This window comes from Andrographis paniculata, unplaced genomic scaffold (genome assembly GCF_009805555.1).
Source record: "Andrographis paniculata isolate CXL003 unplaced genomic scaffold, ASM980555v1 Contig22END, whole genome shotgun sequence".
NCBI classification, from domain to species: Eukaryota; Viridiplantae; Streptophyta; class Magnoliopsida; order Lamiales; family Acanthaceae; genus Andrographis; species Andrographis paniculata.
Window position 1 is genome coordinate 904,183 of NW_026137513.1, and position 72,089 is coordinate 976,271.

General features: G+C 36.4%; 1 protein-coding gene and 1 non-coding gene across 6 annotated transcripts; one reads left to right on the plus strand and one right to left on the minus strand.

Annotated features, from left to right (window-relative positions):
• Positions 1 to 18,882: 18,882 nt before the first annotated feature.
• Positions 18,883 to 49,815, minus strand: LOC127245401 (MAP3K epsilon protein kinase 1-like). Of its 5 annotated transcripts, XM_051266248.1 has the most exons (24): positions 49,337 to 49,815; positions 49,100 to 49,234; positions 48,877 to 48,897; positions 48,142 to 48,215; positions 47,978 to 48,068; positions 47,804 to 47,887; positions 45,398 to 45,499; positions 43,586 to 43,717; positions 43,134 to 43,205; positions 40,751 to 40,854; positions 38,864 to 38,948; positions 38,370 to 38,744; positions 36,531 to 36,857; positions 36,411 to 36,455; positions 35,755 to 35,934; positions 35,568 to 35,651; positions 33,906 to 33,997; positions 33,725 to 33,808; positions 32,257 to 33,095; positions 31,730 to 32,100; positions 31,516 to 31,650; positions 21,358 to 21,764; positions 20,633 to 20,747; positions 18,883 to 19,305 (listed from the first exon to the last, which is right to left on the minus strand). In XM_051266248.1, exons 1-24 carry the CDS (start codon positions 49,394 to 49,396, stop codon positions 19,129 to 19,131), a joined length of 4,191 nt encoding a protein of 1,396 aa, XP_051122205.1. In that variant the 5' UTR covers positions 49,397 to 49,815; the 3' UTR covers positions 18,883 to 19,128. The 5 variants fall into 5 exon arrangements, with proteins under 5 accessions (XP_051122205.1, XP_051122206.1, XP_051122207.1 ...); XM_051266249.1 differs by lacking the exon at positions 49,100 to 49,234; XM_051266250.1 differs by lacking the exons at positions 47,978 to 48,068; positions 48,142 to 48,215.
• Positions 49,816 to 68,339: 18,524 nt separating this feature from the next.
• LOC127245738 (small nucleolar RNA R71) lies at positions 68,340 to 68,446 on the plus strand. The gene has a single exon (XR_007837477.1). It is a non-coding gene; the product is annotated as a small nucleolar RNA R71 (small nucleolar RNA).
• The last annotated feature ends 3,643 nt before the right edge of the window (positions 68,447 to 72,089 follow it).

A 72,089-nucleotide genomic window follows, 5' to 3' on the forward strand; every position in this document is an offset into this window, starting at 1 on the left:
CATACATACATATACCTGTAGCCTGTTCCCCTTCATCCACTCACCTTCGCTCACCACCACTCTCGCTGCATCCATCGCTCGCTCACTGCCTTCACCTAATGCACACTCAATCACTCATCTTTACTTGCTTTTCTTTAGTTTTTATTTTATTTATCTTTTTGGCTCGCTGTCAAGCGAGCCATGTTACTGATTTTTGCTGCGCGTCGCTTGTAATGAAATTCTTGATCTAAATTTTGCGACTTAAAATCCATGTGTTCAACGTGGAAACTTACCAATAAAAGAGTATAACTAATTATGATATTGCGATTTAGGGTTTACAATTTAATTTTCACTATCTATATTTGAAGATGTCCAACAATATACATTCCATTCCAGAAACTCATAAGAAATTCCCTATTTTAACTTTTAAATCATAAAAATTGCTTGTATCATAATTTGGCGCAATTGTTGGGGATTTTAAACTCAAGAAATTGAGTCTTGAATTAATCTAGTGATGTTCTATAATTTACCTTAATTTTTTTATTTTGTAATTCTTTAGAAATTTTATCGATGTACTAACTTTCTTTTTGATGTGGCAATATTTTATTCAGGGGCCTACGCATTTTAACTGTGAAGCCAGTCCTACTTCTTCTTCTTGCACTCAAAGACGTCTATTTCGAGAAGCTAGCAGAGATCATATTCTGGAATACCAAGGAAACATTGTTGCTCCTGCCACCGCTGTCTCGACTTTCCAGACTACCACTGGGACATCATCGAACTTTGCTGAGTCTACATTTTCACAGGAGGTGCCGCTCCATGTCCCCACTGTACTCTAGCCCCTTACTATTCCCAATATCCTAACGGCTACTGAAGAGCAGCTCGTTAGGATGCTGACTAGTGTCCAGCAAGGAATGGCTGAAATGCAAGTGCACCTCGCTCAGGTCGAGCAGGCTCAAGCTGCACATGCCGTATTTATCGCTGCCTAAGCGACTCAAGCTACTCACGCTGCTGCGACTCCCGCTGCCATCAATCCCCCTCAACCAACTGCTGAGCCCTTCCAGAGGCAGTTTCAGGGACACAGGGCTGCTGATCGCCCGCTAGCTGAAGTCCCGATGGATGTTCACTATCAGTCCCTTCTGGATAGCATTTTAATTACAAGTTTTGCGCTTAGAGGCTCTGGCAATTAGGAGGTGAAGCTAGCGCAAGTAGGCCTGGCTAGCCATAGCCAATTTCATGGGCTGCTCAATGAAAGCCCTTATGAGCACCTTCAGAACTTCAACATGACTGTTGCTACCTCGAAATCTCATGGCATCACAGAGAACACTGCCAAACTAATTTTGTTTCCATTTTCTTTACCAGATGAAGCCATGAAGTGGTTTGATAATCTCTACCCAATTCTTGGAACATTAAAGGAAGCAGCGCAGGCCTTCATGAGTAAATATCATCATGTTTAAAAAACCATCAGCTAGAGGAATGAAATTCTAAGTTTCAAGATGGTTGCTGATGAGACCCTGCCCAAAGCTTGGAGCCGCTACAAGCAGATGCTTCGTAACTTCCCTCACCATGAGATTCCTGACTTTCTGGAGCTCCAGATCTTCTATTCATAGATCACTCCAAAGTTAAGGATGTCTTTGGATGCAGTGGCGAGTAGCTCGTTGATGGGGCGGTGCGCTTCCGAAGCAAGGACACTGATAGAAAAGATGACGGCCAATCAAACAAGCTGGCCGGAGCCATCATGAAGTCTTTACCAGGTTCCTCTATCGTTTCAAGGATAGACAACTTGTCTGTCCAGGTCAAAGAGCTGGTCAAGCTCGTGAAGTAGAATCTTTATGGTAATAAAATTAAACATGTAATAAATGAATTCGTGGCCACTGAAGAGTGCACCTATGTTGACCACTCTAGCCCGCAGGTTGCTGAGAGCTCGGCTTAGCAGACTCAGAACCCAGCGGAGCTCTTTTACATGGCCAATAAAAATCCTCCTCAGTACCAGAAGTTTCAGAACGGGCAACCCCAAAGGCCTGCCGGTCCACGACCTCAATAAAAATTTCATCAGCCACAACAGTTTGCTGCGCCACAATACAATCAAAGGGGTACTATCCATAACAACCATAGTATCAGACCCCCTTTTCCGCAACATGTACCTGTCTTTGCCCAGCCTTCCACAACGACTAATCAACCGTTGAGTCTGGAGAAACTATGGAGAAACACTGAGCGGGCAAACCAGGAGTTCCAAAGAAACACATCTTCTCTGATCAAAATGCTAGAAACACAGGTTGGGCAGATAGCTGAGGCACTGAAGCTGAAGTAAAAAAGAACGTTGTATAGGACAGTTGCAACTGCCCCGAGCCAGACGAAGGCTATAGAGACCAGAAGAGGGAAGCGAACGCATTGCCACCGCTGCCTGACTGAGATAATAATTACTCTTCTTCCCCTATTGTTTTAAATACATTACTTGTACATGATGATGTTAACTGAGCACCAAACGAGAAAGTAAGTCCATCTGAGCCACGAGCGACGCAAGACACTCGTATGCCAACTCATAAAGAAAATGAGCTAACCTCAGCGATAGCTAGGGCCCCATTTCCAGCTAGGTTTGGGAGAAAGGACAATTCCAAGGAGTTTGAAAATTTTGTGTACACTTTCCGTAGTCTTAAAGTCACTATTCCATTTACTGATGCTTTTCTACAAATGCCACAATACGCTAAGTTTATAAAAGATATAATCAATAAAAAGTGACAAATGCCTGAAGTGGATAACGGTGCAGCTGGAAGGTGTGTGCAGTGCCGTGTTTACAATAAACTACCAAAGAAACTCAGCAATCCTTGGAGTTTTATTATTATTTGTACTATGAGAAATCTGAAACCGATTAGAGCATTTTGCGACTTAGGAGCTAGTATCAATCTTATGTCTTTCTCGCTTTTTAGTAAATTAGGGCTTTATGAACTTGAGCCATGTAGAGCTGTAATTCAACTTGCCGATAAATCAGTAAGACTCCCGAAAGGGATAATTCATGATATATTGGTGCAACTGAACAAATTTATCTTCCATGCAGATTTCATAATTATGGAAATTAGCGAAGATCGTGAAATTTCAATCATTTTGGGAAGGCTTTTCCTTGCAACCACTCAAGCTAATATCAACACCGCGCAAGGCGAAATCACACTAACCATCAGTGGAGATAAAGTCACATTTTCAATGAAAAATGCATTACGCCAACCTCAGAAAGAAAACTATGATTTTATCGCTGAATTAAATGAATTAACTTTTTTTGAGAATATGTTAACGTTAGAAATTCTTGAGGAAATTTCATAGAAGGATTCGCTTGCACGATAGCTCACCTGTACCCATTGAGTCTATAGAGCAAACAAAGCAAGACCCAAAAAGCGACTCCAACACAAGGGAAGAGTTGAAAAAACTACCATAACACCTGAAATATGTGTTCCTTGGCCCGGAGGAGACTTACCCGCTGATAATCTCCGTCTCGCTTGTCCCGGACCAAGAGGCTCAACTCCTATCCCTTCTCAAGAGAAGAAAGGCGATGTTTGCATGGAAACTCTCATATATTAAATGAATCATCCCAACGGTGTGTATGCACCATATTAGACTGAAAGTTGAAGCGAAGCCATACAGACAGCCTCAACGACGCCTTAACGAGAATATGCAAGAAGTTTATAAGAAATAGGTAATCAAGCTCTTTGACGAAGGTATCATTTATTCTATTAGTGACAGACAATGGGTCAACCCAACCCAGGTGGTCCCCAAGAAAAGAGGGTTTGTCGAACAGACAAACAATGATGGGGAGGTCTTCATGACAAGACCAATCACAGAGGGAGAGTTTGTATCGACTAGAGAAGGCTGAATGCAACAATGAAGAAAGATCATTTTCTGTTTCCATTCCTTGATCAATCCCTTAAGAAGGTTGTAGGACACGAATACTACTGTTTCCTGGACGGCTAGTCAGGCTACCACCAAATTCCCATCAAACCAGAGGACTATGAGAAAACTACGTTTACTTGTCCATATGGTACATTCGCTTGCCGGAGAATGCCCTTTGGGCTCGGCAATGCCCCAACAACCTTACAGTGATGTATGTACCATATTTTTAGTGATGTTCTGGACTCCTGTATCGAAGTTTTTATTGGATGATTTCTCAATTTATGGCAAGACCTTTTCCAGATGTCCGAATAATTTGGAGAGAGTGCTGCTCCGCTGCATTAAGACTGATCTCGTGCTGAACTGGGAGAAGTGCCATTTAATGGTAAATGAAGGAATTGTTCTTGGCCATAAGATCTCGCTCTTCAGAATTGAGTTGGACAGATCAAAAGTTAGTGTAATCAAAAGGATGCCAGCACCCTCGAATGAGAAAGAAGTTAGAAGTTTCCTTGGCCATGCCAGTTTTTACCGTCGCTTTATCTAGGATTTCAGCAAAATTACTCAACCGCTTACCGTGCTGCTATGCAAAGATGCTAAATTTGAGTGACGAGTGAGTGTGAGAAGACCTTCTTGATTCTAAAGGAGAAACTCATCACCGCTCCCATCATTTAGGCACCAGTTTGGAGCGAGCCATTGGAGCTATTGACGGATGCAAGCGATTATGCCGTCGGTGTTGTACTAGGACAGAAGGTGGAGTCCAAGTTGAATGTCATTTATTATGCCAGTACGATGCTAGACTTTGCGCAAAGGAATTACACTACAACTGAGAAGGAGCTGCTAGCTATTTTCTTTGCTTTCGAGAAGTTTAGACAATATGAGATTGGGAGCAAGACCATTGTTCATACTGACCATGCAATGATAAAATTTTTATGGAGAAGAATGAGACTAAGGCCCGCTTGATTCGTTGGGTTTTGTTGCTCTAGGAATTTGATATTGAGATCAAGGACCGGAAAGGAAAAGAAAATTTTGTTGCTGACCATCTTAGCAGGGTTTGTCAACCAGAGGACACATCCCCAGGTATAAATGATTTTTTCCTGACGAGAAATTGTTACTTGTTCAGTGTAAGGAGCCATGGTTTGCAAACCTAGCGAATTTCTTGGCCACAGGACAGTTTCCCATTCATATTGTTTTTAAGGAAAAGAAGCATCTTCTCAGCTTGGAAATGACTATTTTTGGGATGAACCCTATTTTTCAACATCGGCTCCGATGGGATTATCCGTCGCTGTAAAGCGGAATCAGAGGTCCCGCTGATTTTGAATGAATTTCATAGCTCCCATGTAGGAGAGCATTCGCTGGCTCCCACACACCAGCCAAAGTTTTGAAGTCTGTCTTCTTTTGGAAAACCCTACAAAGAGATGCTGATGTCTTTTCCAAGGCTTGCGACAAATGTCAGAGACTTGGCTCTACCTCGAAGAGAGATGAGACGCCTCAAACTAGAATCTTATTTGTGGAATTATTTGATGTATGGGGAATAGACTTTATGGGACCGTTTCCAAATTTGAATGGAAAACTCTATATATTAGTGGCAATGGATTATTTAAGCAAGTGGGTTAAAGAGCAAACACTCCCTATTAATGATTTTCGCTCAGTGATCTGCTTCCTAAAATACACTATTTTTCCGAGATTCATGGTTCCCAGGGCTATCATCAGCAATGAAGGCGCCCATTTTGTAAACAAGGTGCTGCAGTCTTGCCTTCAAAGCTATGGGGTTTGCCAACATCTAACTACTCCCTATCAACCACAAGCGAGCGGTCATGTAGAAGTATCTAATAGAGAAATCAAACATATCATTCATACCATAGTAAACAAAAGTCGTAAGAATTGGACTGAAAAATTAGAGGATGCGCTGTGGGCATACATAACAATCTTTAAGATGCCAATTGGGATGTCGCCCTATCGGTTGGTATAAGGAAAAAATATGCAACCTCCTATTGGACTCGAACATCACGCCTATTGGGCCATTAAGTATTTGAATTTTGATATATTGTTTGCCCATCAGAAGTGCATGGAGCGATTACATGATTTAACAGAGTTCCGGTTTCTTGCATATGAGAGTGCAAAAATTTACAAGGAAATGATGAAGTTCTATCATGACAGAAGTTGAAGAAGAAAGAATTCACTGAGAGATCCAAGGTTTTATTATATGATTCTAGGCTTCACTTGTTCCCAGAAAAATTGAAGTCACAGTGGACTGGACCGTATGTTGTCAGACACGTTCTGCCAAGCGGAGCCATTAGAATCAGCGACGTGGATAACCCTAGGGAGAGCGATTCCTTTCTAGTCAATGGAGCGAGACTGAAACCTTATATTGAAGTGCATGTACTGCAACAGGCCGAAGTAGAGATAGATCTCATTGAAATTCAGGAACTCGCCCCATGATAAGAACTTAACTAAATTCAGAATTGCCTAATCTTATATCCCCCAAAAGTTTTTTTTTTGCTTTCTTTAATCGCTTTCCTAGTAAAAGTTTATCGTTTTTCTAGTTAGAATTTTATCGTTTTCCTAGTAATAGTTTATCGTTTTCATAGTAATATATATTCTTGCTTTTGTAGTTAGTTTATCGCTTTGATAGGAATAGAATTATCATTTTGTAGGTAGTTTATCGTTTTCAGTAGAGTAAAGTTTTAATTGCTTTGTTATCGCTTTTATAGAATTACTTAGGTAGATTTTTAACTTCTAACCTGAGTCGGACCCAAGCCAATCTTCGTTTTGCTTATTTCACCTTGATACATGCAAGGGCAGTGAAACCCTTCACCCAGTACCGCTGCCCCACTCGCTTGTTTGTCACACTTAGAATAATTAGAAGTAATGCTTTACCCGCTCACCCACCCAGTAACCCACCCTTAAGCCTTTATATTAATATAATGAATACTGGACTGAGAGAAGCTGAACCGTCCCCAGCTTACGTAACACAATAAGTGAGCGAAGACCTTCTCTTATAAATACCCCTTCACTCAGTCATTTCTACTTTTACCCTAGAAAAGACTTCTTCAATACGCTTCAAAGAAGCCGCCATTTCTCTGTGTTCCCAACTTAAAAAAATCTTCACTTTTCAACTGATTTTAACAAAATATGAGGTAAGATCTGGGTTTTCCTTGGTCTAATTACTTGATTTCATGGTTTATTTCTTTTGATTTCACACTCAATAACACAAATTTAAAAATTATTTTTGCGGAAATTCCTTGTTCTTTGAACTTTTGCAAAAAAATTTTAACTTGATTTTCTGTGAATTTTAAGTTTGTTTTATGTTGGATTTAGATATATTATATGATATTCTTCATTTCTATAGATCGATTTTTCATTTTCTTATGGATTTTTTTAAGTTTGTGATTTTCTCCCTCATTCACAACGAAACCCTTACAAGACTGTTCTGTTTCGTTGTAGGAGAAGGAAAAAGGGCTTAAATCAGCGAATAGTACGATATTTCTACCTATTAGTTGAATGTTTATCCATTTTTGGACTAATATTGCAGGTTTGCGAGTATTCTGTCATTGCTCTGTTTTTTGCGATAAACCCTAAGTTGTCTGAAAGCCATTACAATAGGTCCAAGCGAGAGAAAGTTAAGTGTGAAAGAGGAATTCGACAAAGTTGAAGCAAAGATTTGGAAGAGAATTCAGAGGATATTATCCACTAACGAAAGGAAAGTGGTGGAAGCAAGCTCTGCAGGGGAGTTTGTTAAACCAGTGTCGCCAGAAGCTTACTACAAGCAAAGAAGAGTTCCCTTCTTGATTGAGAATTGGAGCGAGCTAACGAAGCTGAAGTCCGTAACATTCAGAAAATTCATCCCAGAGTTTCCGGATGATTACCTGAGATTTGAACATACAGACAAGACCGACCAGAAGTATCCGGTGAGCGACTGGTGGTTGAACTACGAGGAGTTGAAGAACTTTAACATAAAAAAATTGAGCAGGAATTCATTCACCCAGGAGAATCAAAGCCTTCCGTGCCAAGAAGATTACAAGGAATGACGCCACGAAGGCTACTAAATCAGTGCTCAATGCCCAACAATATGACTTTGTTCACTTTGTGAACATAGAGGAAGAGGCAGCCTATGAAGTGACGAGGGCAATGGGAATCCTCTATGAGAGAGGATCCGATGTTGAGAAGATCTCAGGCCCGCTCATTGACTGGATAAAGCAGCAAGGCCTGACTTGGTTGATTCGAAATCCCAAGGATCCAGTAGATGTATCGCTAGTGAGGGAATTTTACATTGACATGAGCCAAGCCGAGAGTACAAGGAATATCTATGACCGAGGAAAATGGGTGGACTGCTCGGCAAGGCGAATCAATTGAATCCTGGGATGGCCATTCCGCTATCCATCTAAAGAAATGGAAGATAAATTAAACGCAATGGAGTGTTGTGATTCACTTGAGTTGTAATCGCTTACAAGACTTTCACCACCACCCCGGAATTTGAGAAGAGAAACTTGAAGTTTGGGTCGGTGGACGATGATAAAAAGGAATGGATCAAGTGGCCACCGAGCAGAGTCATGATAACCTCTCACACAATGGACATCAGACCCGAATATTTGATCGCGTTGTGCTTAATTTGGGAGGAAAAGGCTGATATAGGTATGGGCGCGATAATCGGCATAGACATCTGGGCACGAAAGAAGATAGATAGGACGCTGGGTCACGGGACCCTGATTATAAAACTATGCAGACATGCTGGCGTCGATATGCCCACTCCAGCCTCTGACCTGCAAATGAAGTCGCTGCTCTCAGCAGCGTTGCACATAAATTGGTTGGAGTCCAAGGGGTTCAACCTGATCCCCAAGGAGAGGAAGAGAAAGATGAAAGCGACAACTCCTCCCCCCTGCCAAAGAAGAAGATGAAAGTTGTTTGGGAGGAGATTGTCCACATACCAGCAGAAGAAGAGAGAGTGGCGTCAGAGGCCGAACCGGAAGGGGCCGCTACTGAGCATGATTCGGAACATATAGTCTCCGAGAAAACTCTTGAGGAAGCTGAGGCCGCTGGTAGCTTTGCTTGGGAAATAAAGAAGAGTTTATTCAACGAAGAGCAAGCCTGGAGCGGTAAGGAATGAAATAGCCCCGAAGAAGGCCGTTGGAGAGAAAAGGTCGAAGAAGAAAAAATACCTTGCTCTCGAGCCAGCTTTAAAGAAATTGAGGGTGAAGATGACGGAAAGGAAAAATAAGAGTCCCTATCGGAAGACAACTAGGAAGAAGAAGGGAAAGGGCAAAGTGGTGGACGCTCAGGAAAAAGAAGACACCATCCCGCTTTCTCGTTTGAGAAAAGGGATTATAATCAGGGAGCCCACCGACCAGCCCGAGCGACTCTTTCCAGTGGAGCAAGCGACGCCACTCAGTTAGATCAGTCCAACTGGAGTAGAACCTACTCCCTTAAATCAACAAGGGGCAGGTGCCAACTGCTGCTGGAATGCCTGGCGATGAACCCACTTCTGTTAACCAACGGGGAGTAGATGAGCCAACTGCTGCTGGACCAGAGGAGGAGCAGGAGACCGTAAACCATTGGTAGCATAGACGTAACCGTGGAATCATACAAAGACCAAGCCTTCGAGGTCCCGATGCTACAACCGCTGAAGCTGCCGATGAAACTGACAGGGTTGAGGCAGTAATAACGCCTCTGCCTATTTTGCAGGTGTCTCCCAAAACAACAAAGCCAACAAATCTGTGGGCAGAGGAAGAGGAACCTATGCCATACAGCCCCCAGACGTTAATGGAGACATCCACATCTGCAAAAGCTCCGACTCCGTCCTCAGCTAAATCTGACAAAACTATCATTGATGAAGAGGAAAGGCAATTCAAGGAGCGACAAGCTCGGCTGCTCACACAAATTCAAAGGTTGGAACAAGAGCGACAACGTGCGCGGAACAAGAAAAGGAAGATGAATGTGTTGGCAAAAATATTTAGATGGTTGAAACCGGTGACCCAGCTCCAACTGCGCTTCAGTAAAGACTTCGAGGCAAAGAAAGCAACGCAACAAGCGTATGAGGCAGCGGGGCAGTTAATATTCCTGAGGGACGCCACCCCGGAGCCATCACACAATTCCTGAAAAAGAGGAGATAAAGCCAGAGCCGATGGATATTAATTCCGCATCTGAGTGACAATCACCAGCACCCGCTGAGGCTAGCACATCCGCCCATCACGCGTCATTTGAATCAATCAAAAGACGACTGGATGACTCGACGCGGCGCTGCTGAGCCAGTACTTTATGCTGCAATCACTTATCGACAACCATATCAAGAATCTGGCCAGCCACTTGGCTTCTGAAAGCTCCGTGATTGCCGCATTGTAGTCGCATGTTGAGAGGCTGGAAGCTTAAGCTACAAATCTGGGAAGGGCGCTGGAGAGCCTCAAAAAAGGACAAAGTGAAATTTTAAAGGCTCTCGCAGTTGCCACCCAATAGAATGCAATCTTAATGGAGCAACAACTTGATTCAGCCCGAAGTCAGCAACGACTAGAGGAACTAATACGGCAGATTGTCAAGCATCTTCCTTATATAAGACGTGGATCCTCGGAGCCCAGCGAGAAATGACTTAGGATCCTTCCCCTATCTTGTACAATTTTTCGGAAATGGCAAGGCATGTACAGAAAATTTTGATAATCAATGACACGATGAATTTTTGTAACTAGTCGAATCTTCCAATACTCTGTGCCTATTATAACTACAAGCATGTGTTATTACTTGAAATTCTTATAATAAATCATTGTGTCAGTCCTACGGTATGTTTTATAGTAGGGTTAGACAACTTGCGAGCGCTGAACTTAGTAATTTTTCCTTTACCTTATTCAATAATGTGAATATTGAGTTAAACCAAATACCCGCTTATATGACTTGAAAAGGTTAGTGCCCCATTTCGTTTCAAATTTTCCATACTCAGTAGGGCAAGCAAATTTTTGTCTATCGACTTCGCTAAAATGAAATGACACTGAAAAGGGAAGTTCTTAAATATAGTTTGAAAAACGTTGTAAGTAAAGTGGGAAAGACCTATTATTAAAGGGACTAAAAAGGCCTATGTGAGATGAAAATCAAATAAGGTCACAAGCAGATACAATATTTGTTTGAAACTGTGTGACCCATCGTGAACTATAATGAGCGATGCAAAAATAAAAAATTTAAAATTCTGCACCATTTGGCTGAAGGTTCCTTTATCAAAACAATAGTTCCCGCTGAGCGAGCAAAGTTATTTATGCTTGGATGACTCCGCTCATGTTAAATAAGTTTGACAAGTTTTGAATGCTTAAGGATCAATTGTGTCTATTTAAGATTCACTCTACTCACAACAATGACACTGATCTTATGCAATACTTGACTGCCTTGAACGGGTTAACTTTTTATTCGCACGATTGAGTTTGTTTGAGGACGAACAAAAGGTTTAGTGTGAGGAGGTTTGATAACTCCAAATAATAGCTTATTTTTCGTTTAACAAAATTGTGTATTACTCGAATTTTTATGTGAAAACCATCACTATATCTGATTTATGGCATATTTTATTGAATTATTTCACTTGGTATGATCCAGAGCCCGTCTGTTGAGATTATTAACATTTTTGGGCCTATTTAAGCAATGTTTCTAATCAAAAAAAGCTAAGTGTTAAAAGCCAAGCGACAACGTGTTGGCTCAGAAAATGATGCTCTTTCCGCTCGTGCCTGCGCTAATGACCAGACATCCGCTACAGCGAAATGAGAGTGAACCACTCCAGAAATTCACTAAGTGTTCAGCTCTCAGCGGTGCAACCATTATGATACCAGCCAGCGACGACAGCATAACTTGAGCTGCACTGATGCCCTACAGCCATCCTGGCGAGCGAGGAAAGTCTACGCCCTTACATTCTGAAGCGATCGAAGTGGCACTCAGGGAATTATGGCTGGTGCATTACCTCAACATATTAACCGCCGTCAACCGCCTAACTGCCCAAGAAGTTTCAACTATTGCTCAACTGCTCTGCAACGGTCGAATCCTTTAGATTTATAAATAGGGCCAGATTCATTTTGTAACATATGCATACATATTTTCAAGTGTTCAATTCTGCAGATTTTTAGTGATTTTCGAGAGCTCCAACTCTGTAAGGGAGTTCTCTAGTTAAGAATGGCCAAAGGAGTTGAGATTTTCTCCTCTTCTGGTCGGTCACCTTATTACTTTCCAGAAAAGTTTAGTGCTTTGTTTCTGCTTGGTTTACTGCTTTCGTAATGTAGAAATTTACTGTTTTCTATAGTAAGTAATGAAATATCCAAAATTTTCCATTATCACTTCTATCCAAGAGTCTTATTTACGTCTAAATTTTAGGATTAGAATTCCATTTCACTGTGGAAGAACAGAGAAGAATCGACTATTTCAGCCTAGTTTCGCGTCGTATTCATTAATAGATTCTAGGTAGTTCAATGTAGCTAAGTACACGGGATCCTTGTTAACCTGCTTAGTTGCTGTTCCGAATTCGATTCCGATTAAAGAGAGGTAACAGAAGGGTAAAGCCACTAATGAGACAGAGATTATGATAATTAACTAGGCATAGGCGTGGATCTATTGGGGCACATAATTTCTAGTGACAGTAGACTTTCTTGGTTATGATATTCTTATTCTGGGCGTCATTGAAGATTTGTTGTAAATCCCTTAAGGTCGAGTACTAGCGAAGTTGTTTTCTATCTTAATAATTTTACGCAATTATAGTTTCTTCTTTTGTCGTTATGTGTTATAAATATATATTTCGCTTACTCACCCTCCTCATTTGCTCACTTCATCCATGAGAACCTAGCCATGTATTAACATACATCGTGGACACAACATCATCTGAACACCCTCACCGGACGCCTATTATCAGCATACATATACCTGTAGCCCGCTCCCCTTCATCCGCTCGCCTCCGCTCACCATCGCTCTCGCTGCATCCATAACTCGCCCACTGTCTTCACCGAATGCACACTCAATTGCTCATCTTTACTTGCTTATCCTTAGTTTATGTTTTAGTTATCTTTTTGGCTCGCTGTCAAGCAAGACTTGTTGCTGTTTTTCGTTGCGCGTCACCGGTAGTGAAATTCTTGATTTATAATTCGTGATTTAAAATCCCTGTGTTCGACCTGGAAACTTACCAGTAAAAAAGTATAAATAATTGTGATATTGAGATTTAGGGTCTACAATGTCATTTTCACTATCTATATCTGAACATGTCCAATAATACACATTCCATTCAGGAAACTCATAAGAGTACACGGCCATAAGGCTTGGTACTAAAGTTTTAGATCCCATAGTGTTTTCAGGAAACTTGATACCCAAAAAGTTCTTGACCATAAACTTTTGTCCTACCACTAATCTAAGCGAAAAACTATGTATTTTGTGGCGTCAATTTCTACTACCATTTGACTGACATACCTATTTAAACCTAGTTTTGAGATTTCGAACAACCATCGAGTCCACACCTTCTAAACTCTCAAAACAGCTAATACCCTCAACGAAGAGAACTTTGATTTCAAGGACGATAAATTATGCCAGACCATCAGTCACAAGCATTCACTTTATGGTCATATCAGCGCATGGATGTTAATTTATTTCTTCTTGAGGATGATAATCATGACACACCATTGTGGGTTTTGGGAGGGTATGACTTCTTTTCTAACCTAAAATTTCTCCTTCCGTGCTGCAAGAAGATAAAGGGAACAACTGAGCCGCGTTAGATGAGAGCTTGTAGAGAGTGTTTTAAAGAGGTCAGACCTCGTGGTTAGTCTCGCCTAAATTTCTCGTTCTTGGTTTGATGCTCAAAAAATATGGGAACTTTTCCACTTTGACTATCCTGTGGAGAGTTTAATCCATCGAGAGTACAATCAGCCACTTAGCAATCCTGAGGACAGACACAGGTCCATGGATTGATGCACACTTATTATTTTTTTGTTTTTGTTTACCTAAATAAAATAGTGTTGGCTGATTAAATGAGCGCCACATTTCCTTGACCTTTTATTTCCTTTTTTTTTTTTTTTTTACATGTAAACCTTGATTTAAAAGTAATAAATCTAATTTGGAAATTTCAAGCACTCCCATTTTGCCTATAGTTTCACTGTTTCAATGAGCGGTGTATATTATTCTTGGACATAGGAGGTGTTCGAGTCATTAGGATATGATAGGCCCGTCTTTATTTAGGCATTTTTCCATTATAATTGTCCGGGTCATATGTTTTTTGTGAATGATTTTAAATATAACGACATCTCATGGCTTAGATTATGATACAGACGCATCTCATGGCCAATACTTCATTAGCCAATGGATATTTCAGTTTATCATGTCAAGTTGAATTCGTGTCCAAGTTTTTCAATGAAATATTGCCATTTCATGATGAAGACCTCATGATGCATATCGAGACTATTGAAAACATTTTTTTTTTTATAAAAACCGATTATCTTAACAAAATATGATTCCTACTTATAGACGTGGAAACTAATCATAATGTTTTGGTGCAATAGAAATATGAACATAACATAGCTTCGGAAATTATGCGAATTTTATAGAGGAAATGGAAGCCAAAATGAATGACACGAGTAGGGCTGATTTTGAGGCATGAAAAATAGGTTGTGGCTTTGTGGCACATGGATGATTAGTGGGAACGAGCGTCCGAATATGACACCAGTTATGGTCCTCACACTTAGTAGTTAACCTTCATATCTGGGAAGTGCCTCCACTCTCGTCCAAGTGGTCGATTGAACATGTGTCGAATAACGAGTACCATTCCAGTATTGAGTTCTTATCTAATGAGGTTATCTTTGTAGATGGTCTGAATTCAAATTAAACCTTTTTTTTTGTATGGATGGCCAGAAGTTATACCAATCCGATTTATTTATTTTGTTAACTCAAAGTTTTTTATTGTGTGTGACCTGGATTTGTAGCAAGCTTATTTGATTAATAATATATTTTAGCTTCCATGTGGTTCTTTATGATATATGTATGCGGCCGTAAGTGTGAAGCCACACCCTCTTCTCATATGACTGTCTCACTATTTTATATGTGGTCCGGAATAGAGTCCCAATACAATGAATAGTACCATTTTAAGTATTTTATATTCATGTTGTGTTGAGATTCTTCTCTTTCAATACATCAAAACATACGTGGATTTATTCAGATTCTGGCAAACAATGTACGACTCCTCCCAATTTGGGAACCATTTTACCAAGTGTATGCTCTTTAATTCCAATTGGTAGAGTGATTTTCCATACCAAGTCACCTTATTCGAATTCCAGGGGCCTAACATTGCGATTGTATATTTTCTCGACCTTGATTTTTATCTTGTGCCATATATTGGCTTGCCAATTCCCTACCTAGATCCAGATTTTCTAGATCATGCAATAGCACTTGGTCATAAACCTCTACAAACAAGTCTTTAAACTCGGTTCTTAATGATGAAACAATGATTTTCAAAGAAAGTACATTATTGTGGCCATATGTTAATTTGAATGGAGTGAAACTTGTTGTCGTACTTTTTGAATTCTTACATGCCCACAAAGCTTCGGACAAATGCTCGTGCCAATTTCTTCGATTTTATTCAATAATCTTTCTTCTTATAATATCAACTAAAATATTATTGTTGGCTTCAGCTTGTCTATTAGCTTGAGGATAATAAGGTGTTGAGTGATATACTTTTATGTTGTATAAGGAAGCAAAGTCCATAAATTTTCTACTCGAAGACCATCCTATTTATTATCTGACTGAGGAATGTCAAATCTATAATAACTTGGTGTTTTATGAATTGAATGACATGGGTCTGATCGACCTTCATCAAAGGTACAACTTCAATATATTTTGCAAAGTAATATATGAGTGCTAGTATGAATGAATGGTGTTTCGTTGAAGGCGGGTAGATTTTCCAAATTATATCCATGGCCCATGATTTGAAAGGCCACGACTTGATGATAGACTATAACTCTGTGGCTAGAAGGTGTTTGAGGTTTCCAAATCTCTAGAATTTCTCATATCTTCATGCTATTTAATGCAATCTTCTGACATGGTTGGCCAAAAGGAACCATGCCTATGAAGAGTCCATTTCATATTGGGACCGGCTCTGCACCTTAATGAACTTCTGCTATAAGTAACTTGGCATCATTCATATCCATGCATTTTACGAGAACATCATCGATTTATCTCCTAAATAGGCGGCCATCTATTAATGTATACCTTAATGCCTAAAATTTCAAGTTTCATCTTCGGCGGTCCATCTTTCTGGCCATATTGCATCCAAATCTTCATTCGTGATATCTCCAAATTGTATTATTGATGGGTCAAATTATCAGGATTGACAAGATCCTTGTTTGGGTCTTCTTGTGTCATATTTTTTACTTGTAGTAGTTCGGTAGAATCTACTTTCTGCATTGTGATGAAAGAATTATTGCTTTGGGATGAGTTGGCCTGACGGCCATTAGTTTCATCGCATGGAGATTCGGGATGTGGAACCTTGCCCTTATGTCTTGGGATATAGTTCGACCGCATTTGTTGATTGAACGTTTGGTCCTCTCTCCGGGCTGTATATTTGGTTAGTGCATTGTCAACAAACGTATGAACACTTGGTTGCCAGAAAAAATCATCTGATGGGGATCTTAACTTCTTCGGGGGTGATATTTGACCATCGAAATGTTGAGATTCTTACTTTTTGTTAACTAACACCACAATTGTAACTCTTGGACGAATTTGGTTTTTCTTTATAATTCACTGGGTCTAAAGGGAGGTTGTTATGAACAGAACCAAGGAATCGGCTTTGTTGTTCTATTCTTTAGGCTGTATATCACCTTTGTAATCGATGTAATTATGATTGGGAACGTTCAGGATATTGCATTTCTAAATCCCGCCAGGACATTTTACTTTCTACTATGTCCTATTTTTTAATAAAATTGCCCCGCGACCAAGGAATTTGTGATCATAGTTGATATGCAGGGCCGGCCCTGGGTCCGGGTGAGAGGGGTGCCCGCCCAGGGCCCAATTTAAATAGAGGTCCATTATTATTTATGTTATATATAATATTTATATATGCACTTATTTGATGTTAATGTATTAATAAATGGATATGGTTTGATGATTAAGTGCTATATATACTGTTTTGGGTTCAAACCCATGTAGCTTCGAAATTTGAAAATATTTCTTTATACATTGTAAAGAAATAGAAATCCCATGTTAGAAATTTTATTTTATTCAATTATTTATATTTTTATTATAAATAAAAATATATATTATTTATATATATTTAGGTGCTCCTAATTTGGAAAAATTAATATTAATACTATTATTGATATTTTATCTAAAAATGCTACAAAAAATTATTTTATTTAATTATTTAGATTTGATTATAGGTAAAATATAATGAAGTATATCATTTATATATATATTTAGGGGTCTTTTGCTTATTTTTTTAATATTTTTTTGTATTAAAAAGAAAATAAGTATTAGACAAAATTATTATTATGATGAAAAATTGTCAATAACTCGATTTTGAAATTCAACCAAATTCTTATATGTACTTTAAAAATTGTATTATGTCTCTTTATATTTTCAAAAACGTTGCATGAAATCCCTTTTTATATTTTTTTGGGTGATGAGTTTTACATCTATATTTTTTTACATGACGGGAGTTTCATATATATATATATATGTTAAAGTATAAGAAGCGTCACACAATTTTTAAAGTATATGAAAAATTTATGATAAATTTTGAAATTAAATGTAAATTATGGACAATTTTGCTTTATTATTATTATGGATATTTTTTGCAAAACAAATATCAGGGTCCTAACTTTTATTTTGCTTTGGTGAAAGTTCGACGCTGCCCTTGACCTGTATGTGAGAGAGGTGTGTGATCATCATCACTATATAAAGCTTATCGCTGAAAGGTTCGCACTGACCTTGAACTCTCCGCGTGAGTGGTGTGTGATCATTGTCATCCCATGGTGGTTTTTTGGCATGTGATCGTGTATCTTGGCGATGATGATCAACGTCGTGATGGTTAGGGATAAAATGCTCCTAACACTTTCCAAGATAGATTATCTAGGCAGAACCATTATTAGGGTGATGGTTTTGAAATATCAGAATTCTCATATTTCTCCTTGCCTTTATTACGCCTATGCGGTGATCATCCTCGGAACACTCTGTCGCCCCGCAGGGGTTCTTTTGGTGAGGTCGGTCGTATTATTATAGTGGCGATCTAAATCTTGGGAAAGAGTTCATTATCCACTTTCATACCAACCATTGAGACGGCATGCCGAAATTAGTTATGCCACTTGAAACATTTTCACTATTTAAAGAGCTCACTTTTTCATACTACTTGGACGCTCTTTATTTATATATTTTATCAGTTTGGGAATACTTTTCTTAATTATGTACGCTTGAAATCCTTAGCAAATATATCTATATGGCATTCCTTTCGAAAACATGGAAACACGTCTAACCTTCTGAAATATATCTGATACACCAAACATCTTTTCGAAACACATTCAGACGCATGTCTGGGTGACTTTTGCATCAATTTTTGTAATAAAAAAAAATATATAGAACAAAAATAATAAGGAACTTCCCTATGCTTAAATGACTTTAGAAAATTTCAGCATTATTTATTAATAATAATTTAAAATATACTCCCTACACTCTCACTTTTCTTTTTTTAGTTGTCATCCAAATTTATTTCGTTTATTTTTTTTAAGTAAAAAAATATCACTTTTCTTTACCAAAAAAATAAAAATTTCTAATCTTACATATTTTTTTTAAAACCCGTGCCCGGTCAAATGAGCACACAATTGAATGAGCAAGGGAGTAGTACTATATATTGAATCACATATATTTCACCTAATAAAATAACTACTGTTTTTTTCCATCTATTTAAAATTCTCCATAGTTTAATATATAAAAATAAATATTCATATGTGATTTTATTTTTCTTTATTATTATTTATTAAATATCAATGTTCAAACAAACAAATATATTTACGGTTGACGAGTATTGTGACGATCTCAAAGGTAAACAAACTCTGGGCAATCATGGTGATTGAAAATACTTATAATGGAGTTAGTGTCATATACATGAAGATATGGGGCAACCTATATAATACATACATGTAATGGAATTCCATCATAATGATAATAAGTACACTTAGTTTTGATGCAGAGGGGGAAAAAAGTGAGGGAGAAGAGCAAAATAGAAATGAATGGAACATAAAAAAACTAGTGCATGAGCAAAGAATTACATAAGCATAAGTTGCGAAGAACTCACGGCAGAATTTACAAAACTGTGTTGATATGGAGTGCTTTCAGGAGTGAAGTTGCCATTTGTTTAACCAATACTTGGCCTCCAGAGCTCTGCCCATCTCTTCTCTCCTCGATCAAATTCTGAAGCTTCTGAGGTAGGTCGTTCTCCACAATCAATTGCTTTGGACGAGGGTGATGCTCATATACAGCCTAAGAAGTAAGGGGATCAACAATTCGTCATGAGCTCATAGTAGCAGATTGGGTATCAACTGCTCAAGAAAGCTGATAACAGTAAAGTAGAATTTAACTCCAGTTGCCTAAGATAGATTTAAATCTAACACCGAAAAATTGAATAAGACTCAACTGAGCTTTCAAGTTTCATTTCATATAATCGCACAAATGAGATGCCTAAATGATTCTATTGTTAAAAACATCATACAACCTCATCTGTTATTACTAACTGGAATATCATTATACAATGTTTTTTTAAAACAAGACAAAACAAAGAATCCAGTATAATATGGACTTTTCATACAGGCATGTTTTAAGCATAGAGAATGAACGAATGAACTATATAGCTGATGCTTGCAAATAATATTTTTCCATAAAATAAGCACTCAATATCACAATCAGAATCCAGTAATTAGTTATATTGGCATTCAACTAGTAGATTTAACCACAATGACAGCTCTTTTTATTGGTCTAAGCAAGAAACAACTTGCAATATAGTGAACAGCATAAAACCAATGATAAACTAATTCTAGACTAAACAAAACTGGTAAATTTATGTGAGGGAAACGGTGGTGTTAGGGGCCAAGCGGTAGCAAGGTTGAAGATATCAGTGCAAAAAATGGAAATTAATTACTCATATTCTACCCCCATGAAACCAAATAGAGGCTACTGGATAATGGGAAGGTAGATTAAGTGGATGCAGATGTAGTTCCAAAAGGCCAGCTCTTATAATGAGTACACTTTTCAAGTGTGGCCTTTCAAAGGGAGGCTTTTAATAACTTCCATGATTAATTTAGTCACATCACCTGCAACTTATAAACACAAATGGATTTGTTTAATATTACCAAGTTGGATTCAGAATCCACGAAACACTTAATAACATAATGAACCATCTCTCATCAAAGCTGTGACTCTAGTCTGTGATAAGGGTTCCTAATCAATCAAATTTATCTATACCACACAAAGAAGCAATCAATCAGCAACTAAATGGATGAGCAAAGACCAAGCTAAGACTGACCATTGCCTGCTTCATAATACTAGGGTGTCTTTATGATCTTTCATATTCATTCAAAAGGTTTCATTACACTCACATGTTCAAGGGTTACTTATGGCATGCACTAGAAAATTGAACATCCCATTCAATAGTAAAAAAAATCAATTTCCCAATTCAATAAACATTAAAGTTTCTTGCCCATAGTAAATATAGTGTTATATGCTGAGTTGCTAAAAAAATAACTTAGACTAAGATAATTGCAACTGAATGACAGGTAGAGGGGATAAAATAATGCACATGTTGATTACCAACCTTTATCAACTTAAGCAAATTCAATCGGGCTATTGCATCAGGATGGTCAAGTCTGCTGATTAATAGCGGTGTCAAACCATTAACTGCCAAAGTAGTGTTTATTCGAGGTGATTTCCTGCACATGCAAACAAAATATAACTTATAAAACCAAAAAACTCAAGTCTATTAAAAAAATTAAATTACTTCAAAATTATCAGTGAGGCCCAATAAATTGCCACTAGCTATTTCTTCTGGTGCTCATAATTGTTTATCCAATTTCCAGACAAATGAAGAATGATCTCAATGCATGGCCTCTAACAGTTAATGAAGCTTTGCCAGTGTGATTGACAAAGATCCCAATGATGGAGTTAAATTCTACAAAACACGGGGAATTTCATCAGAGCCTAGCTGGCTAGGTCCAATCACTAAATCCAATTCAGGTAGTTTGGTACAAAATGTATTTATAGCACGAAATATCAGCGAAATACACACCCATGGCTTCACAAACAAATAAATTAGACTCATAGGTACCCAGCACAGCCTCATCCACCTCTCCAGATGGATTTCCCCATACAGGCTTTGATAATTAAGTACTGCTATATATTAGATCACAGAAGGTGAATCTTATGCATTCGATGATAAATGAGGTCTGGACCAGTGCAAGAGCACAATAAAGATTCATGAGATGACACACGACGATAAATATAAACCAGCATAGAAATAGATAGGATTGCAAGAGGACATACGTAATTATTTTCAAGAAAGGCTCCAGTATGTGCAGAAATTGTTGTTCTGTACAGTGCTGGAAAAAAGAAACCAGTTTCTGTGCAGCTTCTTTTTTAAGCAAAGCCTGCTCCACTTTCCTGTTTTCACTGTCATGAGCCAGACATACAGCCATTGAGTCTAATGCAGTCACTGACCAGAGCTCATCTTCGAGAAGGTTCAGGTAAACATCCAAGCCTCCATGAGCTCGTAATTGTTCTCTTGCATTGCGAGATGCATGAGCCATATCACATAACAGAGGCAATGCATACTGCTTCAAAGGAGAACCTGAGACAATAAATTGCATTAAATGGGGAATGATCCCATTTTCTGCCGCTTGCTCTTGTCTTCTCTTGTTAATCTTGCATAGGTTGAACAGGGAATTAAGGACCTTCAACAGATAAAAGAAGTTAGAAAATTTCTAAATAGGAGGATAAATGCACTTGAACCAATATTTGTATGTAAAAAAATTGACTTGCGTTGAACATCCAAAATACAACATCCGATGTATAACTCACTTGTAACAAGTAGACAAAATACATTTCTAGCTTAATTGAAACTTTCTAATTTATATGCTCAGCGTTACTCTGAAAGGGTTCCTCAAGTTGGGTGTTCAGGTGGGTCACATATTAAAAGAAAGAAATTAGAAACAATGCCCTCATAAATGTTCATCAAGGAAAATGACTTTTGTGTTTATGGAGGAGGCTCACCTTAGATATTATAGGAACCAATGCTTCCTAAATAATTTTCAAGCATAAAGTACAGTTCAGCTACAGATTTAGTGTTCGGTGACATTTCACTCCATTTTTTTTTTATGAGTGAGCTCTAAGAAATCAATGGCCATAGTGATTCATACACCCAATGACAACACAATATGCAGATGTATATTTGATTATAAGATAGCTCATATTTGCCAAATCTAATAGAGCTAAGCACCCCAAGTTCAACCCAAATCCAAGAGCATTTTAAATCTACTTCAAACATATTTCTAACTAAATTTGATTTATCTAACAATTCCCCCTATCATTGTTCCTCACCTCAGCTCCTCCAATCCTAACCCCCATCATGTCCTTCACCCTTTAAGGTCCTCCCTTCCAACTCCTCTTTTCCACTCTCAAAAAGACCATTCCAAGAAGTGCTTCAAAGGTGTTTCCAACTGGATGCCTAAGCTAGTGACTCTGTACATTGGTAAAATCCACCTCTCAAGTTCTGACAAAGATCCCTGGAGGAAGGTTGAAGTCTTACTCGGGTTTATGACCGCTACTTCCCCAAGATTGACTCCACTCATTGTCAGGCTGCAATTGGTTTGGATTCCCTCTGAAAATTTAATTTGCCTTCTCATATGCCACAGGTCCTAATCCCCCCAAGGCACATTCCTTCCCAGTCAGCCAAGTTGTCTATTGGGCCAGGCCTGCCTAGGTCCACTTCATCCCGCCAAAGACTAGGCCCAGAATAAATACCCAAAGTGGGGCCTTAACATGGGTCCTATCTAGGCCTGCTATATTGGCCCGGCCCAACCCATTTGAAAAGGGAATGATACATGTTATAATATTGGCCCAGCCCAGCCCAAACGAAGCCCACTAAAATAGTGGGCCACGAGTTGGTCCAGCCAGTCTGGGCAACTCGATCTTCTAGCAAGAGATCTATAAAGTGGTTTAAGTATTACACGGATGCCATCAAATTGGGTGCATGGATCCCATCTAGTTCCCAACGCCATCATCCCTCAACTCAATATAGGTCCTCTATTCTAGCTTTTTTCTCTTCTCTTTAGGATTGGCTACTTCTCAAAGCATTTGGCAACCATTGTTTTTCCTTTAAGCTCAATCCTAATTCCTAACTTAATAAATGTGACATTGGAGACCTTCTTCAACTAAAACCCTGACTCTCTCAAAGGCTTACCTTTATTCCTAAGTGTGTGTGTGTGTTTTTTTTTTTACACGATAATGTGAGAATTCACTGCCAATACTATTTGAGTGGGTAAACTGCAGGGGCTTAGCACAATATATTGCAAACCACACCAACCAGAATTTCCTAGGCTTGGATGATAAGGCGAGGTTCGAACAGTCACTAGCCACCATACCATACCGCACCAAACTAAGTCACTCCTTCTGGCCCCCCTAGTCCCAAGTTATAGTAATACCTTTCTATTCAAATTTGTAAACCCTTCTTTAATGTTGGCAGTTGTCCATTCACCCTTTCCAGCTTTGGTTGGAAACATTCAACTAGTTTTTTCCTTAGTCTCCTCCACTCCCTTTCTTCCCATTTGTGTTTGGCTATGTATTCATGATCTTCATACTTATGCTTGGCATCTTGAAAATGTTACATACTTGAGGAATAGATGGGGTTCTGTCATGTATGTTCATCATTCTACGATTTCCTTATTGGACTTATCTTATGCCAAAATAAAGGCATCATCTTTTGGCAGGAAACAAATTATATAACTCACACAAGAGCTGACCAATCATATTTAGTTAATGTGGTGAGCGAGTTCATGCACAATCCAAGCGACTAACACATATACGAAGTGGATCGTGTTGAATTCTGGAATTAATTCCCTTGATCTTTATTCATCAACACAAGAGAATATATATACAAGAGGAATTGAAACGATATCTCTAGAAAATAGGAAACTAAATCCCATAAAAAGGAAACTTCCTGACTAGAAAAAAAGGAAAATAAACCTCTTCTAATAATTAGTTATACACAGATTTGCTATACTAATATACACCTAATTTCCTATATTTTCTACACCCCCTCAAGCTGAGCAGTATATACTTACCATGCTAGCTTGGAACAAAAATCATGGAAGTTAGGACGGTGAAGAGCCTTCGTAAGGATGTCATGTCTTCAATTTGATGTTGAGGTGGAAAATGACTCAAAGTAATTACTTGATCTTCGTTTTTTTTCACTGATGAAGTGCCTATCAGTCTCTATGTGTTTGGTTCTATCATGGTGCACTGGCAATAGCAGCCTGACTATCAGTCTTTATGTTAATAGGACCCTTAGACTTGATCCTTAATTTTTGTAATAGTCTTTTGAACCACATTCCCTCGCAGATTCCATGCGCTGTAGACCTGAATTCCGCTTAAGCACTGCTGAGTGAAACAACAGATTGTTTTTTATTGCGCCATGTGACAAGATTCCCCATACCAATGAACAATACCCACAAGTAGATCTACTGTCAATTATTGATCCTGCCCAATCAACATCTGTATATACATCGATAGCTCTTAAAGCAGTTTTTCTGAAAAAATAAACCCTCACTAGGATCACTTTTTGAGATACTTAATAATTCTGTAAACTGCTTCCAAATGTTCTTTAGATGGGTTGTTCATGAATTGACTAACCACAGTGACCGAAAATCCAATGTCAGGTCGTGTATGGGTTAGATACATGAGTTTGCCTACAAGTCGTTGGTACCTTCCTTTATCTAAAGTAGTACTTAACATTTGGATCCATAGGAGTATCAGCTGGTTTGCATCCCATCATTCCAGTCTCATTAAGTAAGTCTAAGACATTTTCGTCGGGAAAATGATATGCCATCGCTTGATCTTGCAACTTCCATACCCAAAAAGTACTTCCAAGTGACCCAGGTCTTTAATCTCAAACTCTTGTGAGAGAAGTCCCTTTGGGCTATTTATCTCCTCTTCATGATTTCTTGTGAGAACAATGTCATCTACATACACAATGAGGGCAACAATTTTTTCTTCTAGGAAATGCTTGACAAACAGAGTGTGATCAGCTTGACACTGATTGTAGAAATTCTTTTTAAGAACATTAGTGAAATGGTCAAACCATGCTCGAGGAGACTATTTAAGGCCATATAAAGATTTCCTCAATTTACATACCTTGTTGCTTGTGAATTTGTCCTCAAAACCTAGTGGTATATCCATGTAGACTTCCTCATTGAGATCCTCATTTAAGAAGACATTCTTCTTAAATGGTCAAACCATGCTCGAGGAGACTATTTGAGGCCATATAAAGATTTCCTCAATTTACATACCTTGTTGCTTGTGATTTTGTCCTAAAAACCTGGTGGTATATCCATGTAGACTTCCTCATTGAGATCCTCATTTAAGAAGACATTCTTCACATCTATTTGAAAGAGAGGCCAGTCCATATTTACTGCAATTGAGAGTATAACCCTTCTTGAGTTTAAATTTGCAACTGGAGCGAATGTCTCTTGATAATCAATCCTATGTGACTAAGTGAACCTCTTTGCTGCAAATCGAGCTTTGAATCTTTCCACACTTCCATCTGATTTGTACTTGACGGAGAAAATCTACTTACATCCCACTGTGCGTTTATCAGGAGGAAGTGATGTGATAATCCAGGTTCCACTTTTCTCAAGGGCTCTAATTTCTTCCAACGCAGCAGATCTCCATTCTCGTATTTTTAGAGCTTCTTGAATTGATGAGAGAATTTGAATATGTTCAATCTTTGACACAACTGCTTTGAAATTAGGAGATAGCTTGGCTTATGACAGATGCTTTTGAATAGGGCGCTGGGTACAAGATATGTAAATCTGGAAAAGAATCTGCAGGTTGATCATAGGAAGAACTTTGTAAAAGATCTGCCTTACCGTGTATGTTTTCTATAGAGTTTGTAACCGAGATAGGAGCTTGACTATGCTGAAATTGTTCCGGGTCCGGCTGAAGATGGGTTTGAGGCTGAAGTTGCTCGTGGAGTTTATTCCTCCTAGTATAAACCAGAATTTCCTTGGCTTTTGTGTTGTTCTCTGAAGGGTTAGAATTGGGAAGAAAAGGTTCACTTAACTCAAGGATTGGTGGACTAGGGAAAAGAAAATCCATAAGGACTGTTTCAGGAATAGGTTCAAGAAGTGAAGGTTCAAGGAGAGAATCCCAATCCCAATTATGAGATTCTTGGCTATTCTCCTCTTGAATGGAGGAATTGAGGTAGAATGGTTTATCCACAAAGAAGTTACATCCATGGAATGGAAGATCTTTTTAGTGCCCTTTTTGTTTGGTGAATACCCCAGGAAAATACATTTAGTGACTCAAGGATCAAGTTTTCCCTCTTTTGTAAATACACATGGACAAATGCAACACTACCGAAGACTTTTAGAGGAATATGGTTGATAAGGTGTGAGGAATTTGGGAATGCATCTAGGAGGGTTTGGCAAGGTGATTTGAATCCTAAGATTCCAAATAGCATCCTATTGATAAGATAGGTGGCCGTGAGAATGGCTTCGCCCCCAAATTGCTTTAGAACATTTGAAGTGAAGAGTAGGGAACGAGCAACTTTAAGAAAATGGCAGTTTTTTCACTCTGCGATCCTATTTTGTTGGGGGGCATCCACAAAAGAGCTTTGATGAATAATGTCATAGGATTGAAAGTAGCGACCAGGGAATAGAGTTAAAGAAATCTTGTGCATTGTCAGATCTAAAATTGGTTCTTGATCGTGTCATGAAAATTTTGGAAGATTTGTGAGGTTTAAGATTTATCTTTCATAAGATATACCTAACTTAATCGGGTATGATCATCAACGAACAACAAAAACCATTTTTCCCAGGTAATATTTGCAACTCGTGAAGGCCCCCATAGGTCAGTGTGTATAAGAGAAAAAAGGACAGGAGGATTTATATAGTTGTGGTGGGTATGAATTACGAGTGCGTTTTGACAATTGACAAATATCAGAATGAAAATATTTCAAGCTTTTAAAGGTCCTAAATCATTTTTGGAATGATACTCGACAACAAATTTATGTAGAGATCCTAATTCCCAAAAGAATAAGCAATTGAAAAAAAGTTTGTATGATGGTGTTAGGTGTATGGGAATGTGTAGAACATTATTAGGCGTAAGGGGAAATGTGTAGAATATTTAAGAACGTGATAGTTCCTTGAAGCATTGAGAATAGTAGAACATTAACTAGCATTTAAAGAGAGGCTAGACTACACCTTTGTGATGTATATACATGCGTTAATGTGGTTAAGAAATAAAGAGAAATATCAGTTTTGGTTTGTGTTTGTTCACATGGTATCAAAGCCTTAAGGCAAGGATCCTACGCTTGAAATTCGGCCGAATTCCATCTCACCTTCGGCACGTGGAGGTCCGGCGAGATTTCGGCGAACATGTGAGTTACACGCTTAGTGTTTAGTTGCACCAAGTTCATGAGGCGGCGTGTGTGGCGGCGTCCAATAGGTGCAGCTAGGGGCAGTTCTGCTCCGGTAACGTGTTGTTGAGTGGTTCTGCTCCAGATTGTTGTGCGGCATCTGCTCTAGAGTGCTGTGTGGTTCTGCAGTTATGTTCTGCTAACAGTATGAGAGAGGACAAGTCCAGTGTTATTTCGGAGGTTGCTCTGGTCACATCCAAAATTTCTGAGTAGAAACTTAGTGGATTGAATTATCTAAAGTGGAGCACAACCGTGAACCTATATTTGTTGATATTGAAAAGGAAGATCATTTAGAAGAAAACCCCCTACCATGGAAGAGCGAGGAGGGCATGGATACATGGGCCAGCCACCTGCTCTTTGCTCAAATCCAAATCCAACTCCGGCTTCTGACTTTTCCCTGTTGCCAGCATCATCTTCGTCATCAGATCCCACAGTGCTAGATGACCTTTTGATTGTTCTCCCGAAAGATACTCGCTCTTGCAGCTACCCTATTTCTAATTTTATCTCATATGATCATTTGTCTACCATTGCCTCTGCCTTTGTCACATCTCTTGATTCGATTACTATTCCTAAGTTTGTTCATGAAGCTCTTTTTCATCTTGGACGGCGACAAGCCATGATAGACGAGATGAATGCCTTGGACCTTAATAAGACGTGGGATTTGGTGGATCAACTTTCTAGGAAGAAGCTGATTGGCTGTAAACCGGTCTTTCCGTTAAGATGAATCCGGATGGATCCATCGCTAGATTGAAAGCATGTCTGATTGCTAAGGGATATACACTGGTATATGACATTGACTATTCTGGCATATTTTCGCTAATGGCTAAGCTCACCTCAGTAAGTCTATTTCTATCTTTGGTTGCTACATATGACAAGCCTCTACCTTCAGCTGGACGTCAAGAATGCTTTCTTGCATGCGATCTCGCTGAAGAGGTTAACATGGAGCAACCTCCAGGATTTGTTGCTCAGGGGGAGAATAGGCCGTCACAGGATTTTTTGGTTTCGAAAATCCCTTTATAGTCTGTAGCAGAGCTCTCGTGCATGGTTTGGTTTGGTTTGGAAAATTCAGCTAGGCTCTTGAGCAGTATCGTATGGTGAGAGATAAATCTGATCAGTCCGTTTTCTCACGTGGTCCAATTCACGAGTGATTCTCTTGGCAGTAAATATAGACGATATAATTATAACTGAAAATTATGGAATGGGTATTGCTTCATTATAAGATTAACTGAGAGTCAAATCCAAACAAAGGATTTGGGAAAATTAAAGTACTTCTTAGAGTGGAGGAAACTGTCTCTTTCGACGAAGATATGTATTAGATTTGCTGGCTGAAACATGGAAATTGGGTGCAAAACCCTGGAATACTCCCATGATTTCGAACACTCACGTGACAAAGAAAGAAAAACTATTCAAAGACCTTGAACGGTACAAAAGGGTAGTTGGAAAGTTAAACTATGTACTTATGTAGAGAAATAGAGGAAAGCTTTGTTATATTATTCCTAAGAAAAATAAAAGGGAAGAAGACATATATATATATATATACATATATATAGATAGATAGATAAGCATTAAGATAATGTATCATAACAAACTACATCTAACAAAATCAAAGATATAGATATGAATCTAATAAATCTAACTCCCCTCAAGCTAGGGGTACAAATCGTACAATCCAAGATCTAGGACCTCTTAGGGCTTTTGGAAATATGTCTGCAAGTTGATCATCAGATGTTATGTATTTAGTATCTATAGATCTAGATAACACTTTCTCCGTGATGAAGTGACAATATATTTCGATATGCTTTGTTTGTTCATGAAATGTTGGATTTGATGCAATATGTAATGTTGCCTGGTTATTACACCATAACTTTATCTTTGTCATATTACAAAACTTAAGTTCACAAAGCAATTGTTTAATCCAAAGAAGCTCACATGAGCTAAGGCATAGCACGATATTCAGCCTCAGCACTAGAGTGCGCAACCACATCTTGTTTTTTTACTATTCCAAGATGTCAAATTGCCTCCAATAATCACGCAATAACCAGAGATAGAACGCTTATCGATTGGAGACGCCACCCAATTAACATCTGAATATCCAACGATCTCAGAATGACCATGATTTGTGACCTTCTAATATACCGCAAAGTATACATAAATGTCTTCCAATAAGAGTCATATGGAGATTGCATGAACTGACTCACTACACTTATTGAAAATCATATATTTGATATTGCATATCCTCTAAGTGTTGTTAGTTAGTTTTTGTCCTCCCCGACTGAGGATCACTGGGTGGTTGTGGAACGCATTCTACGTTACCTAAAAAGGGCTTCAGGTCGCCGGATCTTGTACCAAAATCATAAACATATGAGAATAGAATGTTCAATAAATGTTGACTTGGCATACTCTACAGAAGATCAAAGGTCCACCTATGGTTACTGGGTATCTGAGGGATGATTTCTCGTTCAACATAGAATCCGAATATCGTGCTATGGCCAAAGGTACATGCGAAATAATGTGGATTATTCAACTCTTGGGGGAAGTCAAAATGGAGGCTACAACTCCCGCTAAGCTATAGGCTGCCATACACATGGCCTCTAGCCCTATCTTCCATGAGCACACCAAAACATTGAATTTGACTGTCATTTCATACAAGAAAAGATACAACAAAATGTAATTACTACAAAGTTCATTCGGACAGAAGACCAACTAGCAGATCTCTTCACCAAACCACTACATTGTTCTCGAGTTAATCACCTTTATATCAAGTTGGGCATGACTAATGTCTATGCACCAACTTGAGGGAAAGTGTTAGGTGTATGGGAATGTATAGAATATTGTTAGGTGTATGGGAATATGTGTAAAATATTTAAGAATGTGATGGTTCCTAGAAGCATTGTAAATAGTAAAACAGTAACTATCATTTAAAAGGAGGTCTAGACTACTCTATGATGTATATATATGCTGGCAAACAATTCTGCATCATTTGACTTTCTGATACCAACGAATTTGGAAAGAACAAGGACATAACCTTGATGATCTCTAACTTCCCAAACAATAAGGAATCAAAAACCTAATTATCTAAAAACAAACCTAATTATCTTATTATGTAATTATGTAACGCTATCTTCACCAATCATGAGTTGGTTTCGTTACCAAAATTAACTTTGAACTGAATCCTATATTATCCAACCCAATTCAAAAGCCACCGCATAGATTACTTATATTGGATTAAATCCATAAGATGGGATCTCTTTTCAGAAATACGCTGTATCAATTTGCACTTAGTTCACGCACTAACAATTGATATAATTTGTTATAAACAAATGCATCAAGTAGATTATCATTTATATTACCATGGACATCTCCTTTTCATTATGTCAAAAAACATTGGTATCGTCGAATTGCACATTGGAAAAATCCTAGCCATCAAACAAATCCTGCAGAGCATTGCAATTGCCCAATTTGGACCTATCCCCCATCTATGCGTGGAATGTGACTCCAAAAATGCCCTCAGTTGGATTCATGGGGCTCCAGCCCTCTAGAAGCTAATCTTAAAGATAAATAAATTCCACCATCTTATCTCGATATGCCCCTTCATCTCCTTTGAGCACATCCTGATCTAGTAATATGATGGCAGACACTTTGCAAAACATGGGGCTAAAGGGCACACCAGTCTTTCAGTCTGGTTGTGATCAAAGCTAGGCTAAAGTCTAACATGATCCGCTCCCCCACCAAATTTCTACCCTAGCTTGGCTCTCTCTATGTACTCAATAAATTTAACATAAATAAAATCTTTACTCTCCTAAAATGATCATCATCTTTTGTTACTCAGAATCCAAACACCAAGTTCTGAAAAGTATTTGAGTTGGGATTCGTATCAAAACATTTAATCATCTTAGAACCAAAAATTAACTTGCATAAGGTTATATCCATTATGCAGGCTTTCCCAGAGAGAGAGAAAAAAAAAAAAAAAAAAAAAAAAAAAAAAAAAAAGATACTAATTCAGTGCTTACCTCATGGTGTATTTGTTGCACAAGAGAACCTTCATTTAGATCAAGGTTCGGGACCAGATATTTGATAGCATCTGCTCGCTGAAGTTGTTCTAAACAGTGTGGGTCCATCGAGAGATGATTTATACACTTTAACAACTAAAAGAAACAAATAACATGAAGTAATTCAGAACAGAGACGTGATCAAAAGTTATGTAGGAAGGACTTTGCATCTTACCTTCAAAAGAATAGGTGGTTCTATTTTGTTGAACATCTGAAAAAGCCGACTTAGCAAACTTTGGCTGCACATGTAAGATTTTACTGCTGTGTCTGCTGCAGCGAACTCGAGGAGAAGGTCTGCCACCTTTTGCAGATACTCCTGGGCAATATCAATATTCCATGGGGATACTGCATGTGTAAGTAGCCCAGATGAAGTTCCACTTAATGATCTGGAAATTAAAACTCCAGAACCAGACAAGACACCAGATGCAGCAGGTGATCCAACCCGAGCATTAGATGTCTGATGCCCTAATTTTTTACTGGTAGCTCTGGATAAACTTCTAGGCAATGATTCGTCAGCAGAGTTCTCCCTACCTCGTACAGAAACCTCTGGGAACATTTAAGACCACACAAATCAAAACTGACTCTTCTACAGAATCATTAGGTCATATGAATAGCTCAAGGACCTAAACCAAATCTTTAAAGGTATAATAGTAAGCTGTAATTCTTATATGAGAATCAAGAGAAATGAGCATATATAATCACCTGAAAATTCAGCCATCAAATAATCAAGTCCATTTGTTTTCTTGTTGGCAGATGCTTGTGATGGAGGTAAAACGCTTTCATATTTATCTGTCCCTGTGAAATGTGGTGCATACCCAAGCTGGCCAGACAACCGGAGTGATGGAGGTTCTTTATCCAATACGCTAAGAAGAGGTTGAAGGTTCTCTTGTTGGCTTGCAGATGATAAACGTGATCCATCCATTACTGCCTCTGCTGATTTTGAATTTCTATCTCTGTTGCATTCACTTACCCTGTGGGGGTGCTTGTCTTCAGCTTCAGCTCTAGCAGGTTCATTTCTCCACCTATCTACACTTTCCTGATCTCTAAATATAGGTGAATGATGATCCCTTGTTAAAGAGTTTGATCCCCTGTCTGAAGACAAAGGATCTGACACTTTTGTAGTACCAGAAGCATCCATTGAGCTTGATCGAGGCTTATTAGCATCTGTTGTGAAAATTTTTGATTCAGGTGACAGTGAACCAGAAGCTTGGGAATGTTCCTGGAGTCCAGCTTGTGACAACTGACCTCCTCGATTGACTTCAAGGTTATCAAGTTCATAAGCCTGGTTCCCTGGCGTATCCAACTGCACAAGGGAATCCACAGAACCAAATCTATGATGTGGTCCTAACAAATTTGAAGGGAAACCACCTCCAGAAGCAATTGAAGATAGACGAGCTGCCTCATTTAGACTATAGAGAGTGTTAACAAGTCTCAACAATATCCCATTCTTGGAAGCTATACGACAAAAATCATTCCTAGAATGAGATTTATCAAGTTTGAAAACCTGCCACATGCCATCAATTGCCATATGAACCATTTCCCTGTATTTGCGAAGATGAAGGAAATTAGCGCATATTTTACATGCATATTGAAAAATGACTTTTGCAATCTAATGTTTACTAAAGTTACGTAATCACAATAATTAATTCAACAGTTACCAATGTTCCTTTTTCTCTTCGAATGAAATAATATTTTTCCCCTATTTCTCTACAATTAGAGTTGTGTATATATATGTAGTTGTAATGACTTTATTTAGCTAAATTGATTGAGATTACTCACGCTTACAAGAAGATACTCAAGACCAATGTAATAACTCCACGAGGACCAACTAGACAATTGGTGATACTAGAACCTTTCTATCAAGAGATAACCTTTAGCCAGCTTCTAAACTTTAAGTACTAACTCTATGAGGAGCATTTTTATCCCATGTAAGCAGCCTAGCCAATTTGCATCTTCTGTCGAGACAACTTCTGTTAGGACAGGGTAATTTGCGCTATAGTAGCTTGTTATTCCAATTTGATTAATAAACTTACATTACCTTTTATCACATATAACACCCTTCAAACTATAAATCAATATGGGCAGAGACAAAGTCCCTAACCAAATAGCACAAATATCATAAGGTTTAAGATACAAATTTTGAAATATGGTTATGAGCAAACCAACTGACCTATATTTTGCGTAATCAGGCTCTAAAAATCCCACCAGGATGAGTATACCACGACAAGCAATAAACATTTGCAAGGTCAAGGAGCTGGGAGGGGAAAAACTTTAATCAAGAAGCGTACTAAAAAGGTTTAATGATCACAATACCACATGAGGAAATATATATAAATAAATAAATGTTGAACCTTGACTGACAGAGTTGCTGAATAAAGAATGCAGTCTCCAACCGGACTTCCCTGGGACGTTCTGGAACAGCAAAATTCAGTACTACAGGTATCTGAAACATATAATGGATAAGATAAGAGTAACAGTATTAATATTACAAAAAAATACAAATCCTGAAGCAGTGATATTTGCGTGTAGATTTCCTTATCTTTGGCGAGAAAGATGAGGTTAATAACAGGTTTAATCAGGAGCATTCAAAATTTATAATAAAGGTATCAATTAAAACACGTTTTGCAATTCGCTAATGATGGAAAAGTTTTACAAATACAAGTCTCTAACAAGTTCACCACAGTTCATATCGCAGTTAACTGTGAAATCAACATGAGAAGTTACAACATTCTAGCTATATTTGGATCTGTCTATATGGCAACATTAGCTCTTCAAGCAACAACAAAGACTTATGTCACTTAATCAACAACTCAACCCGTGTCTTTAATAGCTTCTACCCATTCATTCCTACCACACAAAATTTGTGTTCTTTCACTTGAACACTACAAGAACGCGTTGAGTGTAGTCATTGGCGGATTCAGATGAAATTTTTCGAGGAGACACAAATGTAATGAAATTCCATTACAATATACAAAGCTTATGAATCAGAATTGTCTTTTATGCATTTTCATACATTGTGAAAATAACAACACAAGTCTCTTACAAGTTCACCACAGTACATCATCATTTCAGAATTGTGCATTTTCATAACCAAGTCTTTTACAAGTTCACCACAGTATATCATCATTTGTAACAAGCTTAAGAAGATAACAACACAAACAATATGCACTTTTTTTTTTTTCACAACATACTCTTAACCAAGTAACACATTGATCAAACCACTTGATTGAAATGATGCACATTGGCTATGTTCACTTTCTTAAGGAAATATGGTCATGTAGTTCACAAGGACCTTTTAAAAGATATACTCTTATGGTCTCATAACTTGATTTGGGTTACATTCAAAAATCCTTTTTCTCTTTACAGGATCTGAAGGAAGTCTATTCAAATCAGTAAAGTCTTTGATAGATGAAGTAAAAGAAATGGACTGAGAAATACTTTGAATTGCACACTAGGAGGGACATCTCTTAAACCAGTTCCATTTTCTAGGGAATGTTTTCTTGTAAAAAATCTCTCCATCACTTAGACCAAGATTTGATCTTCATCATAATCCCTCCAAGATCCAAAGTGGCAGTTCATCCAAAAAAAAAATTCTTAGAAAAAAAAAAAAAAAAAACTTGTAGTTTAGGATGATTGAGGGGTGAGGGATATAGTGCCACTTTCTATAATTGGAACCAGGAAAAGATCAACCATGCTTGTTCATACTTGTTTAAAACTGAGACTTTTCAGCGATTTCTTCCAATGTGATTGAGGGATGAGGGATATAGTGCCATGAAATTTCACAATTACTATTAACAAGATTTTGATTTTATTCATCAAGACACCAGTAAAATGAACTAGGAACATAGTTTAAATTAGATACAGAAGTAACAAAATATTCTCAGCATCCTTGGAAATTAAACACAGAAGTGGGAACCCATGCATATATTTATTTTTTTCTGTGATATTTGAAATAATAATAAGCGCCTTTATAAACTGGAGATAGAAGTACCTAGAACTTTAGAAATACTTACAAGGCCTATTAGACAAGCACTCTCTAGAATATCAGTGTTATCTTTGACTATTAGATTGAGAACGTGGATCACTGAACTTATAACCTGAATTTATGAAGAGGAAATTATTTATATGTTAGTGAGAATCAATTAATGTTCTTGATAAAATATAGGTAAATCAAGTCTGAGCATCCGATAAATTGCGTACATGAGAACTTTGGACTTCAAGTAGCTCCATTAGAGGAAGCAAACCATGTTGTTTAATGAACACAATTTTCTGCTCTGGTCGCTGCTTTAAAAAGGTAGTTAGCTTTTGACAAGCAGATAGGATTACCTCTTCTGGTTCATCCGGCCTCAAACATGACACTAACTTGGAAAATTGAACAGCCTGAATCACATGCAACATATATAATATTTTTAAACCATAAAAATATGTTATTAATGAAGATAGCAAGAAAAAAAAAGACTAACGGATGATTAGATGATACAACAACTCCCAACCAGAAGTGAATATATTGCCATGTAAACAACCAAATACCTAAACTACAATAGTATATCAACAGATGCTACACTGAAGTTAATGTGATAATCTTTTAGACCAACTGCAGCTTTCAACTCCAGAGAAGCAAAAGGTAAAGGTTAATATTAAGAAGAGTAATAATGAGATGGGGGAGAGGACAAGAAGTTTGAAATTAGGAATATCAGTCTGCAAATAACAATATCCAGAGTCTTTTATGCTCTTAAGAACACTTCAGAATCACCAACTAATTCAATGATAAAATGAAGTTAACATATTTTCAAGTGCCCAGTTCACAACAAATGAATAACTAAAAAAGACGAAGGGGAGACATGGCATGTAGGTACCTGAATATGAAAGGCATTTTCTGGAGGTAATTTATCTTCAAACCCCTAACATATAAGAGCAAAAATTAGAAGCAAATATAACTAGAATCAATCATTCAAAATTATCTATGTCAAGCACACCAGATTGTTATTATTATCAGTTGCATCTTCCTTTAAGACACCCATCATTAGACGAATTAGGTCACCACCATTAGCCTGAGCTGATCCATTCTCTTTCTGTTTTTTAGCTATTGTAGCTCTTAACCTTGTAGCCAGATCAGTCTTTCGATTGTTAGGGACTCTGTCACCTTTTTTCTCAGATGAAGCAGAAGCAGAAGTAGAGGCTTCGGGCATCTCATCGTCCAATTCCTCCAAAGGATGAAACAAGTCATCCAAAGAAGCATCATTTGGAAGATCACTAAACTTGCTCAGTTCATGTCCTCCCAAATGAATTGGCGCTCTCACAACCTACATTGGCAACCAAAAAACAGAAAACATCGAGTAGTTTTTATCTTAAATGATAACACAAATGACTTCCGCAAAACAAGAAATAAAGAGAATAGTATTTATGGTGGGAAGCAGAAGGCCAACAAAGTTTAGAGAAACTAATTTATATAAGCGTTAAAAATTAACATTCAGATGAATAAACTTTGGTGAATCACAATGCTGGAGAGAAATGAAACAGGAACTAGAGACAAAATCACAACTAGCTCCATTTTATATCAGTTAACAAAGAAATTTGTGCAATAAAGAAAATCTATGCAACTAATAACCAACTATTATATGCCCATTATAAATTTATCACATTACAATACACCCTAGAAGTGGAAACGATCTGGTTGACCTACTTGAAAAGAGCAAATCTGAAAATGAAAAGGTGTTTATTACTTGTCTCTGAAGTCCATATTTGAGTCTCTCATTTCCCTTAGTTTAGTTCTATGTTAATGTTTCAGGCGTTTTGTTTTGGGTTTAAAGTTTTTGTTTCGTACTTCTTCACTTTATCATCTATGTAGCTACAACCTGAACTATCAAATGAGACCTCCCTACTCCCCGGACAAAAAAAAAAAAAAAAAATGAAGAAAGAAAAAAAAAACTATTATTATGATTTGATTAAATGTGATAAATGATGTAATGTGGAATTCAAATCAGCGATGAATAGCACTGAGAATAAGTAAGAATATCAAACCCACTACAATTTGGAATCCTTACAAACTTGGCATTCTAAGATTGGAACCAAGACCAATATTTTAAATGGACCTGCCGCAAGCCTAGTTCAAACTATTTGTTTTATCGCTAGTTTTCCCATAGCTTTGCACAAGGCTTCAATATAAACAATATTGCAAACAATTAACCTTCAGGTGCATTTGGTAATTAAATGAAATTATAGAGAAATGAGAGTAGATGAAAAAGATAAAAAATGGAGAGAACATGACTTCAATAGAAAATGAGAATTGATTTTTCTATTTGGTAAAATATAAAATTCAATTAAGAAATATAAAAGAAAATGCAGCGATATTGAGAAAATAATATATGGAGATGATGCATTGATCAAGAGAAGATGATGAATCGAGTAAATAGGGAAATGGAAATCTGTAGAGAATATTAGGCGTCTTTAGTTGGTGATTTTTTTAAAAATAATTTGAGCACGATGTTTGTAAAATCAAAATAATGTATTTTTAAAGAAAACTGTAAATTTTAAATAGTACCATAGAAATGAAAAAAAAAAAAAAAAAAAACACACAAATGAACAGACCCTGCACCTTTCTCAATGAACACTAAAATAGGGATATTTCTATTTTTTTTATTTCCATTTCTATGTACCAAACACACCCTTGAATTTTTTTGCTTAGCATAAGTCGATGCTCAGAGGGTTTGAACTGATATCTGGTACCATGATGACCTTCAGTCTTAGAAAAATAATTAACATAATCCTTATACCATAATATATATGTAAAAAAAATAATAATAATAATTGATTACCTTTCGAGGACTATAGTCCTTGTTTCTTTTACTATATTCCGCATTAAATGTACTTTTTCTGTCAAATTTTGCAACAGCAGTATTTTCCTTTGTTGAACCATAAGGGTTCAACTCATCAGTTTTCAGAATGTCAGCCCGCTGATCAAATTCGGATGTTTTGTCTCCCGGAAAATAAGAACACGATGGCTCATTGTCGCCTACCAGTCTACTGGAGCTAGTTTGCTTATCTAACCTCTCATTTATAGTAGGGGCATGATTAGAAACCAAATTATCAACAAGGTTATCGGGCCTTCCATCTGCATGATTAGCATTGGAAACACCATTATCAATAGACTTCCGGACAATTTCCGCCTCTGATGGTAGCTGCTGAAATTCCTACAACCCAGAACAAGAATTTGAAGTGAACAAAAAAAAAAGTTCTTTGGTAAAAATAAACAAATAAATATAAAAGAAATTAAACCAAAAAGGAAAGTTTCAAACAATAATTACTTTACTTTCTCAGCAGAAGAAGTTAACACAACATGTCTTCTTTCACCTCCATTTGATACAGCTTCCTCTGACTCAACTTCATCAATGTTTCTACAAAATTATATGAATTTAATATTCTACACATTAGTATCCATATATCAAGTTCAGATATGGGTGAAACAGCAAGCCCAAGAAGATGCCAAGGCGGCACATTGCACAACATTAAATATCAGAAGGAACATATTTTCAAACGGAATTAAGAAAAAAAAAAAAAAGAAGAAGAAGAAAAGAGGAGGAGGACATACATCATCAGAAAGCAATAAATGCTACCAAACTAGCAAATCAATAGATAAATCACAAACAAGGTGGCAGATCATTTCCTTTCTGTTTTCCTCAAGAATAATCACACTTATTTTCTCTCTCTCTCTCTCCGAAATTCCTTTAGCTCTAAACCAGCCAAGGTGGCACATTGCACAACAATAAATATTAGAAGGAATATATTTTTAAAGAAAGAAAAACAGTAACCTAAAGCATCAGAAACAATCAAGAGTATCAAAGTTAAAAAACCAATACATAAATCACTCAAAGAATTCCTTTAGCCCTAAATCAAATCTGAATAGTTTACTAAGAACTTGGACACAGAATCTAGTTGTATAGCCAAAAAGGAACCTTTGATGGTTCATAGCCACAGTTACATGCATATGTGAATGTATTACACTAAGGTTCTTTTACATTAATTGAAAAATAAACTAAATCTATCAAAAGATAGAAATAAAAAAATTATAAAAATCCATGAATTTAGCAACAACAAAATGGTTCATCAGTCTCCACAAGGTAGAACTGTGAACAGAGCCCTAGCCTTGCAGCTAACTATGTAAGTTGTGCTTTAGGCCAAAAGGCAACTTCACTCCACTATATAATTCCTAAAAGTACGTCGAATTTTAGTTGCAAGTCAAGTAACAAATAAGTGGTTTTCCACAGTGCATTCTTCATATCAGAAATCTTTCAAGGGATTATTTGATCTGTTTGCTTATCGTTCCAGATTGTGGTTAGAAGATGATGTTTGGGTTGTGATGTAATAAATGCATGATTAAAATAATATAAATATATATATAGAAATGTTTTAAGGACTACACCAGTACACCTCAATAGAGTATATTCAATATGGATGTCATTTTATGGAGAATAGAACTATATATAATCCAAAATATATTACTAACATAAATCAGTTTCATTAAAATAAAAATGTATATAAATATGTCTGTTTATTTAGGTGAAGGTTAAAAATAAAATATTATAAATAGGTCCCACATTAAAGATTTTTGGAAAATATTGAAGATGAAAAATGCTGGTAGCTCAGGGAAGACCAGAAGCGGGGAGACAACCAAGCACTCCCTAAATCATCATCTTCAATAAGATTGGGGAAATTTTATGTTTAGTAGTGCTAATATAGTAACAGAATTTCATTTTACCTTTACATCTATACTATACAACTACATTGAGTTATAGATAATTCAATAATGAGTTATATAATTTCTCTTTAGTAGACATTGTTTGAGATCCACTGCAAGTCATGCAAATAAAGGAGACCAAGTTGGAGATCTATTAGCCAAGGCTTTACCTAGCACTCAACTCAATTATGTTTTTGACAAGCTGGAGCATTACTGCTCCAGCTGAAAGGTTGTGTTATATATGTATATATATATATAACTATATTAGTTAGTGACTTGATTATAGAGCGTGGGCCTAAGCCCAAATTAGATTAAGGATTTTTATATAAGTGTATATTGTAATCATGTTGATTAAGTTAATAGAATACAGATTAAAATTTGAAGACTTGATAAGTTCATTTTGCTGATATGTAAGTGAATAAATGAACTTAAAAAGCCACAATATAATATATATCAATATACCTTAGCGATCTGCTATAACGCAGAGATCTCTGCAGTGCACGTCTTGAATTTTGGATCCAAGGGTGTGAAAGTAATGCCCTTGCATCAGGCCTCTGCCTGGCATCCTGAAATACAACGAAAACACAAATGAGCAATGTTACTCATCACTAGACTCTAAGGATCTTTTCCAAGCGCTTGGCACCTATTAGATTTATATACTCAAATCATATTTAGTGTTTGATCATGTGTTCTCACTCTTCATCTTAATGTAAGCCCTATTTTGACTTGTAAATAATAATATAAATCTCCTTTCCGGAAAAAACAAGAAGGCCTATAATGCTTTTTTCCACATATAATGATTTTTCTTGTAAAGGAAAAGACATTTAAATCCATATTAACAACCTTTTCTCCATATTGCCTTGATGCTTTTCCTTTTATGTTTAGGACCAGTTATATCACCCTCGGGATTACCATTTTTACAGTTCCTATCTTAATGATAATAAACAAACCAAGGAAGCATTTCATACGTAGAATGTACAAAAACAATCAAATCAAATAGAATAAAGAATTTTATTGTTTAATATTTTCAACTCTAAAAAATAAATTGTTTCACACGCTGAAAACAATCAAACCTTACATCCAAACGAAGCAATTATTTTCCTTCCTCATATTAGATTAACTTGTATGTCAATGTATATATGTATATACATATATGTGTGTGTGTGTAAGAGATTGTGTCCAAGGTTGTCATGGCGTCCTTTTACGGCATGCCGCCTGTAGACTGACATACCGCCGTGGTGACATGGCGCCCGCCATGGTGACAAAATGGCGAACACCGCGCACTATATATAATTTATATATATATTGTGTTATAAGTATTAAATAGTAAGGGCGTGTCTCTTTTGATACGGTTTAGAAAATTTTAGTTTGAGTTTGATATTAAAATAGTGTTTGATGGGATGTTTTGTGAGAAGGAAAAATATAATTTTTTTTTTTGAAAAAACACAGAATCTAATTAGGGTGTGTTCGTTTGTAGAATTTCAACAAAATTCTACTATTCATCTAATATTTTTCCCCCAAAAACATCAAATTAAACACCTATTTTTTATTTTTTATATTATACTAAAAATTAATTTTACATTCAAAACATCACATCAACACCTATTTATATCACATCAAACAACTATTCAAATTCAAAATTTTTACTATTCAAATCCCAACTCAAAATCCAAACCCCCAAACAAACACACCCTTAGTAAAATTGTAAGGATTTGGTGCAAAAGAAACACACCCTATGTAACTAGACAAAAAAAAAATTATGATAAATAAACAAAAAAATAATTATACAATAAATAATACATAATAATGCAATACACTGTTACTAAGATAGTATAAATGAAAAATAGCAGTACTAGAGTTAATGGAGTCTGAGACTAGAACGCTAAAGGATATTAAGATTAAATTGATAGTATAAAACATTCAGTGAGATGAAACGGCGAATGAAATGGTGGGATGATGCAGCGAAATGAAATTGTAGATAGGGAGGAGAGCAAGGATGGTGATTTAGGGTTCGATCCGGCTTAAGGCTTTAGGGGCTAAGGTAGGTGTGGTTTTGGGGGCCCAGGATGTCCTAGGTTGGAGACTCACAATGTTTTGGGCTAACCAGGATAGCGCCATGGCGTCATTGAGGCGTCGTCAGGACATCTCCAAGCCACCTTGTTTGATATGGCGAGGCTATATGTCCCGGCGCTTGCCAAAAAGCGCCAGAATGCCATGGCGACCACCATGGCGACGCTGTGACAACACTGATTGTGTCTTTCTTGCATTATATATTTTCTTACATCATATATTCATGACATAATTTTGTGAAACATGAGAGGATACTATAGCAGTAGTTTATAGTAATTTTTTTTTTTTTGTTTTTGTGGGTGGGAGTGGGGGCTAATAACCTTGGTTGTATGGGCAAAGAAAACTAAGCAAAATTTGAATTAGAATCAATCATCATTCTATTTTCTTATAACGGAAAAACACTTCTATAGAATCAGAAACCTGAACTTGAAGTTTTGTCCCATATGAGGCAAAGACATTATGTTACCTTATTTATCATAGAAGGTGGCAAAGATAAACTGAAAACTCTTTCGTTCGTAAAATGCAGGCCTACTGAAGTACTGATTTCCTATGTCTAGGTTCTTCATAATGATAAGAGGGTGTTCGTTTCTACAATGGGAAATCTATGATTTCACCATTAAATAATATACTCTTTCCTTTTCCCCCTCAAAAAAAAAAAAAAAAAAAAAAAAAAAATGGAAGAAAATAAGAAGAATAAACATTGAGAGAAAACTATTAAATATAAAAAACTTATATATTTATAAAACACAGATATATAATGTGACTTGCATCTAACCTTCTTAAAGCACTGCAGCAGAAAATCGTTAATATCTGGAGATAGACTCTCTGGAATTGGCGGATGCTCATCCTACAGAAGTGGAAACATATTAAATGGACTAAAAGAAACCCAGATATCTTATTAATATACTGAAGTAATAAGGTAAGCTTGAAACTGCACTTGCTCAGTTCCTTCATATTTTTGTTCTTTAAATTGGTTAGAGGTTCAATACCAACAGAAAAATTAACCATAATTCAAAACATAACTTTAATAAAACAAGATCATACAATTGGTTAAAGGTTCAATACCAACAGAAAAATTAACCATAATTCAAAACATAACTTTAATAAAACAAGATCATACAAGAACCTAAATGCCATGCAAATGCCCTATACATGAATTTCAACAACTAACAAACCTGAACAATGTCTTATGCCAATAGCAATAGATAAAGCAGACCAAGATAGTACCTGTACAATCCTAAAGAGCGCAGGCATGGGTTGGAGATCATAATATGGGGGTACACATGTTAAAAGCTCAATCACAGTGCACCCAACACTCCAAATGTCTGATGCTGCACAAACTCCCGACATTTCAATGACCTGAAAATAATGGAAAACATTCAGACATAGTGCGGTTTATGAACACCTTCCCTATTCCACAAAACCATACAAAAGTAAGCACATGGTCAACAAAAGTAAAGGTGTAAAGGAATTAAATGAAATGCTGCAAAAAAGTTAAGGGCAAATAGCATAGCTATTATAGACCTGAACTTATCACTTAAGCCTACTGTCTAAAAGGTACAAAAGGAACAGAAGGAAACAAAGGACTTATATTCCAAAGAAAAAGTAAATTTTTTATGAATAAGTTTTAACGAAAGCTGGCTGGTACAAAATGAGTAAAAGTGTAATGTATGCGTTCATTCAGTTACATTTTTGAGGGGCTGAAATAGTTTGTCTTTGTGTGAAAAATAAGCTTCAGCCTAGTTTTTTTATTAAATGATCTTTTTTGTTCGTCTGTATATTATTTGCTAAGAGACATATTGTAGGCATAAGGGTTAATAGATGTACACTGGGTTTTATATATTTTATCTAAAACGGGAGAGAGAGAGAGAGAGAGGAGATTTAAGTGTAATAGGTTTGAGTTGTTATTAATGTGTTTTATCTCCATGTGAGAATGATGAAAATGCATCCTATTGTTCACAGGCTAGAGAGGTTGCAACCTGCTATAAATTTCCACACACTGATATGGTTAGCAACATTTAACACCAATAGAACAGATGCATTTAATATTCCACAAGACAACTCCCATTGCATAAAGAGTTCATTTCCATGCAGCATACAACAAAATGACGTAAATGATGTTCATTCATGCAATTAAAAGAAAAAAAAAAAAAATCTCTTTTCCAGCGTACAGATTCCACTTCTCTCCAAGTCAAACTACTAATACAGTGGTCGCCGAACTTTTTATTCTACCAAAGCAACAGTTCTCTTCAATGCATACAACTTCCACGCTCCCAGTAATAATACAATGAAAGAAATCACACACCACAAATACAAAAAATAACACATACCCACCAAAATAAATACACCAGACACTACCCATAGAGTATCTCTGTTTATCACCTCAACTCCATATTTGTAATAAAATAGACAAAAGTGACAATCGAAAAACTTAATAGGTTGTGTTTGTTTGTGTCTTAGAGTATTTAGATTTGAAATATCATTTAATGAAAAATGGGGTTTTGGTGTGATGTTTTTAATGGAAAGTAGATATATGATGTGATCCTTTCAATGTAAAATAGGTTTTTGATGTAATATTTGAATGAAAATAAGGTAGGATATAATATCTTTTAGGGGAAATTTAATCATACTTCTAAATGGATAGTGTGAAAACATAGTTGAGAATGCAAATAAACACACCATAATCAAACATATATCGATTACATATACAAATTACATTGTGGGAGACCGTAAGTCAATACTCAAGCACATTCCCTAGCTAACCATAATGTAATCTCATTACACGACAACAGGCTCCTATGAAATCTAGCCTAAGATCTTGCATATATTGCTTAACATTGAATTGTTGAGCTGCCTACATAACTCAGCCTGCCATATTCCCACCACACCCATCCCAAAACAACCGGTGTTTCCAAACTTCCTACGATGACCATGAAAATGAATCAAAGCAGTACCACAGATAAGACAACCAAAAGTGTAAACTTTGACTTTGTAAAGCTAGCTTAGCATCAGAATTCATATATGCGAGTATACACACACCTCAGGTGCCATCCAATAAGGCGTTCCAGCGACCGAATGTGTATTAAAATCTGCTTCAGTCAGCTTTGTGGCAACTCCGAAATCTGCAAGTTTCACAAGACCCTGAAAGTATTAAGTTAGAGACCCAAAATGAATAACAGAAGGTACGGGTTGAGAACACATCGTGACATGTAAGAACAATTCAAGGGAGAAAAATACACTAAAATCCAAGGACATTGAATCATAAATGCAAATACAGAAGTTCAAAGATAATAAAGTAACCATTAATTAATCAAATCAATGCAATGGAGGAACTATATTTTATCCCAGGAGACACCACTAAGTCTCTATCTCCCCCCTTCTCAAAAGAAATTTTCGTAGCTCTATCAACTTGTGATGGGAACAAGGCTTTGTCCATGGTTTCAATCTAAATTTTCAAAGCCTTATGAAATTTTCTCCATTCGGGCATCATGAAATTTTCAAAGCCTTATGAAATTTTACTGCTCGGTTTAAGATCTCTCCTTCATTCGTATGAGCGCCCCTGTTGAAGCTATGAGCAACCATTTGTTTGTTTGGGTGCCCATTTTGAACAAAGTCAACAAAAATAAGTATTTTGAAGGGAACACTCCTTTTTTAGTGGTTGTGTTACTCCCACCCAATCAGCACTTCACTTTCTCGCAATTTTATGATTCCCAGCCATATCTGTAATTGAGCTTTATGTAGGAAAACTCAGAAATAGGAAGGAAATGCATATTTCAAACTTGGGAGGGCCCACACTTCTAGGGAACTATAGGATGGCTTAGCTTAGTGATAAGTATGAGAAGTAATGGCTTAGTGTTTCTAGGAAGATGGCACTTCTTAGAAGAGGGTTGTTTATGATAAGTATGGTACCTAACCTTTGGCCTTCCAGTCTCTTTGTAGCCTTTCATCTAGCATTTAGGCAATATAAAAATCCTAGCCTCAGACTCATAAGGCAAACTTTGGGTACAGGACTTGTAATGGTAGTAGAATTAGATATTGTGATGTCCCTTGGCCTCCTATCTACGTACATTTGAAGATTGCATTTAGTTATATCAATGCAATTGCCTACTCTAAGTTGGGAATCAAAGAATTTGGGCATTAGAAATAAGACCCTTAGCTAAGAGACATCAAGCTTCATCATCCACTTTTTGATTGTGAAAAGGATTTGTGGGAGATTTCGCATAGCTATTTTTTAGCTCCACTCCTTTAGCCTCATTCCCAGATAGATTGATCTAGTAACTCCAATAGTTCTTTCTCCTACCAATCCTACAATTGGGTTAAAGACACTAGCGGTCTTCCTCTATGGGTCTCTAGTCCATTAGTATGGGAGAAAAATGCTCTTCATACAGCTAACACTTTCATTTGGAAGTTGGTATAGATGATGTTGTTAAAAGAGATTCTAGCATCCTGACCAGCCATTAATGTTCCTTGCCCTCTACCTTCTTGTTACGAAATATGTATATGATCTTTCTTGCATTGCTCATCACTGTCTTCTTCTGGACACATCTAGGGAATCTTGCATGTCTAGCCTATCAGTCCACAACCTCATAAATCAATGAAGTTAGTAGCTTATCAAAAAGTGTACTGCGAGATTCGGAATGTAACTCAATTCTATGGTAAGTGTGGAAAGTGCACAATTGAGTATAGTTGAGTTTTTTTCGGTGTAGCATGTTATTTCTCAATCTCAACTTATGGTTAGAGATTGGTATAGAGCACAATTTCCAGTCGATATACCTTTCGCTTTTTCTGGTCAAAATGTTCAAGAGATTTCCAACATTCCCCTAATGGCTAATAAAGTTACACATCAGTGGAGTGATCAGGCCCAGATGAAAGTTGGTGGAAAATTAATATAGGCTATTTATCTTTTGGCAACCATGGGCAAGCAAGTATTGATGCGGTGATTAGGACCATAAAGGTCTTGTCCTCTTAATTCTCTCCACACCCATTGGTATGTATGACTCATGTGATGCAGAATATTGGCTATTACCCAAGTCTTCGACTATATATTGGTTGGTTATGAGAAGCCTTTTCCCAAAATTGTTGTTGAATGCGACTCTAAAATTGCTTTAGGCTGAATCAAAAGTGCCTCAACCCCATAGAAATTCAACTTTCATATCAATCAGCTAAGGCTGTCCATTTCCCGATTCCCTCTTATCGCCTTCCATTTCACTTTTAGAAGTGCCAATGGCCTTGCAGATTTTTTCAACAGGGGCACCTGAAACAGCGAGGAGCTCTCCTTTTGATTATAGTGCTCTCTTTCTATTGTGCGGCTTGTTTGCTTTTTATTTGGGTCTATCGTTTCTCCTTGTACTTTGCTTGCATCTTTAAAAAATGTCTCTCCAAAAAATATATATAAATGCACCAGCTTTAATGCAGCAAGATGGCATAACAAACTAGAAGGTATACCTCTTTTGTAAGCAAAATATTGGCTCCCTTGATATCACGATGAATTACCCCTTGTTCATGTAGATAAACCAGACCTTCTAATACCTGATCAACATATACTTCCTGATATTAGGAACCAAAACAGAGAGAAAAAAACAGAAACAAACTAACCAGGTATGAGATCAGTAACAAAACCTGAGCTATATAGACAGCCACTAAGGACTCTGGAAAGGGCCCAAACTTATTTGGCTTAACAATGTTAGCAAGTGAACCATTTTCCACATACCTTGAAAGCAAATAGATAAAGATCATTCATCTTTTTATTTCCATCATTTTATGAAAATGATGAATAGACTCACTCAAGTATAATGTGAAGATGAGTCTTTGTCTTCAATGATCCAAGATACTTCACAATATTCTTATGATTTAGATTCTGGAAGAGGAAGTACATCATTAGTTATAGAGTAAAAGCACAAAAAATATCCCCAAAATGTTACAGTGTATGCCCCATTATGAAATATTTGCACATAAAAACATGATATAGAATCCATGTGGCTGAAATACACATCAGCATAACACATTGATTGATAAGAGCATAGACAAAGGGAAAAGTAGGCTTCACTTATGGGACAATTGAATATATTTTTTTTTTGTGTGTGAAATCTTGCAATCAAAACACTCTTATAAATGAACTCAAAAAAGGAATACGCATTTAAACCAGAAGTCAGCAGTCACCTCAGGAAGCAGTATTAAGTAATAGAAACGGTAGAACTCCGTGGTTTTATAAAATTAAAGGTGAAAACTGCATGCCTGAAGCTAACCATAAGTAAGAAGGGGCATCAACAAAAAAAAGTCATAATGCCCTTTCAGAAAATCAATCTCATGCAAGTGGGCTATCTTAACAATCAATAGACTTTACAAATGGGATCAAAATGAGCCTGAGCATCGAAACAAGTGTCAGCCACCACTTCATCCTAAGAGTGTTGTCAGAAGAATTAGAGGGTTTAATTAGACATATATATGTGCTGAGAACTTACTAACACCAATGATAGCGGACAGTTTATATTACTTAGAAGATGTGGCGACAAAATTACCTTCAGCAGATCAATCTCTTGCTGCCAGGTTCACGCCATTGTTGCATCAAGAGAATCACAAGTGTCGCCAAAAAGGTTAAAAAAAAAAAAAAAAAAAACAGGTTAGTCCAAATTCATACAAAATGTCGTATGTCTAACAAGCCATTACAAAAGTTCGGAATCAGAAGTATAGCTAGCCGTTTTTGAAAGGAAAACATGTAAAAACAACAACATTAAGTCTAACCATAATAATGTTGAGATCCTCCTGGACTATATTCTCTAGAGACACTTGCTTGATTGCAACAAAATCCCCATTCTCCAAAACCAAACCCTTGTACACTCTCCCATACGCTCCTTTCCCAATTTCATCTCCAAGCATCTGTGATATCAACACACTTCTCTCAACCCAAAAAGGAAAAAAGCGACAAAAATACCCATACAGTGACAACCAATCAACCATACAAGGGAGAATTACGCTTACATATTTGTTGTCCAGTGTTTTGGGTTTGTGGAAAGCGCTCGTCGCCATTTGCCGGGCCATCTCTGGGTGCCCCGACGGAAACGAAACCCTAATTCTGAAATTTTTCCTCTTCCACCTTCAATAAATCCGCCATAGCCATAGTATTCTGGGCACATGAATATTGGGAAGTGGATGGGTAATTGAAGCGGGATTCATACGATCGATCGATCAATCCCCTGGTGTATGATCGGCGGTGCAAATCTCCGGCGCATATGAGAGAAGATGGTATTGCTAATTTTGTTTTGTTTGAGAGCAACAAACACAAGAGATGTCATCTCAGTCAGTCAGCATTGTGATTTGGTCAGGTTGGATCCGATTTGGCTGGATCAAGGTTGAACTTATTAGTGTTTTGTAGTTGTGCTTTGGAGGAAGGATCCGAATTGCGACACTGCTTTGGTTGTGAGAGCATGTTTGGTTTAATTTGATTCTCGGATGGCTATGATTCGGTTACGTCAACTCATGAGGATGTCTGGCCTTGTCCACTGGTTGGAATTTTAGGTGATTATTTTATATTATATTTATTTTGTGTATATGTTCATATGTAGTTTAGGTTTGTTTGTGTTTTGTTTAAATTAGGTTTGTTTGTGTTTTGTTTAATTTTTATTGGGCTTGCTGATTTGGCTTGTATAAGAATGGTGGTGGTTTGGGCTTTCAAATTGGGCTGCAAAGTATCATCAGGTCCTTAGGCTTTGGTACTTTGGTTGTCTGGTTGGGCTTGAATAAAAAAGGCTTGCTATTTTTGTGGAAGTAGTTCTAGACTGTCTTTGCGCCTTGGCATCACTGATTTTATAGGCATATTGGGCTTCACAGTCGGACTAGGGGGTGAGCATTCGGATTTTCGGTTCGGATTTTGCCAAATCCGAACCGATCCGAAAATCCGAAATTTTTGGAAAAAACCAATCCGAACCGAACAGAAATAATCGAAATCCGAAATCCGAAAATCCGTAATCCGAACTAGAAAATCCGAACCAAACTAAAAAATCCGAAATTCTAAATATTTTTATTATTATTTTTTTAATTTTTAAAATTTTTTAAATTTTATTATTATTTTATAATATTAAATATATATAATATATAAAAATTAAATATATTAAAATATAATTAATAAATTGGAGTTTTTTATATTAAAATATAATATTTTCTAATAAAATATTAAATATGTATAATAAAAAAATATATTAAAATGTTATATTTCGGATTTCGGATTGGTTCGGATTTTAAGTATACAGATCTGAGCCGATCCGAAAATCCGAAATTTGTTAAAAACAATCCGATCCAATCCGAAAATCCGAAAAATCCGAACTAAATTTTAAATTTCGATTTGGTTCGGATTAGATTTTCGGATTTCGGGTATTTTGTTCACCCCTAAGTCGGACCCTTGTTGGGCTAGACGTTGGATTCTTTGGATGGATTGTTTGGTGTTTATTTTGAGCTTTATTTATTGTGTTGTTATTAGCCATGATATTTTTTAATTGTCATGAGGTCATGTAATTTCTCTGTTTTGCAATATAATATATTACATCCATCCATTAAAATTAGTCCAATTGGGGTCGGTATGGAGATTAATAAAAATGAATATTTTATTAAAAAAATGATAAAAGTAAAAAGGTAATTTGGGGTATTTTTAAAAATTTAGTTAAAAATTAAAGTAAATGAAGAGAGATACTGTAAAAAAGATAATGATATTTATTGTAAATAAGTGTTGAATAAAGGGTAATAATTAAATATTGATTTGTTAGCTTTGCCAAAATTAGTAATGGAATAAATTTAACGGGACTAAAAAGAAAAATGTGAGTAAATTTGGCGGACGAATGAAATATATTTTTTCAAAAAACAAAATCTTGAAAACAACAATGAAAAAGATTCCATTACAAGTGGAGATATAGATAAGAAAATACAAAAGTTATGGTAGAATTGGACACAACCATTAACTCCCATGGAAGTTCATTTATAGACTTTAATGAAAAACTTTTTTCCGTACACAAACAATAAGAACATGTGTATACTTTTATTATTTTAATATTTTATGAGTTTTAACGTACCATAAATTAATTTATTATTGGCTATTTTTTATATAGATTAATACACCACCACAATAGTTTACATATATGAAATTCATAAATGTAGTATGTACAATTAGACGTATAAGGTGCATTGTCATTATGTTTGTATTACACAGCTTAATGCAAGAAAATTATTTGATCATTGATTCCAATTATCAAGTTGGTAAGATATTTGGAATGTGTTACTTTGGGCACGAGTTTTTCAAACTCACTGTGCGGCAAATTGAGCGTCAAACCTTCGCATAGGAGACAAAATCTAAAGGCTATGTAACTAGGTGTTGATCACTTCAAAACAAACAATTACAGTCCGGTCTCTACCACCATGCTACAATTGAGCTATTTCACTATTTTGTTCAATCCTTGGCCACATAAAGTTACAGGCAGTTATGCACGGTCATGCTGCATTATAGCAAATAGACTATTTTGTTTGTAGTGTTCTATAAATGGCCGTGCGCCCCTTCGAGTGATTTAGTGGCAGAGTGTCATATTGTTGAGATATATAAACACATTGATGGTCGTCTATGAGTGATTGAATCATGAGTCGACACGTTGTGCGCTCATTTTGAGGTGTTAGATCCAGGTCCCCATTCATCATGTTGATTACGTCTTTTAAGTGTATGCCTTCAAGCATGACAACGGATAACACAATGCACTAGTAAAAATGTTAAGTGGTACTAGTTCTAATACCTAGATCGATGTTAGTTTTCATCTTCTAAGCTTGTCGTATGATATTTATGTTGCAGTATATCCGTTCATCAAATTGTTTCTTACTTTTTGTAATTGCTTTGAATCGGTTCATTATACTATATGATTCCATCTTTTATTATCCATCGACATGCATCGTAATAAATTTCAAAATTATTACATTACCTAACATTATGATGCAAAAAATAATAAAAAATTCACTACACAATACATCCCACTTTTTATTTCATATTGTAATTAAAAAAAATATACAATTCACACAATTTTTTTTTCATACTTTTAATTTAAATTTAAAAAAATTATTATATTACACATATATTATGATATTTTTTTTTCCTATCGAATCAATACACGTAAAAGAACCCCTAAAATCCAAACAACACCTATCAACTCAAAAGAACATAACTCCCCAAAACTATTTTAAAAGTCAAATTAAATCCAAACTTAAACCTAATATTTTCAAACTTTTCCCAAAGGAATGTACTCTTGTTAATTTTCACTTGGCATAAATGATTTATGTAGCATTGCCTCTGGCAAACATAAATATTTCATCCAAGAATATGCCTTTTTGTTATTTTGTATATTTTTGTTACATCTTATTTATTTATCTATTATAATTTTGTATTATATAAAATTTTATTTTTTATATAATGATATTTATATTAATATATTTTATTTAAATTTATTTTTTAAAATAATAAGTTTGATATAAATATATATATATCTATGTATTTTTTATTGAGTTGAAGGAATGGGACGATAATGTGGAAATTGAGTGAAACTTTTAATGAATTTTTCTAACGTGGGTGCTAGCTCTAAGTGTGTCAGTCATTTTATATTTATACGAAATATTTCTATATAACATTGTAAACATTGGTCAAATGCAATTGGTTAATCGATACAATATATGTAAAGATTGTTATTTTACTATGTTAAACCAAAATTAATACTATTCACTTAAAATTTTAATAAAAATATATTATTTCATAAAATATCACATCAAAATACTATTTAAACGAAAATTCTAATCAACAACTCATTTCAATCAATTTGAAATCACAAGCAACCTTTTACAACTCCATGCAAGCAAATCATTTGAGCACAATTCTTTAACCCCAATTACTTCAGATAAAATATTGTGTTATGTTTTATATAATGTAAAAAATTCAATTTATATTTATATATATATATATATAATTGATGTCATGAATGTAATGTACATAATAATTAATCAACATACTATATTGTTGATGCAATTTTTCAATAATAAAAAGTAAAATTCGAAAATAGAGATTATCTTCGAATTTGATAAAATAAATGCCTGAGATTAAGAATCTCTAGACACCATATGATACATAAGTAGACTAGGAAAATAAAAACTACAGACTGAAAAAGTAAATGGTAATCCCCAAAAGCAATTCTCTTGAATTTAATGTCGATTGAAGATGGTTTTTCAGAACAGACCAGAATCCTTAAATAACTCCTTAAAGAAACGGTTTGAACCGTCGTCTGGTCGGTTACAGCAACCGCTGTCAACCGCCCATAAGGTCCTCCTCTGTCAACACGTGTGTTAACCGACTCACCAACCGCTCGCGCCAGTTACAGCACTCAACTGGCTCGGCCGACTGCCTCTGAACACCTTACCGCCTTAAATGGGCGGCTGGCCCGACCGGCTACTCAGCTGCCCAATATAACCCCTGACTCCTTAGACAGACTGCAGGCCAACCGACCAATCCAGATACTAACTGGTCGCTAGACCAAACGACTCATTGGTCGCCCAATCAAGCGACCACCATCTGGTTCCTTCAATCGGCTGAACAACCATTCGTCCAGACGACTCATTGGTCGCCTAATCAAGCGACCACCATCTGGTCCCTTCAATCGGCTGAACAACCATTCGTCCAGATGATTCATTGGTCGCCCAATCAAGCGACCAACTGACCGCCCTTTCAAGCGACTGACCTACTGTTTGACCAAGTGACCGGAAAATCGATCAGGCGATTAACAGGTCGCTTAATTAAGCGCCCAACCAACAGACCCTTTATTCGCCCGACCAATTAACAGACTTTTTCTTTCGTCCGACCTCTTTTTGACCGACCTCCGCATCGGCCGTCTCATCCTTCTTCACCCGACTTCCTCTTTTGACCGACCTCCGTATCAATCATCTCTTCGCCCGACTTCATTTCGCCCGACCTATATGCCGTCCGACCTGGATGCATATTATTTCCTCCGTGTCTGATCTTATCTTGTCCGACCTCCGTGTCCGACCTTATCATGTCCGACCTCAATGCCCGACCTTATCATGTCCGACCTCCGTGCCCGACCTTATCATGTCCGACCTCCACGCCCGACCTTATTACGTCCGATCTCCGTGCCCGACCTTATCTTGTCCGACCTCCGTATCTGCCGAATCATCCTTCTTTGCCCGACCTTATCCTATCCGACATTCGTGTCTGCCGATACTTCTTCTTCGCCTGACTTTTGGGCTATTTGGTTTATCTTCAGAATCCTACTGCCATTATTATTATTATTATTATTATTATTATTATTATTTGTACGTAACATATATATTATATGTAAACATCTTATACATAATAAATAAATAATATGTATGTAAACACAAGTGCATGTGATTATGGTATGTATATAAGTGTGTGTAAGCTGTAGAAAAAAAAAACTTCAATGTGATTAAAATAAGTGTCAAATAAAGTATAATATTAAATACTAAAGTTATATTTAAATTATTTTTAAAAAAATTATGACTAAAATAAATTTATGTTATGTAAAAAATTAGAAATATAAATGTATATATGACAATAGATAAGTGTGTATAAGCAAATATATGTAATACTACCTTCGTACTGCTTTAAGGATTTTATTTAAGTTTTGCGTGTTCATCTTTGAATATTAATTATTATATCAAATATAGTACAAGTTTAGAAAAAATTGCAAAAATACTTCAATTAGTGTCTTATAATACTAATAGAAGAACATTTGTACAAAAAATTATACAAATATAAAGATATTTTTAATGTTAAGTACAATGACGCAAAAGGTAAACGTGACCATTAGAGGCGGACGGAGGGAGTATATAATATGATAATATATATATGTATACATAATATATGTATGTATTATGCTCCTTCCATCTTCGATATTTATGCTCATTTGATCGGGTACGAACTTTAGAAAAATAAGTAAAAATAAAAACATTTTCTTTTATAGTAAAAAAAGTAAAAAAAAAAAAATGAAATAGAAATATTTTTTTGATGACAATAAAAACGTAAATTTGAATTTCAAATGAATAATAATAGATGTATATATAACAATATGTGTGTTTTTGTTTTAGAAAATATATAATAAATTAGATAGTGGCTTGTATGGTGTTGAGCATGAGTTCAATACCATGCTGAATTAATAAAATCCATTAGTTTTTTTTTTTTTTTAACCATGTGGCTCATAATGATTGGAGGCAATTTAAATATTGAATAAAAATTGATTTTATGAATTTTTAATTAAATTTTTTTAATAAAATTAATTTCGTATGTTCTATTTGGAAATAAGAACGAATCCAAAATATGAAAACTTGTTATATTAAATAATAACCGAAAGATTTACAAGAAAGTAACATGATATTAGCAACAAGCAAATATGCTCCAGACAAGACAACAATATAATTTATTATTTAAAATTACACATGAATTGTTAGGATTATAGCCCCAAATAAATATTTGCAGAACCTTAATAATGACAAAAAATAAAAACGATAAATTTAAAAGACACAAGTGTCACGGACCGAAACTTTGACCAAGTATTGCTGAGAGGAAGATGCAGACGGATGCCGAGTTGGCGGCGCGCCAACGCACAGAGGCTAGCGGAGATCCTTCAAGATGTTCCGGAACCTCCTGAAATATTCTGGAACATTCTAGAAGCCCCAAGATCGCCCCTCAACCAAAATGATGATATTATCAATTAGATTTAGATTATCTAGATATCTTTATCCATATCTCTTTATTTAGATATCTATATATGTAGGTTGTTAAGATATAGCAAATCCAAGTGTGGCTTTGATAAGATATAGCGTATTCATATCTTGCTAAGATTTAGCATATCTATGATAGAGTGCCTATATAAAGAGGAGGGAAGTCCTCACTTGTACTTCACTTCAGTTTTAAGAGTTAATGAAACACTCTACTTTGCTGGGTGCATCTTATAGTGTTCTTACTTTAGCGTGCATTAGGGATGTGTGCAAGGCTGTACTAGAGAGTTCTCGAGGGAGTCGAAGAATCATTAGGCCGACGGGAAGGTGTTCGAGGAGGAATCATCCGACCCGTTACACAAGGATATATATGGTTCGGTCAAGATGACCTACATCCACGGGCAAAGACGGAGCAAACTTTCACTATCAAGAGATAATACAAAATAGACTCGAATAAAAATTCTAAAGCCCACAACTTTCAATCTCCCAAAACACCCTTAAAGCAAAACAAGTAACACACAAATATGTATGGAAAGACTACTTGTCTAATTTTAGTGTATATAAAACTCAATCCAAGACTACCAATTTATACTAGAAGCTTATGGCTAATTTGTCACAACAAGCAATGTGAGACAAATATTATTTAAAACTTTGAAACAAACCAATATAGGACAAAGCCATATAAAAAATCTCCACCTTGGCGTGTCTAACATGACAACATAGTGAGCTTGCTCTACCTTCTCCACAAAAGCCCCATCGGGCTAAATCACAAACACTGAACTCCAATCCAACTCAAGCACTGTTTGAACTTGAGGACTGGAAGAGATTTTGTAAACATATCAGAAGGATTCTCCTTTGTATCAATTTTATGAACACAGACCTTCTCTTCAGCAATGATATCTCGGATGAAGTGATACTTCACATCGATGTGCTTTATTCTGTCGTGATGCCTTAGGTCTTTAGTCAAGTGTATCGCACTTTGACTGTCACAATGAATAACAATAGTACTCTGATATAGACTGAGCCCGCCCAAAAGACCTTTCAACAATAAAGCTTCTTTAATTGCTTATCACTGCCATATATTCTGCCTCTGTAGTAGACAATGCCACAACTGGTTGTAAGGATGCTTTCCAGCTAACTGCACAACCGCCAATGCAAAATACATAGCCTGAGAGAGATCTTATTCTATCGAGATCGCTAGAATAATCAGAATCTAAATATCCAACCAGAGAGCTACTATTTCTTCCAAACTCTAAACAGGCATTCGAAGTACCTTGTAAATATCTCAGAATCCACTTCACAGCCTGCCAATGTGGTTTTCCAGGACAAGAAATATATCTGCTAATAACGCTGATTGCCTGCGAAGTATCTGGACGGGTGCATACCATTGCGTACATAAGACTGCCGACTGTGTTTGAATAGGGAACCCGCGTCATTTCTTCTTCCGCTTCATCTGATTGTGGTGACTGAGCAACTGATAATCGAAAGTGATTAGCAAAAGGGACGCTAACTTGTTTGGCATTATTCATGCCAAAATGCTCCAAGATCTTCTTAACATAGCTTTCTTGAGTCAAGACCAGTTTTCTCTTTCCATAATCACGTTGGATATCCATGCAAAAATTTTTCTTTGTTGCACCCAAATCCTTCATTTCAAATTCACTACTAAGTTGCAACTTCAAAGAGTGAATTTCTGACATATTCTTGGAAGCAATAAGCATATCATTAACATATAACAAAAGGTAGATGCGAGTACCATCGGCTAACTTTCAAATATAAACACAACTATCATAAGTACTCCTCAAATATCCATTACTCAACATAAAAGAGTCAAACCTCTTATACCACTGCCTTAGAGACTGCTTAAATCCATATAAGGATTTCTTCAACAAACAGACATGATCTTCCTTTCCTCTGATTTCTAAGTCCTGGGGTCGCTTTATGTAAATATTCTCTTCAAGTTCCCCATGCAGAAAGGTTGTCTTAACATCCATTTGTTCTAAATCCAAATCCTCAATGACAACCAAAGCAAGTAAAACACGAATAGAGCTATTTTTGACAACAGGTGAGAAAACATCATTAAAATCAATACCTTGCACCCGAATATAGCCCTTTGCAACCAACCATGCTTTATATCTTACTTTATCACCTCCTGGAATGCCATCTTTTTTCTTGAAGACCCATTTGCTTCTAATAATTCTCTTATCTGGCGGTGGTTTCACAAGAACCCAAGTATTATTCTTATGGAGAGACTCAATTTCTTCATTCATCACCGTTATCCATTTACCAAAATAATCACGCTGAATTGCGTCTGAATATATGGATGGCTCACTGTCTCCACCTATTTCTTCTGCAACAGACAGTGCATATGCAACAAAGTCTATATACTGTTGTGGAAGTCGAGTGTCTCTGCGCTGTCTTCCAGTGGCTATGGAATATGGCTCTTCTTCTGAACTTTCAATATCAACTGATGTCAGCTGAATAGAAGAGTTTGGTTGAGGAGTGCTAGAACAAAAAATTTTGAACTTCACCTACTTCTGTGTATTCTCACTTGAAATCAAAGACTTCTTGTTAGACAACATAGCCATTTCATCAAAGGTAACATCTCCACTGATTGGAAACTTTAGAGATTTGGGATCAAGACACCATAATCTATATCATTTCACTCCAGAAGCATAAACAAGGAAAATGCATTTCTTAGCCCTAAGCTCCAATTTTTCTTCATTTACATGCATATATGCTGAACACCCAAAATTCTTTAAATTAGAATAATCAGCAGGAGTACCTGACCAAACTTCTTCAGGAGTTTTGAAGTTGAGAGCAAAATTTGGAGAGCGATTGACAGTGTAGGTAGCCATGTTGATTGTTTCAGCCCAAAAATCCTTAGTCAATCCTGCATTGGAGATCATACATCTTGCCCTTTCCAAGAGTGTTTTGTTCATACGTTCAACCACGCTATTCTGTTAAGGTGTCATCCTGATTGTGCAATACCGAACGATTCCTTCTTTCTTGCAAAACTCAATGAACTCCCCTCCGCAAAATTCCAAGCTGTTATTGGTTCTCAACCGCTTGATTTGTTTTCCTGTTTTCTTTTCAATCAAAACTTTCCAGTGTTTGAAAGTTAGAAAAAACTCATTCTTATTCTTCAAAAAATATACCCAAACCTTTCTTGAGTAGCCATCAATAAAAGTCAGCATATATCTGGCACCACATTTAGATGAAATACGAAATGGACCCCAAAGATCATAGTGGATATAGTCAAGTGTACCTTTTGTCTTGTGAGTTGTTGGTGACTTGAAACTCACTCTTTTTTCTTTCCAAATACACAATGCTCACAGAACTCCAACGATCCAATACTTTGTCCAAAAAGATGTCCTCTATTGCCTAAGATTCCCAAGCCCTTTTCATTCATATGCCCCAAACTCGTATGCCATAACTTGGTGATGTCAGATTCAGCCAAGGAAGATGATGAAATAACTGCATGCCCAATAGCAGTCATCCCTTGCAAAGTATACAAGCTGCCAGATCGAATACCTTTCATAATCACGAGAGCACCTTTGAAAATCTTCAGAACACCATTTTGACTCGTGTACCTGCAACCAAGTGCCTCAAGTGTCCCAAAAAAGATTAGATTCTTTTTCAAATTAGGGACATGCCTCACATTAGTAAGTGTCCTCACAATACCATAATGCAGCTTGATACGAACAGTGCCCTTATCCACCACATTGCAAACCACATTGTTGCCCATTAAGATAGTTCTTTTGTTGCCTTAATCATAAGTAGCAAACAAATCCCTATTGGGACACATGTGATAAGAGCATCTTGTATCCGAAATCCACTCATCTGTAGATCGCATCTTATCATGAGTGACAAGAAAAACACTACCCTCACTATCATCAGCAGCAACACTAGCTTCAACGGTGTTATCATTCTTTCCAACAGATTTTCCCTTTTGCTTATTTTTCAATTTAAAACAATCAACTTTAATGTGCCCCATCTTATGACAATATTTACACTTTATATTTCGATGTCTAGACTTCGATCTAGATTTACTATTGTCATAGTTTCTCTTATCTGATCTCCCTCTAACAATTAGGATCTCAACGTTAACCCCAAAATTTTCTCCTGTGATAGTTCTATCTATTTGCTCCTTAGATTTCAAAGTAGACTTGATTTCTTGATAAGAGATAATTTATTTCCTATAAATCATAGTATCAAGAAAACTCTTAAAAGATTGGGGTAATGAGCACAAAAGTAGCAACACCTTAACCTCATCATCTATCTTAGAATCAATATTTTCCAAATCCATAATAATCGAATCAAAATTATCAAGATGGGAGAGCAATGATGTACCTTCCGCCATTCAAAGCATATAAAGGCTTTGCTTTAGGTACAGACGATTCTCAATAGACTTCTTCATGTACAAAGCCTTAATCTTATCCTACATTGCCTTAGCCGAAGTCTCCGTAGAAACCTCCCGCAAAACCTCATCAGAGAGATTTAAGATAATACTCGAACGAGCCTTCTTATCCAAATCCAAATTGGACTTCTGCATATCCTTAGGCATTTATTCAATACCTTGGATAGCAAAATCAACTTCAGCTTGGACCAAAATGGCCTCCATCTTGAGTTGCCACATCCCAAAGTTGACATTTCTGTCAAACTTCTCCACTACCATCCTTGTGATTGTCATTGTGTGGTAACAAAAGATTCCCACAAATATAATAAGGGCTCTGTGATAGGCGTTTGTCACACGCTGCAAAATTTAAATAAAATAAACCTACTTCTGCAATAAAAATAACGTAGTATAGATGAAGTAGGGTTGTCTCCTTAGGGAATTTTATAAATATAATAAAAAGGAGGATTTTGGAAGAAGGAAATAAAAATAAAATAAAAAACTAAAAACTCTACTACTAAAAGATAAATTCAATAAAAATAAGTTTCCAGTCTAGAAATGAAATTGACAACTTGGGTAGTGGATTTGGTCATCGATAAATATTTAATTTTTATTGGTTTCTAAATAAATTAGTTATAGTTACCGACACGCGCCTAATAACCAACTCTTCCTTAATTTCTTGACAATCCAGGTACGCCCGTCAACTGCTTCCCTAGTTAGACTAGAACCCTAGTGATGCCACAAATAATTTACTAGCCTAACTGTTTTGCGAACTAGAAGAGCCTAATTCAATTTTACAATTAACTATGTGAAATTGTTTAACATTGATTCCATGATTTCCTAATGATGTCTGCCACTAGTTGCTACTTGAACCAAATTAAAACGCAATTACAGATGCCTAATTAGTTTAGCAATTAATCCTTAATCCAATTGAAACATCTGGCCACAATAACCAACCAAATAATAGATTATAACTCAAATAAATCAGAAACCACAGAAATACTTAGGAACCAATAAAATATCATAAATCAAAACAAGTCTAATCTTCCAAATTCATACAAAGTTGTTTTTCACTCCTAGAGTAGAAAAGCAAACTACTCGCTAATCATAGGAGAAAGAACAAAGAAAAAAGAAGCAAAGAGAAACATCGCCTGAGAATGATGTTGGTAGGGGTAGAACTTGAAATCTTCTTGGCAGAATCTTTCTCCTTCTTGCCCTTGAACGGTTTCTCTCTGGGACTCTTCTGCACGGTATCCTCCTCGGCAAGTGGCATAAAGTGGCGCCTCCCCCTTATTTCTTTCCTTTATATTTGCCCTAATTTGTAACAATTGGGCCTTGGACCTTTTTGTTCTCTTTTCCCACTAATTATATTAATTTTATTATTTTTTTCCTGCAAATTATAAATAAATAATATATGCCCAAATCAGGTAGAATGTAATCAAAATCAACCAAATATCACAAATAATATAAATATTTAACGCATGCGATTTTTGTCTATCAAATCTCCCCACACCTAGATTATGCTTGCCCTCAAGCATAAATTCGAAACAAGCCAAAAGAAATCGCAGACGACTCAATATGACAAAAAAATCTAACTTAACCAAATAAATCGGAAATTCAACATATCAAGCTAAGTCAACCTCATAGGATAAAGTGTATGCGCACATGCTCTCTAAAAGAAAGTGTATATAATCAGCTAATGCTCAAGTAGTGCGACAAAATATTATCCCATAGGCTTGAATGAAAATAAAATCTCCCTTGCTTAAGATATTCGAATCTAACATCAAGAATCAAAGGGACTTTTTTATAAAGGTTTTAATGGGGCTGATGGTTAGGGGTAGAAAAAAGGATATGCGAAGGCTAAAATATGTTAAAAAAAAAAAAACACAATAAGAACACGATGCTAGCATGTGAAAAACAGTTTGGAATAAACAATAAAATCCTTACTTTATTAACTACCTAAACCTTAATAACATAATTATATCAATAATACTTTATCAAGATTTATTTTATTTTTATTTTTTTGGGGGCTTTTTTGTTCTTGTTTTTTTTTTGGGGTTTTTTTTTTCTGCCTTTTTTTAAAAATATATATGTATACGCCTTTCACTACCCGTTTTTATTGAAGTAAACACTTTTGAATGTATTATTTATTTATACTCAAACTTCATTTTTACTGGTGCTGAACAAATAAGATGCATCACAACGTGAACTTAAGGTAATTCTTTCTAACATAGGGTTCAAATCGGAGAAGGCTTAATATTAAGAGAAGGGTATGAGGCTAAAAGACGGTTTAATATAGAAGAAAAATAGGCTAAAAAATCTCAAATGGGCTAACTAGGGGAAATATATTGTGCTGGGTGATAAAGAAATGCTCAATGGGTTACCTAATGCCCTTATCATTTTCAAAATGCAAGACTCGATAGGTGCAAGTTCAACATGCATAATCACTCAAGTTTTAGGTCATCTAATTGAGCACTACAAATCACACAAGAAAGAATTTCCAAAAGCTTGATAATATATAGTTTATTTTCTAATGTAAGCTTTTTGTAATATATATTCGAATTCTCACAGGGTTCAAATGTCAACCTGGCTCAACATATTTCAAATTCAATGTCATCAATCATGTCAGACTAACCTATCACTCAAACCACCTTTGACTCACTTCAGACAAATCTAAAAAACATGCGAAAGGACAGCAAATCAAGCATCAAAAGTAGCATAAAATGAAAAATTTTCCCAAAAAATTTGCATTACTCTCTCCTCACACCTAAAGCAAACATTGTCCTCAATGTAAAAAAAAGTAAAATAAGAGAGGAACTTCCCTGGAGTCCGTAGGATTGGTGCGACTGCATGTTTTTGCTTTGGATTCCAAACTTCTTCAAGTTGATTGTGCGTCTCTTTTAGCCAACACCAAAATTGATAGCTCAGGGAGGAAGAAGAAGAAAGAAGACGGTTTTTTTTTTTCCAAAATTCTCGAAGAAGTTCTCTACAAAAGATAAAGAATCCAACTCAAATAGGCGATGTTTAAAAAATAAAAAAATAAAACAAAAATTAAAGAAAATAAATGAAATAAAGCTAGAAAACTTAGGTTTCCTCCCAAGAAGCACCATTCTTTAACGTCTTTGGCTAGACGTAGTCGAGTGAAAGCATTCAATCATCCAAGTTGAGGAGGGTAATGCAGTCCACCTCCTCATTCGAAAATTCGTCATAATAAGGCTTGAGTCAATGTCCATTCACTACAAATTTTTTATTTGTGGCTAAACTTTGAATCTTCACTGCGATATAAGAAAATATATTAGTCACAAAAAACGGAACCATCCATCGAGAATGAAACTTACATGGAAAAAGCTTCAAGCGCGAGTGATATAGTAGGACTTTCTGTCCAATTGAAAATTCTTTTCGCATGATGTGTTGATCATGTAGGGCCTTATTTTTTGCCTTGTAAATCACAACATTCTCGTATGCCTCATTACGAATTTCCTCCAACTCTTGTAATTGCAACTTTCTATAAGCTCCCGCATCATCGAGATTCATGTTGCACATCTTAATTGCCCAATACGATTGATGCTCGCTTTCAACCGGGAGGTAGCATGGTTTACCAAAAACCAATCGAAAAGGAGACATACCAATCGGTGTCTTGCATGCCGTGCGATATGCCCACAGAGCATCTTCTAAATGTAAACTCTAATCTTTTCGGTCCGGTCTCACCATCTTTTCTATAATTCCTTTCATTTCCCTATTCGAGACCTCAGCTTGGCCATTCGTTTGAGGATGATACAACGTCGAAACTTTATGCAAAACCCCATATCTGCGAAACAAAGAAGAAATAGTTTTGTTGCAAAAGTGCATGCCTCGATCACTGACAACGGCTCTTGGCATTCCAAATCGAGAAAATATGGATGATTTGAGAAACTCTGCAACCACTTTAGAATCGTTAGTTCGGGTAGCTTTTGCTTCTACCCATTTTGAGACATAATCGACTGCCAATATAATATATAAAAATTCATACAAAATAGGAAACGGACCCATAAAATCAATGGCCTACATGTCAAAGATCTCAACAAACAACATAGGCGCTTGAGGCATTTGATGTTTAGAAGATATATTTCCTACTCGTTGACATCTATCACAAGATTTGCAAAAGTTATGTGCATCCTTAAACAAAGTTGGCCAATAAAATCCACTATCAAGTACCTTACGTGCAGTTCGTTGCGGTGCAAAATGACCTCCACATTCCAAGGAGTGACAATACTTTAAAATAGAATTATATTCACCTTCATTGACACACCTTCGGATAACTTGATCAGCGCATCTTCTCCATAGGGAAGGGTCATCCCAAAAGTAGTATTTGGTATCACTTTTGAGTTTATCTCTTTTTGCCTTTGACCATCTTGTAGGAAATTGATTAGTAACCAAATAATTAACCAAATCAGCGTTCCAGGGACTTGAAGAGACTGCTGCAAGTAACTGTTCATCGGGGAAATAATCCTTCAAGTGCAAATCTCCTTGAGTATTCGATAATCAACTAAGATGATCGGGTACACAATTTTTGGAGCCCTTTTTATCACATATTTCTAAGTCAAACTCTTGTAACAACAGCACCCATCAAATGAGTCTTGGTTGCTCTCTTTTTTCTCCGTTAAAAACTTTAGTGCTGCATGATCAGAGAAAACAATTACTTTAGTGCCCAATAAATAAGATCTGAATTTTTCTAATGCAAAAAGCACAACAAGGAGTTCGTTTTCTGTTGTTGAATATTCAATTGGGCTCCATTAAGCGCCTTCGATGCATAGTACATTGCATAAGGAATCTTGTCATCTCGTTGTCCAAGAATTGCCCCTACGGTTGTGTCATTGGCGTCACACATCAACTCGAATGGAAGTGTCCAATTCAAAGGTTGAATGATAGATGGTGTGGTAAAGAGCTTCTTGATTCGATCAAAAGCTTGCTTGCAGCTCTCATCAAACTCAAATAAGATATCCTTTTGTAAAAGAAAGAACAGTGGGCACGCCACCTTAGAGAAATTCTTGATAAATCGTCGATAAAAACCTCCATGACCAAGAAAAGAACGCAATTCCCTCACCGAAGTGGGGTAGGGTAAAGTAATAATAGTGTCTATTTTAGCCTTGTCAACCTCTATACCTCTTGAAAAGACCAAGTGACCTAGAACAATTCCATCTTCAACCATAAACTGACATTTTTCCCAATTAAGAACCAATCTCGTTTCAATGCATCTTTGCAAGACTAAGGCCAAGTTATCTAAACATGCATCAAAATTATCACCACACACTAAAATCATCCATGAATACTTCAATGATCTTACCGACATATTCTGAAAATATACTTATCATGCACCGTTGAAAAGTCGTTGGAGCGTTACATAGTCCAAATGGCATCCGCCTACATGCAAAAGTGCCATAGGGGCATGTAGATGTCGTCTTCTCTTGATCCTCCGGTGCTATGGCAATCTGGAAGTACCCTGAAAATCCATCTAGAAAATATTAGTGAGATTTTCCTGCTAATCGCTCAATCATTTGATCAATAAAAGGTAAGGGAAAGTGGTCTTTTTTTGTGACGGCGTTCAACCTACGGTAGTCGATACACTGGCGCCATCCAATTTGTTTCCGACTGGAATCAACTTACCATCATTGTCAGCCTCAACCGTAACTCATGCTTTCTTAGGTACCACATGAATCAGACATACCCATGGACAATCTGCGATAGCATAAATAATCTCGACATCCAATAGTTTCAAAATCTCTTTCTTCACCACTTTCATCATCACAGGATTCAATCGCCTTTGAGGTTGCCTTACTGCTTTTGCATTCTCCTCCAACATAATGTGATGTGTGCAAAGAAATGGGCTGATGCCTTTTATGTCAGCTATGGTCCAACCAATAGCTTCTTTGTGCTTTCTCAACACCCTAATCAATCGCTCCTCTTGGATTTGAGAAAGGGAAGCTGATATGATAACAAACAAGGTTTCCTTCTCTCATAGGAAAATATATTTCAGCTTATTAGGGAGTGGCTTCATCTCTAGATTCAGAGCCTGCAAAACAGAGGGCAACAATTTTTCTTTAGATTTAGTTAAAGGCAACGTTGCTTGTTCTAACCTAGTTGTCTTGAATTCCGAATATTGTAGTGCGTGCATTGCTTCTCTTAGCTGTGAATTCATCAATTTTTCTGCACTGAATTGCGCATTAAGATGGTATGCCAGAACAATCTCCAAAGGGTCTCTTCCACTTAAATAAAAAATTTCTTGCACGTTCTCATAAAAAACATCTAAGCTATACAAAGCGCTAGATTCTCCAGGGTATTTCATAGCATCGGAAATATTAAATTGTACTTTCTCACCATCAAACTCCATAGAAAGTATACCCTGCTTGACATCTATTTTAGTTTGCGCAGTGCACATAAATGGTCTACCAAGCAATATCGGTGAAGGATTTGGAGAGTTATCATCAAGCATATCAAGCACATAAAAATTCACTGGAAAAATTAATTCATTAACCTGCACTAGGACATCTTCAATCATCTCTTCAGGGTAAGCATTAGTCCTATCGGCTAGTTGTATAATAATCCTAGTTTCTTTTAATGGCCCAACATTTAGAGATTTATAAATAGACTTAGGCATCACAATTATTGCGGCTCCTAAATCTAACATTGCTCGCTTAATCTCTAACTTACCTATCTTACAGGGAACCAAGAACATACCTGGATCGCCACATTTAGGAGGGAGTTTACGTTGTATGACAACAGATACGCTTTCGCCAGCAATAATGCACTCATCTCCTCGCAATCTCTTTTTATTTGCAAAGTTCCTTCAAGAATTTGGCATACTTCGGAACTTGTTTGATAGCATCCAACAAAGGTATGCTCAATTCCACTTTTCTAAACATCTTCATCACCTCCTTGTTTTTTATCACTCTTCCTCCGTTTCTCTAACCTGCAAGGAAATGGTGCGGCGTTAATCTTAGGGTAAGTAGGCATTTCAGAAGTTACCTTGTTTGGTTTTTCATGAGCAGCTTTCTCTATCTCTTTTTCGATCTCCTCTTCATCCTTGTCCTTTTAAATTTCAATTTTAGGTCCTTCTAATTCCTTTTCGCTTCGTAAAACCATCGAGCTCATGTTCTTCAGATTAGCGTCAGGCTGTGCAGGCAATTTACCTTTCTCCCTTGATTTAATCTCCCACATCTCATTTGCTATTTTACTCACTTGTTCTTCCAAGCTCTTGATGTTGTTTCGAGTCTCTTGTTGAAATTGTAACACGTTAGACGTCATAGTTTTCATCATATCTTGTAAAGAGTTATCTGGAACCGCTTGAGGAGGTTATTGATTGTGATTGGGTGGGCGGAATCCTTGTGAAGGGCCTCCGACGTGTGCTTGTTGATTTCCATACTTCAGATTGGGGTGATCCCTCTATCCTGGATTATAGGTATTTGAGAAGGGGTTGTATGCTCTAGGGGCGAATCCTGCAGCATTAACATCCAGTCCTTGAGTCATCATGGGACAAGCATCAGAAGGGTGTTCTGTGCTAGTGCATATTCCACATGCCATAACTTGTGCATTCCCTATAGCCATCTGTTGAACAATTGAAGTTAGTTCGCTTAATTGTTGTTGTAGAGTACTTACCTCACTTGCCTCTTTCACTGTCACTATGTCTCTTAGGCCTAACTGTTGCGAGTTCATAGTCATGTCATTCAGTAGATCCCACGCATCTTAGGGGTCTTGTTCATCAAAGCTCCTCCACTTGCTATATCTATGATCCTCCTATCGATGAAAGTCAAATCTTCATAGAAATATTGAATTACTAATTGTTCAGGGATTTGATGTTGAGGACATCACATAATTAAAACATTAAATCGGTCCCAATACTCAAATAAAGACTCCCTTGTTTGTTGTTTGATCCCACATATTTTTTTCCTTATGTTCGAAGCTCGTGAGGCAGGAAAGTACGTCTCAAGAAACTTTCTCTTCATGTCAGTCCATGTGTTGACGCTTCCAGCATGTAGATTGAATAGCTAATCTTTTGCAGCATCTTTCAGTGAGAAGGGAAAAACACGAAGCTTGATTTAATCTTCTGTTACTCCTTTTGGCTTCATACTTGTGCAGACGACATAAAATTCTTAAAGATGCTTATGTGGCTCTTCTCCTCGCAACCCATGGAAAGAAGGCAACAAGTGTATTAGTCCTAATTTTAATTCAAAACAATTGTCACCGTCTACCGTCGAATATGTGATGCAGAGATGCTGCTAGGTCAAGTTAGGGGCTGCCAACTCCCTTAATCTCTTTTGATCCATCTATTCTTCTAGCTCGATCTCGTAAGAACTAAAATTGCTAGATGATTCTGAAGCTAAATATTTTTGGCGATGCTCCCTAGTTTCTTTTCTCAATCGACGCGCAGTCTTCTCAATTTCGGGGTCAAAAATCAAGTTTTCTGTGCGATCAGATGTCGACATAAACTAGAAAAAGTCAGATTTTTAAAAATAATATAAAACAACCAAAGATAAATTGAACCAATTAGAATTCCCCGACAACGGCGCCAAAATTTGACAGGCTTTTGTCACAAGCTACAAAATTTAAATAAAATGAACGTACTTCTGCAATAAAAATAACGTAGTATAGATAAAGTAGGGTCGTCTCCTCAGGGAATTTAAAAGGTTTTCTTTTCGATTGTTTAATTTATAAATATAATAAAAGGGGGGATTTTGGAAGAAGAAAATAAAAATAAAATAACAAGCTAAAAAATCTACTACTAAAATATACATTCAATAAAAATTAGTTTCCAGTCTATGAATGAAATTGATAACTTGGGTAGTGGATTTGGTCATCGATAAATATTTAATTTTCATTGGTTTCTAAATAAATTAGTTATAGTTACCGACACTCGCCTAATAACCAACTCTTCCTTAATTTCTTGACAATCTAGGTACGCCCGTCAACTGCTTCCCTAGTTAGACTAGAATCCTAGTGACGCCACAAAGAATTTACTAGCCTAACCGCCTTGCGAACTAGAAGAGCCTAATTCAATTTAACAATTAACTATGCGAAATATTTTAAAATTGATTCCGTGATTTCCTAATGGTGTCTGCCACTTGTTGCTACTTGAACAAAATTAAAATGCAATTACGGACGCCTAATTTAGTTTAGCAATTAATCCTTAATCCAATTGAAACATCTGGCCACAATACCCAACCAAATAAAAGATTATAACTCAAAGGAATCAGAAACCACAGAAATATTTAGGAACCAATGAAATATCATAAATCAGAACAAGTCTAATCTTCCAAATCCATACCAAGTTGTTTTCCACTCCTAGACTAGAAAAGTAAACTACTCGCTAATCATAGGAGGAAGAACAAAGAAAAAGGAAGCAAAGAGAAACATTGCATGAGAATGATGTTGGTAGCGGTAAAACTTGAAATATTCTTGGTAGAATATTTCTCCTTTTTGCCCTTACACGGTTTCTCTCTGGGACTCTTCTGCACGGTGTTCTCCTCAGCAAGTAGCATAAAGTGGTGCCTCCCGCTTCTTTCTTTCCTTTATATTTGCCCTAATTTGTAACAATTGGGCCTTGGACATTTTTGCTCTCTTTTTCCACTAATTATATCAATTTTATTATTTTTCTCCTGCAAATTATAAATAAATAATATATGCCCAAATCAGGTAGAATCTAATCAAAACCAACCAAATATCGCAAATAATATAAATTTTAACGCATGCTATTTATGGCTATCACTCTGATATCAATTTGTTAGGATTATGGCCCCAAACAAATATTTGCAGAACCTTAACAATGGAAAAAATAAGAACAAGAAATTTAAAAGACATAAGGATATACGTGGTTCGGTCAAGATGACCTACATCCACGAGCAAAGGCGGAGCAAACTTTCACTATCAAGAGAGAATACAAAATAGGCTCGAATAACAATTCTAAAGTCCACAACTCTCAATCTCCTAAAACACCCTAAGACAAAATAAGTAACCCACAAATATGTATGGAAAGACTATTTGTCTAATTTTGGTGTGTATAAAACGCAATCCAAGACTACCAATTTATAGTAGAATCTTATGGCTAATTTGTCACCACAAGCAATGTGGGACAAATATTACTTAAAACTTTAAAACAAACCAATGTGGGACAAAACCACATTACATTAATGATATGATATAATGAATATTAAAAATTATGTAATTAGCATGACAAGATGGTGATATATTTTTTTACCAATAAGTTATTATATATGGAGTTATCTGAAATATAACATTTTTTTAAATAATAAAATTGATTACAAATGATCCAACCTCAATTTAAGGATTTACTTTTAGGAAATTAGATCACAGTTATTTACGAATTATCTTTTACATGACACATTAAAAATAATATTTCTTATAATATTTTGCTACAATGATCTATATTATATCAGAGAGGATAGGGTATTGAACCACCCATGCTGAATTACTAAATTTTATTAGTCTAATTTACATAATATAATTATAATCATTAATTTTTAATTATCGGCTTGGGTGCTGAATTTTTAGTTCAACACCCTATTCCCTCTTATATTATATTTTCAATAGTTAATGTACTTTCTATATAATACACTCAATTTAAAAATATTGAGGACTACCTCTAACAATTTAAAAAATAAAAAATAAAAAAATAAAAAATAACCTGAATTAACTCACTCTCTCCCACCGTCCACCCATCGCACCAAATTCTCACGCTCGTTTTGTATCCGCAAAAACCTTCTGACACGCCGTCGTCAAGAAGTTTCCGGATTCGACTGCCCTCACACTCATTTTGTATCTGCAAAAACTTCTGACACGCCGTCGCCAAGAAGTAGCCGGATTCGACTGCCCCCACGCTATCGCCCATTGATTCGAACAACGCTTCCGTGACTCATTCCATTTCCGACTCAATGCATCACACATTTCTTCCGTTTTTCTCATTATTTCTAATCCCTAGAGCAGAGTATCAATGGTAGAACACATGGTAGATATTAAGGCGTCAGCTAAGCCCAAGGCCACGAAGAGCAACCGCATTAAATTTCCATGTACTCCGAGAAGGGTTGTTGACATCAACAACGAGAAGCTTGATCTTCGCCCATTATTGATGCTTTGAGGTACTTTCTAAGTCAAACTTATTTTAAAGGCCTTTTGTATGTAAAACTCATGGCTATGAGTGTCGAAACGATCATAAAGTTATTGAGTTTTAGGGATCTCGATCGTGAGTATTTTGTATCATATATATTTGATTCCTATATATTCTACAACTTATACAAAAATAATAATAATAAAAAAAATGGTTCTAATGTAAAATAAAAATAACTCAATTAATACGAAAGTTTCAAGTATGGTTTATTCATTTTATTTATGGTTGAAGACCGAGCACAATATTCACTGCTTGTATTTTGTGGAAAAAAAGTTTATTTCCTGCATTGTGTTATTAATCTTTTTTTTTTTTTCTCTTATGTTCAACAACTTGTATTTCTTCTGTCATTCTAAGCTGCTTATGAACATAGTTTTATGGATTCTTCTGCGCCGATTCTCCTTTATTTTCAAGGACAAATC

What these genes read in the sequence shown, in the direction of transcription:
- LOC127245401 (XM_051266248.1), bottom strand. Translation starts at nt 49,396, where the DNA reads ATGGCCCGGCAAATGGCGACGAGCGCTTTCCACAAACCCAAAACACTG. An exon ending in TGGCTGTCTATATAGCTCAG is followed by an intron (nt 47,888 to 47,977) that starts GTTTTGTTACTG and finishes TATGTTGATCAG; the next exon opens with GTATTAGAAGGTCTGGTTTA. An exon ending in TTTGATGGCTGAATTTTCAG is followed by an intron (nt 32,101 to 32,256) that starts GTGATTATATAT and finishes AAATGTTCCCAG; the next exon opens with AGGTTTCTGTACGAGGTAGG.